Source organism: Haliotis rubra, unplaced genomic scaffold (assembly GCF_003918875.1).
Source record: "Haliotis rubra isolate DU_JTF1 unplaced genomic scaffold, ASM391887v1 Scf1826, whole genome shotgun sequence".
Taxonomy (NCBI): Eukaryota; Metazoa; Mollusca; class Gastropoda; order Lepetellida; family Haliotidae; genus Haliotis; species Haliotis rubra.
Genome location: NW_025765810.1, coordinates 32,528 through 104,616, shown reverse-complemented (window position 1 = coordinate 104,616; position 72,089 = coordinate 32,528). Strand labels below are relative to the sequence as shown.

At 40.0% G+C, this 72,089-nt stretch overlaps 2 protein-coding genes across 2 annotated transcripts; one reads left to right on the top strand and one right to left on the bottom strand.

Moving 5' to 3' along the window:
- The first annotated feature begins 12,973 nt into the window (after positions 1 to 12,973).
- LOC124273650 (fucolectin-6-like) lies at positions 12,974 to 53,948 on the top strand. Its single transcript, XM_046708923.1, has 4 exons — positions 12,974 to 13,048; positions 48,917 to 49,135; positions 52,328 to 52,558; positions 53,244 to 53,948. Exons 1-4 carry the CDS (start codon positions 12,994 to 12,996, stop codon positions 53,525 to 53,527), a joined length of 789 nt encoding a protein of 262 aa, XP_046564879.1. The 5' UTR covers positions 12,974 to 12,993; the 3' UTR covers positions 53,528 to 53,948.
- A 10,584-nt stretch (positions 53,949 to 64,532) lies between these two features.
- LOC124273651 lies at positions 64,533 to 65,804 on the bottom strand. Its single transcript, XM_046708924.1, has one exon. It carries the CDS (start codon positions 65,802 to 65,804, stop codon positions 64,533 to 64,535), a length of 1,272 nt encoding a protein of 423 aa, XP_046564880.1.
- Between the last annotated feature and the right edge of the window lie 6,285 nt (positions 65,805 to 72,089).

Sequence of the window (72,089 nt, the reverse complement as noted above, 5' to 3'; positions counted from 1 at the left end):
AGGTTACGACATTGCAAGAGGCAGCAATAACTGCTGACAATTATGTACTAATACACAAAATCAACAGTAGGACAACAGTCTAATGTGTCTAAGTATGACAACAAGCAATCAGGGGAAGCCAGGGTCTAATCAGAAGGGTGGCGCTCTAGGCAATGGGCAATAAATCTGAGGGTGAGACTATTCAGAATGGGAGACTCAATCCAAAGGGATCTAATAGTGATAAAGCATCAAAACCTAAATGTGCTTATTGTGGGATGAAATCAATCATTTGATTGTAGATTGCTATAAGAGGAAAAATGACAATCAAAAAGTGGTGGGTTTTGTTAGCAGTACAGCCTCCAACTATCACTCGGTACTTGCCTTTGCATTCACAGAAGCCTGAGCAGAAGTATGAAAAGTACATATCTGATGGTGTTGTTAGTGAAGTAGGTCAGGAGAGTTCTCAAAGACAAGTAACTATGTACAGGGATACGGGAGCTTGGCAAACTCCTCATTGTTCCAAGTGCGGTTACTAATCCTGAAAAGTCTGCTACTGGGACAAGTGTTGTAGCTGAGATGGTAGGTAAAGTCTATCGGTCAGTTCCATTGCACAGATTTCACATCAAACTGAATTTGTATCAGGAGAAGTGCTAATGGGAGTTGTGGATGAGTTACCCATTAAGGGTGTGGATATCTTGTTAGGAAATGATCTAACAGATAGCCAAGTTGTCACAAAGGCTGTGTAGAGGTCCTAGAGGTATCTGGTTCTCCAGTGACAGTGAACAGTAAGGGAGAATGCCGACATTTTCCCCTGCTTGTGTGACCAAGGTTCTATGACAAGGACAGAACAGCCTAAGGGTGATTTCCTAGATTTATCTGATAATTTGTCTGTCTAAAGCATTTGCGGCATCTCACCGATGATAGTTCTCGAGCTAAGAGTAGTTTGGAATCCAAGACAATTGAGTCTGAGTGTGATGATAAGGCACAGGACAGTAATGTGCCAGGCGCGGAGTCTGATAGGCTGGGATACAGCTAGCTTGTGTCAGGCACAGAGAGGACAACACTCTTAGGGATGCTTTGGACGAGTGTGGTAGGATGATAAACAGGTTGATATGGAAAAATACATGTGTTTCTATGTTCACAAAGGTTTATTAATGAGGAAGAGTGGCAAGGGCGAGAATGGGGATGAAACTGATGTTGGTATTCGGTATCAGGTGGTTGTACCAAAGCCTTATAGGCAGGATATTCTCAGCCTGTCTCATATGAGAGTTTGTTTGCTGGTCACATGGGAAGGACAAAACTATGATAAGGTTTCCAGTGATTTCTTTTGGCCAGGCATGTACCATGATACTGAATTATATTGCAAAACTTGTCATGTATGTCAAGGCGGTTGGCAAGCCAAATCAAGTCATACCTCCAGCCCCTCTCAAGTTGGTACCAGTTGACGGGGAAGCATTCTCCAAGGTATTAATTGATGTTGTAGGTCCACTTCCTAAAACTAGTCAAGGAAACCAATACCTTCTGACAATAATGTGTGTTAATACACGGTTCCCGGAAGCAATTCCCCTTGCGGAAAGTTACTGCAGCTTGTATGTGCAAAAGCTTTTGATTAAGTAATTTCACGTTGACAGGAAGCTACCTGGTGACATTCAGTCTGATCAGGGTTCAAATTTCATGTCAAAACTGTTTCAGCAAGTTATGAATTATTGTTTGGTGCATTCAGTCAAATTCGATCTAGTGCTTATCACCCTGAATCTCAAGGTGCATTAGAACGCTTTCCATCAAAGTCTAGAAAAAGCATGTTAAGATGTTATTGTGAAGAGCATGAGAGGGACTGGGACGTTGGAGTTCCCTTTGTATTGTTTTGCAGCCAGAGATGCTACAGGAATCACTAGGGTTTTCACCATTTGAACTTAGTCTATGGTCATACTTCTAGGGGACCATTAAAGTCAGTCAAAGATAGTTGGCCTCAGGAACCAGGTCTGAGGAGTTGTTGGATTATGTGTCACGCAATTAAAGATAAGTTGTAGCAAGCTACTGAGTTAGCTAGGAAAACATTTACAACAGGCCCAGGTTAGGATCAAAGGTCAGTTTGATAGAAAGGCCAAGGTCAGGAGTTTAAACCAGGTGACAAGGTTTTAGTATATCTACCTATACCAAGTTCTTCATTAAAATCCAAAGTTTTTGGACCATACACAGCCTGAAGCAAGGTTAGTGAGACAGGTTATGCAATTACCACGCCAGACCGAGGTAGGAAGACTAGGGTTCTGCCATGTAAACCTGTTGAAGGCATACCACGAGCGTCTGACTCTGTACAACCAGTAATGACAGTGAGAGTGGAAATGACGGTGAGGAGTCACTGGAAGAAAGTGACGTTGTGGTGACATCAAGTTATGCAATAGTGATATCTTGAATGACTGGACTCTAAGTTGCAGCACACAACTGATACTCAGAGAGAGATGATTTAGCAGCTGGCTATCATTGTAATGAATTTAAGGACTTGTTCCCTGATACTCCAAGCGTAAACCAATGTCATGATGCATGATGTGGACGTGGAATGGTGCCCCTCCTGTGAGACAACATCCTTACAGAATGAATCCAGCACAGAAGAAGCTGGCCTATCTCAAAGAAGAAATCCAATACATGCTGGACAACAACATACTAGAGCCGTCTAACAGTGATTGAGTTCTCCATGTATCCTGGTGCCAAAGCCTGGCAATAAATTCCGGACGTGTGCTGATCTGAGACAAATTAACCGATTGGTTAAGGCCGACTCTCACCCTCTACTACGCATCGATGACTGCATTGATAATGTTAGCCCATGCTATTCTATAACGGAAGCTTGATCTCCTTTAAGGGCCTATTACCAAATCCCATTAACGGAACGTGCCAAGAGAATCCTGACCATTGCTGACCCAAGATTGGCCTATAATCAGTATCGGGTCATGTCTTCATCAGCCACGACGGCACCTGCAGCACTTTCAACGGTTGATGAATCTGGTAATTAGCAGATATTGCTGGTGTGGAGGTATATGATCGACGATGTCATTGTTGGATCCCTGACACTCCGGGAGGGATCCACTTGGCTACTCCTGAGGGAAGGTTTAATCTGTCTCAGGGAAGCAAACTTGACAGTCAACTTGGCAAAATGTGAATTTGGTCAGGCTTCAGTTACATTCCTTGGACACATAGTTCAGAAAAGCGGGAAGGTGGTCTCAATCACGGCTACAAGTTGATAGTATTATCAACTTTTCTCAACCTAAAACATGTAAGGGAGGTGCGTCGGTTCCTGGGAATGGCTGGACATTATCGAAGATTCTGTCCAAATTTTTGCTTCAGTGGCGGCTCATATTGGCATTATTAAAAGAAAGGGTAAGAGTTCAGCTGGACAGAGACTGCGAGCACGGCTTCCAGCTCCACAAAGAAACTAGCCTGTTCACCCCAGTGTTAGCTGCACCCGTGTTCACAAAGCCTTTCAAACTAGCTAGCTGTGGACGCAAGTGCCTTAGGATGTGGAGCAGTGTTGTTCCAGAGATGACGGGGGAATGGACCATCCAGTGAGCTACCGCTTCTCACGGAAGTTCAACAAGCATCAGCTTAACCTATTCTACTGTGGAGAAGGAAGCATTAGGACTGGTTTTTGGCGTTAAAGCACTTTAAGAAATTTATGTAAGATGTGCTTCGCATCAGGGATATGAGTGTTAATTTTGCGTGAAGCGGCACCAATAACGATCGAAATGGGTTGACCAATATGAATAATCTCCGCCTTAATAGCCCCTTGGGTATGAGTGAAGTACATGTAATGCCTTGCAAAATGGTATTATTGATAAATATAACCTTGACAAACGTTCAGCCATTATTATTTGGGCTGTAGGGCAAGTGGCTAAAGCGTTCACTCGTCACGCGAAGGCGGGTTCGATTCCCAAATGGTTACTATGTGCTTGAAGCCCATTTTAGGTGTCCCCGATAAGTGATATTGCCGGAATATTGCTAAAGCCCAGGTAAAACTAAACTCACCCACTCACTTCATTATAACCCACTGTCCATGTATTTCATGCAGCCCGACTATTTTGCCGTCCTTGTGTCCGTGTATGAACCATACAGGACACATACAAATTGCATGTTACAATAATGTCAGTAAAAGCTAATATCATCCTAAATGCATTTTTCATGCAAGATTAAAGAGTTACAATGCCTTTGCTTTAAAGATATGCAAATAAACGATAAGAAGAATCTCGTAGCATGCTGTTACTCTGTAATGAACGAATTGTGAGCGAGTGAGTGTGGTTTGCGCCGCTTTTGTAATATTCCATCAATATCTCGGGGGTGGCCTCACACATTATGAAAATATGGGAAATTGAACCCGGATCCACGAGCGAACGCTTAGCCACTAATGAATCAAACCGAGCCCATCCACTTGATCAACGAGGGACACGTGACCAGAACATAATTATTGTTAAACATCAAGCACATTCCTATGGTTTGTTTTCATATATGGACCACAGGAGATAATTTCAAATAATGCTTTCATTACGGAAAGTAGAAGTTTGTGTATATATAACATTTTATTTTCTAGCATTGCCATTGAAAGAAGCATAGTTTATGTAAAAGCTTCCTTTTTAAAACTGTTTATGCAGAGAGGAATACAAGTGCAACCATTCCTGAATAACACATATAAGATTCAGATTTAAGAATTCACAAATCGTAATCGAGACGAGGAGCTACATGGGGACCTTAGGAGAACGCATAACTTGTCCGAGGATTGACACGATTTATCATCAATGAAGATCTTACCGGACCCAGGCAGCGCAAGGGTCAGAAAGACCCCGCCAACTGGTCTTAATATAAGAAAGTTGAGGGCGTCATGGGAGACCAAGCGGGGTCATGCACATCCTCCTCGATAAGATGGGGGATGGGTGGCCAACAGCACTTCGATGGAAGTGTGCAAGTCTACTAAACTCAAAGGGTTGTATGATTGAGTCTGCCAAGTCAGAACTTCAAATGAATATACTAATACAGTCCTTGAGATAACTTGTTTTGAAATACCGCCAATGCCCTTGCACGATCCTTGAACGAGTTACTGTCGATAGGTCAATCATGACTCCATGCTTTACGTATGTTGACATCAGTATAACTGAGCATAAAACAGTGTTGTTTACGAAGTAACATTTCGCGCTTTTGCGAAGTTGCATGCGATGTAAATAGAACAATTTATATATGATTTGGATAAATATGATAATATGTGCTCATGAGGTTGTCAATACCTCCCTTCCACGTCTTCCAGTCAGTGGCGCGCCAGATGTTAACGATGTACGCGCTGCGAATGTTGTAAAGCATGTGCACGTGAGTGTGTGGGATGCACGAGCAGTGTATCCGTGCTCTACATGCTATGTAACGGTTCTGTCCACTATAGACCAGACCAACACGTACTTATAATAGATCGTCCATACAAACCGAAGCTGAGGCTTCCCCTCCGATGATAGCAGAGTCCCATTGTACCAACTTGATGTTTATGCATACTATGATTTGCTTGCTTGGTTCCTCATTTCATTAAAATGCACATACGAATACACATTTGTTTGCATCTCTAACCAGGTGTATCTTGAATAATGAGTGGACGTTGCTTTAGCATAGCATTGACTACATGCATATTACGTTGTTGTAGTATATGTGCAACATATACAGTATTGCAGTATGCATATTACAGTAAGGGCTGGACAGAAGGGCAAAATAATATCGGTCTGTGACTGTGATACAGACTGGGACAAGGTATGGAAAACCAACAATTTGGACAACAGACCATTGTTTGGAGTTATTTTATTGTAAATATGATTCAAATAACTTAACCTAGATTTCTGATATCCTCGAATGTACATTTGGTTGAAACTGGAAAATATACATAGCCGCGTCAATCACAAAGTGTCTCCAGGTCACTGAGAATCATTTGTGTAAGGGGCTCGTATTGCCAATTCTCGTGTGTTTGCATGTGTATTTAGTTGACGCGGCATGGACGCCTTAGTAACATCACTATTTGATTATGATTCACAAACACATGCTCATGTCGGAATCGTGCCACGGATTAGCAGATATTTATCATGAAAACAGGTTTTTAATGTAAGTGGCTTGAAAACTTGCTTTTACAAAGGCCAATATGATTCGATCACAATGCGCACTAGGTTTTACATCTTCTTTTTCTCTTAACATGCTGACCTCGAAACTGATTTAAATTCTAAATCGCTGATTAAAGAGGTAGGACAACAAATAGTATGCCACATTATCGTTACCGCGACACTAGCCCTGCTGATATTTCACCTTATGCTTTATAGAATACATACGATGCTGGGTATGGCAGGTACTACTGCAGCTGATAGTGTCTGTCGTAAATTTAATAAGTTGCTTCTTCAACGCTATACTAATCACTGGTATGTATACAATTATATGTGTGATGGAGGAGATCTTGCGTCGCTAGTTTTCCCAATAATCTGAATACATGTATGTAGCGTGAAACCGGCAGATACCTATAGAAGAAAGTGTTTCGCCTTTACCTGTAACAACGATGTCCCATATCTATAGAGGGATATATAATATGGGATGAATGGCATTCTACTTTATCTTGGCCCGTTTATGAAGATAAATACTGCGATCTTTCACAATAATCTCTCTGGCTATCAGATTGGGTGGGTACTTTTGAAGCGCTATAACTGGTATTTCAATTTATGTATTTATACAGTAACATTCTTCAAACGTTCTCCACGCGTCAAGTCAGATACATCGCGCACTACCACTTTCTCTTTTTGATCTCTCAAACGGCTATTACAAGTTCGGAGAAATCCTGGTCAAAGTTGAAACACGTCTTAAGACTATTCCCTACTATTCTGTAACATGCACATTGTACCTAAAATGGGTAGAGCTTCCGTTCGTAGGAATATCAAAAGAGGACAGCGATACACTTGTCTCCAATGTTGTAGAAGACACTCCCACTTGCTTAGGAAAACAATAACCCAATGAGATGTGCATTCATGTCGGATTCAATTTTTCCGGCCCTATCAGATGTGAACTTGAACATGCAAGGTCTGCGTCTATGTCAGACTAAAGGTCTACGAGTTGTTTAGCAGCACTGGGGCGTAATAGTCATATAGGCCTGCTTCAAACAACGGAATATATATCTTTTGAGAAGGACTTCTCCGACGGGTAAAGGTACAGCAATGCAACATTACGAAAAATCTTTTTTTTCACTATTTTTCATTTCATGTCTCACAGAATATATAATTTGATGGGCGAGAGGTTTTAATATCGTTCTAACTTAGTCGAATTACGTCAAAATGAGCTGAAATTTGTGTCATGATGCTTATAAACATACACTCATTCATTTACAACCTCCAAAACATGAAGTCTGAGCGAAATTAAACATTCTCGCCAATGGGCCCACATATTTTTCGCCCATGGGCGAGATTTTTTAATATCGCCCTAAGTTAGTCGAATTAAGTCAAAATGAGTTGAATTTTGTGTCTTGATGCTTATAAACATACACTCATTCATTTACAACCTCCAAAACATGAATTCTGAGCAAACTTAAACAAATTTCGCCCATGGGCGAGCGAGTTTAAATCTAAAGTTTTCGCAAAAATATTTTTTCATTTTTCATCCTTGGCATATATTCATAACAACTGCATGTTTAATTTGGTCAAATCACTTGTCAGAAAGTACCCACAGTGCGGAAGTTTCTGGACTTTTGTGAGTCAGAATTAAATTGTGACGTGTTAATGACATTTGTTATACTGTTAACACAGCATGGCTAAGAGGTGGCAAAGTCTTGCCGCCATCAGTAACATTTAAAACAGATACAAAATATTCATTTAATGTTGGAGCTTTATCAAATCTGTAAAACTGAAGGTATCCCAGAATCATCAGTGACAAGAAGGAGAGTGGGCCCCGATGAAGTACTAACCACCTGATTGAGTAGACTGAGGTGATAAATAGTTATCAAAATTAGAATAAAAGTTTCCCTTGGCTATTCTTTTCAGATTATTTACTTTATTCCTTTGCTTTTTGTATTTAAATAGCTCAGAAGTATTCAGAGATCGAAATGCTTTTTCCTTAGACGTTCTCTTTTCTTTTAAAGTATGTTACGAGGGGCGTTGAAAAAGTAGCCAAACTAACTATATTCTCGTTGCCCAATGTTTGAAAAAGAAGCTTCCATTTTATTTTTGAAGGAATCATTAGCAAAGTCATATCAAAATGTCATGTGGGTAATGTGATTAACGAGATATTAGTCATCACAACATTTTGGGTATTATGTTTCTTACAAATTTGCAGAAAATGGAAAACGATCTCCCATTTGGTATCTAGTAATAGTAATAGTCCGCTTATATGGCGCTCACATCCAGGCACATTGCCTGCTCACGGCGCTACGTACATTACTATCCCCGATCATAGGACACTATCGTAGTTTCCGATACTTTTTCAACTCCCTGGGGACTGTACAGCCATGCTGCATGTTAGGCGCAATGAACTAAACATTCACATTGCCAGCACATACTCACGGTTACCCATTTTACAGTTGGGTGAACTGGAGACAGTGTAGATCTAAGTATCATGTCCAAGGATACTACGCAAATGTGCCCATCTCGGGAACCGAACCTCGGTGCCTCCTCGAAACAGGGCCTTCAGCGTGATAGGCAGACGTCTTACAACTGCACTATTGCGCTATCTCTTGGATAATGGTATACCCTCAGATAGTATCATAAAAAATATGTTCAGCATAGTATTGGATGACTTCCCGTCATCATCAACATTCAAAGATTTGGATTGCTTGATTTACATTTAGACGGGGACTGTTGTTTTAGGACACCCTCATTTTAAATTTTTCAAAACATTGTGTCCAGATATACAACATATTGAGAGCTGACACTTGTGTGACCATTCAGTATTTAGTTTGAACCCTTGACACCATGTATGAATAAGTGAAAACTTTAGGATGAGTTATATCCTTATGATGACGTCAACTGAAAGGGGGTGGGTACTGTCTCCAAAACAAGCCCTTTCAGTAAACATGAAGGGGGAGTCACTTGAACAAGCGATTATAGTTTAAAATTGCTTGTTTGTGCAGTTTAATATCTATGTTTGACTTTTACCACATACAACATGTTTTTTGCATATTTTGTTTCAATTGGTGTAGGGGGATTCCCGCCAATACAACTTGATATAAAATTGGATCAAAATCTATTAATTCTTTCCTAAGTTCGCGGCTACCACAACTGTTACACCTTCGCTGTGACCTTTAAAATGACCTCAAGGTCACTAAATTCAAGTGGTGTCGGTGAATCTTGCCAATATACCTTGGTACCAAATTTGAACAAAATCCATGATTTCTTTCTTGAGTTATCGCCCTAACAAGCTTATTTGATGTATGAAATGCAACGAAAACAAACACCCGCGTATTTACGAGTGATTAAAAACTGTTATTACAATTTACGTAAACATTTATTACATTTTACCGCAACGAAAGTTATTACAATTTACGTCAATTTTTATTACAATTTGCGTATTACAATTTACGTCAATTTTTATTACAATTTACGTCAAGTTTATTAAAATTTGCTGCAAGTATTACAATTTGCGTTTTTATTACAATTTACGTCGTAACAGGGCGCAACCCATGGCAAACAGGTTAGTTAGTTTAGTCGAGGTATTAGAGATACTAGCATTATTCAGTACTCACCATGAAGACGATATTTCTGACTCACGTTCGTCACATGCACCTCTGCCATTATGCATTTCCTTGCCGATGCCAACCTTAACATTTGTACCATAAATTACAATATGCAGCAATGAAAACACCGACTGGAACTCGAACGTTGTTGAGCATTGAAGAAGATGGCAGCTGGTAGTATGAGCAAAGGTCAAGGTCGAATGTCGTCACACTCAATAGTGACGTCATCTGTTTTGTTCTATGACGTTTCCATATTTGTGAAAAGTGTGTCGGTGACCTCCGTCGTTTGTTGTGCAGTAAATGCTTCAAAACCGACACCGCAGTTTGTTTTTATTTTATTAAAAATTCTATCCATTTTAGCTATAATAACGGACCTCGGTCTTTTCAACTGCCCTCCTTCGTCCGGCAGTTATGAAAAAATAACTTTACCCTTATATTGTCAAATACAAACTCATGGGTCAAAATTAAAATTAAAAGTGAGTGAGTGATATGATTTTACGCCGCTTTTAGCAATATTCCAGCCAGATCACGGCGGAAGACACCAGAAATGGTAGGGAATCGAACCCGGGACATCGACGCGACGAGCGAATACTTTAACCAGTAGGCTATCCCACTGCAAAAGTTAACAATAGCAACTTAGAAATTTATACGTAAAAATTCAGATTCCAATTTCCACTTAAGTTCAAAACCATCTAATAGAGTGCCCCACGACTGCTTACACAGGAGAGTAATAGATTCCCGCCCGATGACTATTGTTGAAACACAGTGTCATGCACTGCTACTTAATCTAAACAGAAACGGTGTAATCCGATCACAATATTGTTTAACAATACTCAACGCGGGTGTCGTATACCAACTGAGTCTGGTATTGTGGTATCAGGTTAATTGTTTCTGCGGCGTATCAAGGGTGACGTGAAAACAACTGGGTGGCCCCAGGAGGATTAGAAGCATTGTTACCAGAGAGTAAGTAACTTCCAACGACTTTCACATCGAGCCCATTTCCGTCTGTTGACTCCAGAACATCAAACCTGACGGTTGTTGCTTCGTCTGATGTTTAATGCATCACTTTCGTGCATTATATTATGGATGAGATCGATAGTGCAAAAGACATGTTCTTTTAATTATTTTTTTCTTAATATCTGATTTTCCTGATCTTCATTTATAGATGTATGTGATATTATCTGCGATATAGACCAACCGTGCGACAAAGTGCAGTTTCGCGATGTACATGAAGGATGTGATGTTATACGTCATATAACCATCCCTCCCACAAAATGCAGTTTTTCGTTTTACATGAAGGATGTGAGTGAGTATAATGTTTACACAGCTTTTAGCAATATTCCAGCAATATCACGCCGGGGAACACCAGAAAGGGGCTTCACACATATTGTGCCCATATGGAGAATCGAACCCGGGGTTTCAGCGTAACGAGCAGTCGCTTTAACCATTAGGCTACCCCGCCGCCCACATGGAGGATGTAATGTTATACGTTATATAACCAACCCTCCCACAAATGCAGTTCTCAGTTTTTCACAGTATAATGTTTTGTTATATATGATACCGTATAGTCTTGCTGACTGTAGGGCAGGACATGTCTACCATTTTCGCGAACACTCGGTGTCGCAATCGATTTTCAGTGATCCTTTCATGTATTTTTCACAGATATTTTTCCTTTTTAACTAAAGGGCATTTCCTTCGGCTAAAAATCAATAATGCTTATTCTGAAATGCCGAAGGAAAATGACACATAAAAACGCTTTCATTTAAATCCGGAAAGTCCATTAAGCACCATTCAGTTATCTATATAGCCATAGAAAATAGCCAGTTTCTACAAGTCCTACCTTGTCTTAATTATCCAACAGAACGCAAATAGCCCTGATTATGAGAAAAAGAAACTTGATTTTGTCGAACCAATTAACTGATGATTATGTTCACAGGCTTTACAACAACACACGTGCTCGTGCTTTTCTCCAAGCTAACACACGTTAAAAACTACATTACCACGATATCCTGACAATATTCACTCAATAACCACTCATTCACTCATAAGTTGCATTCAAAGATAACGAAACATCTGAAATGTGACCAAATGAAGTAGAGACGAACCATGCATTCCGAGTGTATCTTATAGGACAATTGTCAGGAGGCCTATCTATAGTAGCATTGAATAAGATAAATGACAATAGTTGTATTCAACCTTTGAATAATCGCTCCATTTCGATTATTTCCCGTCTGTATGAGCCAGCTAATTAATGTTAGTGAGACTGACGCCTCTATCAACAATCATTCTGTCATTACAGATAGACATTCCACTACACCACCTCAAGACATCAAACACATGTGGCGACACACCCACTAACGCGGGGACGTGAAGACTTCTATACTTCAAACCTGCCACCAATGCATTGTGAGGGGATTACAAACCCAGCAGACAATGTTGTTCTGATAATGATGTTCAACGGTGTTTGTCACGATACATATAAGCACAGGTTTTCATCAGCTCGTGGGGCGGTGGGGCAGCCAAATGGTTACAGTGTCCGCTCGTCACGCTGAAGACCCGGGTTCGATTCCCACATGGGTGCAAGGAGGACGGCCATTTTGGTGCCCCCGCCGTATATTGCAGGAATATTGCTAAAAGCGGCGTAAAACCAAACTCACTCACTCACTCACTCACTCAAACACCTCGTGCACATCGCACCCATGCCTCCTGTCCGTGTGAATCTTGTCCTGCAAGGGTTACCATTCATTGCGTACCAGGTTATTTAGGTTATTTGTTAACTGGACAATTTGGTGAGATCACTAATATATCACCTACAAACTTAGTTTTCTTTAATACACTTGAATAACACGACATACCATGTGAACTCGCTATTCATGATGTTACTGAGTATATTGCTATTTGTATAACTAAATATCATAACCAAATTTTGTAACTGAATATAAACTTAAAAGTTAAACTAAATGTATGGGAAAATATATCAGTTCATATTGCAACATCATCTATAACTAAACAATCTCTCAACGAATTGATGATGATATTAACGCTTAAGGTAAATACGTGTTTGTGAAATGAAATACGGTTTTCTGTTTGTATTTGTATCACTGACATCGATCTGCATCTCTGGAAAACAATACAGAGATCAGGTTCCTTGGGAATATTGATCTGCACCGCTGGAACACAACCTATGGATCAGAACTTCCGAACATATCGATCTCCAGTGATAAATGTCATGCGCCATGAGCCTGACACATGTAATAAATTAGTGGTATTGGTTTTCACAGGTATCACTTCGCCAGGACAGCATGGATATAAGGGGTGTTCACACATGTTGGATAATACTGGTTCTAGTTGGCAAATGTGAGTATTACCATCAATGTCTAAACTTCACTCTTTTTGTATATATATTTGGTTGAAGTAATATTAATTGTTCAAAGCTTGAGTGAAGGTTTTGAAGTTATAGCTTTGTCAAACTAGGCAATATTTATCGAATTGTCCTTTTATTACCTGAGAGAATAATATGCAATTTGGTTTCGTTAAAAAGTTCTTTGGATATTTCCGGATTTGATTTGATAAGTTACCCAAATATATATTCTCCGCACTCTTCCGGAATACATTGTTCAGGTCAACAACATCGTGTTCCTTTGATCCTATACCAACATGAGTACTAAAATCCTGTTCAGATGCGTTTCTTTTGATGATCACTAAGATCATAGACTGCTCACTTGTGAACCACGAAGTTCCAGTGTCACTCAAGGAAGCATTGATAACACCTTTACTGAAGAAACCACAACTGGACTCGGACTGTCTCAAAAACTACAGGCTTGTCTCTAACCTGACCTTCTTATCAAAAGTGATGGAACGTGTGGCATCTTGCCTTCAGGCACACATGCAAAAAAACAGTCTTGGCGGACCCCTTCACTCTGCTTACAAGTTAGTCTACAGCACGGAAACTGCCCAACTGCGAGTACAGAACGATATTCTTTGTTCTGTGGACTCCATGGGCGCTGCTGTGTTGGTACTTTTCGATCTCTCTGCTGCATTTGACACGATAGATCACGAAATCCTGTTGACCCGTCTGGAAGATTGTGTCGGTGTTACAGGTAATGCCCTCAAGCGGATTAGGGCCTACCTAACAGGACGCTTCCAGACTGTGACCGTCGAAGGAGCACGGTCACAGAAGCAGGAACTGGCATTTGGCGTACCCCAAGGATAAGTGTTGGGCCAATCCTTTTCGAAATCTATACCTCCCCTCTTGGCACAATTGCTAGGCAACACAAGCTAAGTTTCCACCTATACGCTGATGATACACAGAAATACCTGGGACTCAGACCACTCTCAACACCGTCTGTCGAGAGTACATTCCAAGCCATCAGCAACTGCATCGCTGATATTCGTCATTGTATGAGGATCAACTACTTTCAAGCTCAGCGACAATAAAACGGAGTTACTCATCATCAGACCCATCACAGTACCAGAGCTAAGGATAGGTGATAACCTGATTGTGCCGAGAGCGTGTGCTAGAAATCTCGGAGTCCTTTTTGACTCAGAACTGACCCTTGAGAATCATGTCAACATGGTGTGTAAAACAGCTTACTGCCACATCAGGAACATAGGTCAAATATCTCGATACATGAACCAGAAAGATGTTAAATCCCTTCTTCATGCCTTTGCAACATCCACTATTAATTACTGCAACAGCCTTTTGTTGGATGCAGAGGCAGCATTTTGGACAAGCTTCAGCGAGGAAAAAACTCAGAGTGATTACCCACACAAAGAAGTACGAGCATATAAAACCTGTACTCAAGGAACTACACTGGCTACCAATCAGGGAGAGGATTGAATTCAACCTCCTATTGTTTGTCTTCAAAGCGCTAAATGACCTTGCTCCAGAATACATCCAGGAGCTCATCACCCCCTAAATGACAATTCCAACATCACAAGTTTCAGATCTGAACTGAAAACCCTCATGTTCAAGAGAACATACAACTAAGCGCCTTTGAGCAGTTTTCTGGATCAAGGCGCTATAGAAATGCCTAACTAATTATTAATATTATCTATTATTGCGCTCACAAATAGTCAAACATGATGTTTATAAATATTTATACAGCAGGAACAAAGTTAGGCGCCTTTGTATGCTTGGACATGAGGTATGAGAATGTGAGCTGGTCCGAGATGAATGGCACGGAAAGCAGAATGTATTATTTCCTGAAAGTGTAATCCTTTGTCGACAACGGACAAAAGTCGTCCCAAGTTAGAAAACGGTATTCGTAATATTGGCGGACATTGTATGTATTATTGACATTGGTACGTGACTGAGCTGCCTTGGCAACCGGGACTTCTTAACTTGTTAAAATATCAGTTATTCGTCCAGTGAAACGTCCGATGCGTTCCTGAGTTACATGTGGACATTCTTCTGGAGGGTCTCACTTCTGTAGACTGCAAACACGTCCTATAATGTAACATATCTTATATTTGGGACTACACTTTCTCAGTAAAGTATAGGTTCTATTACTTTGTTGGTAGAGTGCCATCCGGGATTCGAACCCACACCCTCACACTTTGTGTGCTGGTGATTAGGCGCCTGACTTTGAGGGTGCGGGTTCGAATCCCGGATGGGACTCAACCCAACAAAGGTACTAGAATCTGTACTTTACTTCAGTGTAATCCCAAATATAACATACGTAACATTTGACCACTTTCTAAATGGCACTGTGTATTCACGTCCTATACATGTTCTAGCGGGCTGTGTGTAACGGGATCGGTCGGTCAGGCTCGCGTAGATCGATGCTCATGCTGTTGATCACTGGATTGTCTGGTCCAGACACGATTATTTACCGCCCGCCACCATATAGCTGGAGACCGCCTACGTGATGTAGTGGTTAGAGCGTCCGCGCGAAGAGAGGAAGGTCGCGGTTTCGATCCCCGACCGCGTCATATCAAAAGACGTTAAAATATGATACTTGTTGGTCCCTGCCTGGCGCTCGGCATTAATGGGTGGTGGGCTCGGAGTCAGAATAATGTTTCTGAGTGGGGTATTCATGCTTCACTGCGGCATGGTATCTCAGTGAGCTAGCACTATAAAACCAGCTTAAGTCTGGGCTAGTACAAGCAGCCGCACATACACATACACACGCATGCACGTCGTCATATGAGCGAAATATTCTCAAGTACGACGTTAAACCCAATTTCACCTCACCTCACCTCACTGTAGCCTCTGAAAGAATTCGACACCTGATCTCAAACTTTCGTGACCTAAAACCTGATGGAGTCGATTATCTATGACCTTGATGACAATTATCTGTGGAACAGCCAGTTCTCCCCCGGGAATGTACTCTTCACAAAGGGTCATTACCTAATGAAGCGAATAATTAAAAATTGTGCATCGTGTCGTCTGATTTGTAACAAGGGCGAGAGGTTTGTTGCAAATACTTTGCACGTCATAACCACAAGGAAACATTTAAAGGGCATTTCAACTGTTCGTGTCCTCACCAAACTGACTTTGCCAGTTACAATATTCAGCGGACAAATGAACAGGTGTTATAGATTCAGTACTACGAACGTGGCAGTACTGGTATATTTAAGACATTCACTCTGATGCCAATTCTACAATGAACGCCATAGATACTTAATGAGGTTGTCAAAAGGAGGTCAGCAGATCAATATGACAGAGCCTTGCTACCTATAAAATACTGAGGTGTTAGCAGAGAAGAGAGACGGACGGCAGAATAAAACAGGCAACATCACAGCAACATATAGTGAGAGACAGAGCTGGAGTCATTGTACTTCCTATGATAAACCTGAACAACTAAAACATGTTGTTTCCCTGTGGACTGTATGTGGGCGAACGAAGCCTCGAGAAGAGATGCCTCGACTCAATGGTCCGCAGCGAAACACCTTAACTGACCGCCAAATAATACAACGTAACAGAACGGCCAAATAATAGCGCTCAGCCCCCTTTTTCAGACTATGGAATAATCCAATATCAGAAGCCACACATTTACGTGAATTGCATAATTAATACAGGAGAATATGGATCAGACAGTGTAGAACTGCCTACGAGAAGTAGGCCTTCGCGCCATCATTCCAGTGTCATCTTCAATACTGCCGGGCGCTTGGATTATGACCCCAACATCGATGGAGACGCGTCTGTTTACGAGTCGAGATTATTGTTGCTTCGTCATGGTGGAGAACGTTAAAGGTCACATGCAACCAAAAAATCAAACATAATTAAAACAAAATTATCACTTATTCATGACATATAATATACATTGTTGGTTATGAAAAAACATATAAAGAAAATTATAAGCGTACAATCGCAAATCAAAAGTGCAATATTGTGTACTTGGGTTTACTTCTCAAGAAACGAAGGAGCCGGGATACCGAACCCAGTCAGAGCGGGTGGGTGTGCACTCAAGTGTAACGGCTGGTTCATTTGCAGATGCCCTCACGGCTCATTGTGTGTGTATATATAGAGATGTTGGGTTTTGTAAATACATGCTCATTTTGTGTGTATAACAGAAAATTTGAAAGCCCTAACTCATACACAACTTGACTTATACTCCTTTTACTCCATGCTGTATCTCTGGCATTTGAGTGTTAATTTTGGGCATGAATTAATTTCAAACACAATTCTAATTTGTCTATAACTCCATAACCAGGTGGAAATTGACAAAAACATCAAGTGTTCCTCTTTTGTTATTGCATGTGCTATCAAAGGACACTGGTTTCAGTCCATTAAAGCATTTTTTTCATTTGTTTCTCTATTTTTATATACATACATGAATTTTATACTAAAATAATTCCATTAAAAGTTCATATTTTCAACAAAAATGAAAATTGAAACTGTTAAATTTTTATTCATTAGAAAGCCCTATCTTTCCTCGTTAAATTGATTGGCTGCACAAGTAGATGTGTACAGCCAATCAAGTGCAACGAGTCACCAAGCATGTCCACTCTCACCTGACACCTGGCCAATACGCGACAAAGTGTCAGTAGGTGCGTATGGCTCAACTGCGATTTACACCAGTGGCACAAGACATGTGTATGTCTTGAGTTTCCAATACATTTTCTAATACATATACCTGCTTGTCAGTGCCAGTGACAACACACAGAGATGGGATATATAAGTACATGCTATGCTCAGAGTTCATTAGTTCTATTCGACACAATCACGATGAAAGGCGACCGCAAGAGAATCAAGTCACAGTTCAGCAAAGGCCATACTCCCTGGAACAAAGGTCTCACCCTTGAATCGGAAGAGTCGGAAAGTGCCTCTCCACCCCAGATACCCAGGACAGTCACTAGGTTGAGTGCAGAAGACTTCTCCCTGGTCACCAAGTCAAGGCTGGATGGCACTGGGCTGTCAACACCTGACTGCGATGGCATCTCTACTTCAGTGAGGCTGCTGCGTCCCACTTCAACGAGCAAGCATGACCTGAAACAAGAGTCAAGCAAAGATGACTTGGAGGGTATGCGACTAGTCGACAATGAAAAGGTGGCCGAAGCATGGAACACAGCTCTGCGACTGCATCGGTCAACATCCAGTGACTGTGACGACCCTCAGCTGCAGATAGCCAAGGAGAGAAAATGGGGAGCATGCTGGAAAATAACACTGAAATGTGTCACATGTGACTTTGTAGCACCTGAAATGAAGTTATACAAAGAAATCGAGACGGGTAAACCTGGGCCAAACCCAGCAGCACCCAACGTGGGACTTGCCTTGGGTCTACAGGACACACCTATAGGAAATACGAGAGCGAGGTTACTGATGGCCAACATGGACATTCCACCCCCATGCAGGAGCAGTATGCAGAGGACCTCCAACAAGGTGGCTAAGGCTGTAACTGAACTTAACACTAAGGATATGGCAGAAAAGGTGGAGTTAGTGAAGGAAGTTAATCGAAAGAGGGGTACTGAGCCGTGTGAGATGAACATTGCTATGGATGGCCGATACAACTCGACAACAATAGCAAGCAGGAAGAAGCCAGGGCAGAATGCATCACAAGCAATCGGCATCGCCTGCGAAACTGTTACTGACAAGAAGTTCATCGTCGGTGCGTCATTCCAGAATAAGCTCTGCTGGACTGGTGCCTGGCTGAAAGCAAAAGGCATGGATGTGAAATGTCCAGGGGGGCACCCAGACTGTACTGCGAACATGTCGGCCTTCACTCCATTCTCTGAGTTCAAAATGGGAGAGGACATTGGTAATCAGCTCGCACTACAGGGTGTACTCATAAAGTATGCCACAACCGATGGGGATTCGAAGTCTGCAGATGGAGTAGACAAAGCTCTCAAAGTGTTGGACCCAATGTGGAAGGTGCAAAGGCTAGCTGACCCAACCCACTTGGCTCAAGGACAGTTCCGACAATGTTACAGAGCTGATTTTAACCCAGATATGTTCCCCGGCACTACTCGTACACATAAAATGGAAGCAAAGAAGGTGCCGAGCCAGGATGTCAAAGCACGGTGCAGCCTGATACTAAAATAACTCATGAAAGATCATGCAGGTGACATGAAAACACTTCGTAGTATCTTACCAAGAGTGCTCGAAGCAACCCTCAAGTGCTACAGCGGCGACTGCTCCAGGTGTGCCCGGTACTCAGTTGTGTGTAGAGGAGGTGTAACAAACAGCTGGTGGCAGCGATCCATGTTCCTCGGCTGCAACAGTATCACTCATTTCAATATGGATGACAATGATAAACACTTGCTTAATGAAATTCTCAAAATGAAGTTAAGTGTAGAAGTGGTGGAACAAATGAAACTGTACACAGACACACAGAAATGTGAAGCTGCCAATCGATCACTGAGTATTTCTTTGCCAAAGAATGTAAACTTTTCAAGGAACATGATTGGGAGGGCTTCTTCTACAATTCACAGGCTCAACAATGGCCCTGGGACATCAGCAATCGACCATTCTGGGGTGAAACTTTCAAGCCGAGCTGTGCGGTCACTTGAACAAATGGACAAGGAGGCTACCTATCACAAAGACTATCAGAAAAGCCCCAGTGTTGTGAAAAGGAAACTTACACAGCATGGCAGCAAGATCTGTGAACATTTGAAGTCTAAACAGACTGACAAGCAGAGTGGGGACTACAGAAAGGGTCAGTTAGACCCTGTACCGTGTTTCAGCAAAAACCATGAACATTCTTATTCAAAATATTGAAAATGTGCAGTGATGCTGCAGAACTGTATGTCCTAATTACTTGCTAAAGACAGATACTGTTTAACTTTAAGTTTAAATACATCATAATGTCTCAAAAGCTATGTGTTGTGAATAAATGCTATGTCACAACTAACTGTGACTGTGGTGAAAATCAGGAAATATGAATAAAATTTTACTATATTATATGATATAGTATTTTTCATATACTTTTGCCTTTGTTTTTCTGTTCTCCTATAACTTCAATGCCAAAAGGCAATCTGGGAAAGGTGCATGGCCTTTACACACACCCCTGTTTACACAGGCCACTCTGTCTGCATTTATGCTGTGTGGTTCAGCAGACAGGTGTTCGACATAGGTGCATTTACTGTTGTGGCACAAATGGTTGATGTCGTAATCACCTATGTCGAAGTTTTCCCTGTGTACTATAAAACTCAGCCTGTGAGCATGAGTAGTACGCCACTGGTAGGCTATGGGGCAAAAATACCGCAATACCCCATACCCACTGTGCTTGCATGCTCCAGTCCACATATGACATATGCCATTTTCCTCACTGAGGACTGAATTTTTCACAAACTTGGCTCTATATCTTTGGGAAAAGGCTTGAATATTAGCCATTTTCGGTATCACATGCATCTAAAAGGCACGTGCGGCGTAGAGATACATACATTCACCATAATTGAACCAATCTGTCTAAATATGATGCGTCCGCTCACTCACTAAAACAATATGCAATCAGAAAACTGAAATAAATTCATAAAAAATGTAAAAAAAATTATTTTCAGTTGAAAACACATGTATACATATTTCAAATGTTCCTGGTAGTAAATATGCAAAGTTTCAAGTGAATATTTTGAAAAATAACAGACATATAGCAAATTAAACACTTGCACTACCTTCACCATATCAGGCCTCAGACCACAATTATTTCCCTTCTTTGCTATCTACAGTGACATGCCAGTGCACCATAATTAATATCGGTCGTAGGCTGTTCTCCTGTTGCATGCTGACCAACCTGCCACTTGTCACTTAATCGGCAAAATATGAGCCTGGATCGACCATGTCGATTTTGCTGTATCCACTGTAAACAATGGTCACCGGAAGTTACGAGCCGAAACACACCAGACAGCCTTGAACTTGGGGTCAAATCAAGGAAGGCTGGTGTCAATACCATGAGTAGATTGTGGACCCAAAAAATTTTGCAATAAAGTACAATGTCTTACCTTTCATTTAAGCTATCACAAGTCACCCTGAAAAAATCAGCACAAGCAGAACAGCCCATTTAAACGAGGCTCTATATTCTCATATTTTACTTCCGGGTCATGGTAAAAGTTAAAGGGGGTAACTGTGGTCTGAGGCCATATCGCAAACTGGCCCGCGCAAAGGGAGCCGGGAACCAGCTAAGTACCGGAAGTAGCGCCTCGCGAGACTTACAGGCTGCCACACTCCGGCGCAGTGATGACTTAGCATAACATCACTGCCACAGGCTACTTTGCGTATCACGTGACCGGACTTTTCTCTTGTATGTAAGCAAACGCGCATATTCATAGTAAGAAAAGACTGTCCTTATGCAAGCTTTTCCGCGCGCTCTTCACAATGTTTTCCATTGATACATATAAATTCTTCCACAACTACGGCAGTAAGGTTGATGACAGTACATATTTAGATATCAAACTGGTTGCATCGTTTGCTCTCTGTTGGCTTCGATGACAATACGTGGAGCCGTGCAACCTATGTAAACAAAGGATCGCTACGCAAATCGAAATAGTGTTACATGTTTTAGGATATTTTCTCAGTGAAACTAAACCATTCTAACAGAGATGTTTAATTAGATTGTGTAGACTCGTCAAAAATAGAAGAGTTAAGAAATATGTAGATTATCTTGAATGGACGGTGCAAGATGTGATGAATCGTCAGATCTTTCTGGTCTGTGGCAGAGGTACTATGCTGGCTTGCTGCATGGAACTCTGGGTAGGAGAGTGACAGGCTGCAGGTGACCTTGACCTTGTACCCTTGTCCTGCCACTTTGTGAAAAGAGGCTTGTTTCAACCAGGGATAATCTTCTACACGTTATATAGTCTCCCTGTTTCAACTAAGGAGCGCATTGGACAATTTGAACTTTCTCTCTGTTGTCATTTCAGAATTAAACCATATTTCCAACACCATAATAAACAAACTCCTAGGATCAGATTTTCTCTGTCACATTAATTTTGTTTCAGGCTGTGGTAGTCATTGTAAAACAATGTGTTAATTGATCTTTGTTACAATTCAGTAGAGGGCAAGTGCATGTCTTTATTATCTCACATTATATCAAAGCAAACGTTGTGTGAAGATCATACTATCTAGCTTAGGCATGTTTTGGAAGATTGAGCATTTCCTGTTGCTAGGCGACGTTGCTGCTGTTACCACTGCGTTCGTATTATACATTGCTCTGGTGCAGACAAAGATAAAACCGGGCAAGAATTTGTGGTAAATTTAAATACGATTATTAATTGTGTAACATTTCTTTGATTGTTTGTTTCACACTGTATTCCTCAGCGTACACCTATTGTAAGAGAACCTATTGTTTCCATGGAATGGAAATGTTACCCCCATGTATCCATTGGCAAGAAGTCATATATTTCTCCAGAACAATTTATATCATCATGAGGAAGTACGTTAAATCACAGTGTACTTTCAATAAAACGAATAACACCAAGGGATCTCATGTGAATGGTGCCAGGCCGCTTTCTCGACATTCCAACCATGTTGGGGAGGGCGATACCAGGGAAAGGTTCAAAACATAAGTCTCTAAGAGAATATCGAACCTTTTGCCCGAGGAGCGAAGTGTCTATCCACAAATCTACATTCAGTACTCTTCGAGATGGAACATTCAGTCACTGCAATCCCCCTTTAGTTAAGGCGTGCCATAAACACAGACCCTTATTACCTGTTCGTCCCAAACCATTCTAGGTAGATTTAAACCTACTGTTATTTTTAATCGTAGCATATATACTCATGGCAATAATGGTTGTCACCCCCTTCAATTTTTTTAATTGGAGAGGGGTGTGGGGTGGGGTGTGAGGTGTGTGGGGTTGGGGTGGGGAGGGGGTGACAACCATTATTGGCATGAGTATATGTTCTTTTAATTTACATCTAGATTGTTGAATTGCTGACAGCTGAAGGGATGATGTAAATTCCACTAGGGTCCATGCAGGTAGCAAAAGTAATGTAAGTCCCCATGGTCCCTAGAATGGTGATCTACCTTCAGTTGTTGGCGATCTATAGCCCATTTTATACTGTGTTGTCCTAATTTGAAATCCAATTTTAGAGAGTGTTGCTAGTTTTATTACTTGATACTGTGATATTCTAGTTTATTTAACTGTCCTTTGTCGGCAGGTTTTATAATTTATATATATTGATGGTGAATTCACAACTTGTTTACAGTCACGATATGGCTGAAAATATTGCCGATGTGGCTTCAAATCTGAACTCACTCACTCACGAACTCACCTGTTCGTGGTGTGTCAACCATGGGTCTACCCAAAGAGGCAAAACATCTATACTACTCACAATTTGATAGGGACCACATGTTATTCCACCACAAACGTTGGACAAGATCAAATAAGACTTCATTTCATGGTTCAGATATTCATTGAAATTCGAATGTTTAATGTTTAAGAGTGCAACGCATTCCAAAACTGCATTTAATCATGAAAAGGCGAACAATGGCAAACTGGATACAGAGAGGTGTCTTTTCATTTTATCCATGTCAATAACGGGTATGACCTCCCCGTGCCTGAACGACAGCTTGGTATTGACGGTTCATGCTGTCAATAAGAACCCGGATGCTCGCCATTGGAAGGTTATTTCCGAGTTCTTCTGGAGTCCCGAATAGCGTCGGACGTCCGGAAGTGGCAACCCGCAGGATGTCTTCACATGTTCAATTGGCTTTATTTCCGGCGAGCCTTCGGGCCATTCCATACGGACAGTTCTTGCCTGTTCCAGAAACTGGTCCACCACCGTAGCACGATAGGGACGGGCGTTATGGTCCAACGGCACCAGTGAAGGGTCCCACGTACACATTGAAGATTTCATCCCTGTACTGAACACCTGTCATCGTGTCCCTCCCATCACATGCTGATCAGTTTTCCCGCTTCTGCTGATTCCGTATAGGAGAAAGTCCGAGCATCCGTCCATTCCTGAAAAGTAATGGACAGGTTTGCAATGACTAATTTTTTAATCCCCAGTCCATGATGGATCCTCCCCCATAACGATCGTTTTCTTGTTCGCTGATGTTAGCATCGTTCAACCTTTCCCTTTTCTTCACACCCGTTGCCTTCTGTTAGTAAACTCCAAACAATACCGTGACTCATCAGTGCAGAGAATTGGTACCCAGTCGTTATGTGTCCAAATGACATGATCATGAGCCCAAATCAAACGTTCCCGCCTGTGACGTACGGTCAGTGGGATGCGAACACATGCCCTACTGGTGTTGAGGCCAGCTGCATGAAGACGATTCCGTAATGTCCTGGTGGATACGTTAAGGCCCGAGGCGTTAAGGAGGTCATTTCGGAGGTTACTGGCTGCCCAGAAAGGATGACGTTGTGCCTGAACGGTGATTAAGTGGACTTGTCGTTGAGTAGTCGACCTTTAACGATCACCGCCATGACGGCGTGCTTACGTTACGTTGTGAGAAGCCTGATTCAAGCATGACGATGCATCAATTGCTCTGACATAAAGCGTCGTCTTTGACGTTTAGGAGACATTATTAGTGTTAAATGTAATGACAAACGTATGGAAATGTCAAAAGCCTTCATCAACAATCCACACACAAGTGTGAGCTGACAACGTGACGTTTACATCAAAGCAAGAATAGTGGGGCTGCTCATAAATGTCATGAAATGCATGTGCAAAAGTGTAAATGGCACTGCCTTTTAACAATTTATTGTTCATCAACGGCAGTAACTTGCTTGCATATGTTCATCAAACTTTCTATGATCCCTATCAAATTGTGAGTAGTATATATTTGACGGGCTTTTCTCTCACATAAAACTGACACGCAATGATCAAAGTAAAATACTCATTAAAGTGCACTTGTGATAATAAATTCAAGTTAGGACCAGACAATCCACCGATAGACACCATGATACTCGGTCTATGCAACAGGGATACAGATAATTTTACTCAGTCGGTTGCTCATATCGTACGACAGACGTTCTTGATGGCCAGTTCTAACCCGGACCCTGCCCGTCTGAAATACTGTCAAAAGGTTAGAACAGAGTCTTTGAACGGCATTTAGAAGTGTTGCACATAAAGGCAAGACTTTATGGATGTCAACTTCTTTATTTTGAGAACACGACGTGTCGGGGTATATGCGTACTCCTTTAACAGGTGAATGAAAAACTAGGAAAAAGATATCTATACAAGTGCATGTGAAACAACAGCATTCTAAGATAAGAACAAAGACAGATGGTTAAATAGCGCTAGATTGGTAAGGACCATTAATCCCGGCATAAATGATGAGATAACCATGGTGGCATTTAACACGGTAAATGACAATAAACAAAAGGAAGACAGGAATTGATCCATGCCTAATTAGTGATAAACATAAGGACATGGAACCAAGCACTGATAATTAAACTAACAATTCCCAAGCGCTAGGTAGATATGCTCCCTGGTCACGGTTGATTGCCGGTTGGGATCTCCTGATGTCTGTGGCCTCTTGTGTTTTCCAATGAGGCCAGTTCTTGCTGGTGCCGGAGAGGACTTTCTTGGCTTCCTACATGATGGCCAGGCCTTGGTTCTTGTTGATGTGTTCAGAAATGGCGGATTTCGTTTCGAGTTTTTAGACTGACGTTTGGTGTTCTTTGTGTTGAGGGGTCTGAGGGTTTCACCGATGTATGTGTCGCCACATTTGCAATTTGGACACTCACATTAAGCGCCCAGCTTACATTAAACTACGAAAGGCCAACAACCATTCTGATAAATCCAGTCTTCAAGTGTGTCATACAGCACTATCCTGCTTATATGAATATGAATATGTTACATTTCTATTGTACATGAAAACAGACAGTGGGTACTTCGATAAAGTAAACGGTTTGTAGAACAATACAGCGCTTTCCCAAGATAACTTTCTATTGGTAATTCTGTTATCTCGAATGTGGCAACTGACTTCACGAATGCACTTTTCTCTGTTTTGTGTTGACTGCAGTGAGTGAGTTCAGTTTTACGTCCCTTTTAGCAATATTCCAGCAATATCACGGCGGGGACACCAGAAATGGGCTTCACACATTGTACCCATGTGGGGAATCGAACCCGGGTCTTCGGCGTGACGAGCGAACGCTTTGATCACTAGGCTACCACAACGCCTGCGTTGACTGGAGGGGACATACACGACAGTAGACCAACAGCGGCGTCAACAATGGCCACACTTTATAAATAGGTACATGGTTTTAAAGTAAAAGAGACACCTCATTGTGTATATTTGTTTTCGTGCGAATGTCTCAATGCAGTGCTATCGTTACATTAAGCAGTATGTGTTTCTCTGAACAGGATACTATGGAATCCTGGAAGGGACATTGTCGCGTTGTCGCGATGTCGCGTGTTGCGTTTTGGTTTATTTTGCCTCATTTTACTTGTTTTTGAGAGGGCGACAATGCGACAACGCGACAATGTCCCTTCTTGGATTCCATAGGATACAGTGACAACAGGACAAAAGTTCCTTGTTTATTCGTATTAATAATTAATGATGTGTTGCTGCAGTAACTGATACATATCATCCCCATGGACTATACCCAATCAAACGATAGGATAGAAAGAAAACTCTTGATACTGTTAGAGTACCATTGTCAAGTTATATCACATTTTTTACTGATTGCTGGCTTTACGGACGGTTCATTTTTATTTACAGCTTGGGAATCAACACTTATCAGTTTGAATAGATACATTGCATGGCAACTGATAAATATACTCAACCAGATGGTCCCCTATGGACCCTCTATAGAATACGTCCACAGCAACACCTTTATTGGTCGTAAACAGAGACTGAAATGGGCAACCTTTTATTCATCACTTGATTTCTTTTTGATCTGGGTACAGCATATCATGCACATTTAATGTATTGTCATCTTTTAAGAAATCATTTATAAATTTTACATTTGACTGTAGGTAGTGGTCATATACTACTAGTTTTCTCCCTATTGTTATCTTATCATTTGCCCATATGTACTGTCTGCTGAGATGGTCATTATCATATTTACTTTGTCCATGTAATTCAGACCAGGCTTCAAATACGTCTTTCCAGAATGGGCTTATGAGTTTTGGAATATAATGTGTCTTCAGATACAATGGCCCCATTTCTATGGGGTTTAGTTTGCTCACTGGTTGTGAAGTATATAAAAGATTATTTAATTTTGAATTATGTACAAATAATCTTCTGATCCATGATATTTTCTGGGACTTAATTGTTTCAAGTATAGCTGGTACTTTTAGACCACCTTCTTGGTATGTTTTTGTTATCAGACATCGTTTTATTCTATCAGGTTTACCTTTCCAAATAAAGGAGAAACATTTCGTTTGAAGGTTCACTATCGTTTTAATTTAGGGTTTGCTATCGAGGTGAAAAGATGATTAAGTGTTGGTAAAATCAAGCTCTTTAGAATAGTTATTCTTCCTAAAGGTGTAAGGTCTCTCAGAGTCCACATTTTCATTGCTTTGTCAATTGTTTTTATTTTATATTTATAATTCTTTTCCACCATTTCTGCTTTATTATGTTGAAATAGAATGCCTAAGATTACAAATGGCTTTTGAGTCCAGTCAAGGTTGTATTCTCTGCAGTATTGCAAACTTGAATATTGTTTCGAACCTATCCAAATAACTTTATTTTTGTCTATATTTATTTCAAGTCCAGAGAAGGATGCGTATGTTTCAAGTACTTGTAATGTTTCTCTAAATGAGCGCTCAGACCCGTCTAATATTATAGTTGTATCATCGGCAAATTGAGTTAGTAGGTATTGTAAATCAATCATCATGATTCCTTTTATCTTTTTGTTTTGTCGTAACATGTGGACCAGGATTTCTGCTACTATGAGGAATATATACGGCGAGAGGGGATCACCTTGTCTACAACCCCGTGTAATTTGAAAGAATTCTGATGGAAACCCGTTTACAAGAATACTAGAGTTTATGCTATTGTAGAATGTTTTTAGCCAAATTTTGATAGATGGTCCGAGATTAAAGAAGTCAAGACATGCTTTTTCGAAGTCTATAAGTATCAAAAGTCCTGGTTTATTCGTATATTCTGTGTAATCCATAATGTCATTAACCAGTCTTGTACATTCTCCACTGTATCTGCCTTTCATAAATCCCTTTTGGTCTTCACTTCTTATATTAGGAAGTATGTTTCTAATACGTGCTGATATCACGGCTGAGGCTAGTTTATATGATACGTTAAATAGGGAAATGGGTCTGAAATTCTTCAGATGTTCCTTAGATTTATCTCTTTGGGGGATACATGTTCTGAGCCCTTGTTTTTGACTTATAGATAGCTCACCCTTCCTATATGCTTCATTTAATGAATTGATTAGGTATTTATTGATGTCTTTCAAAAATAGTTTATAGAATTCAGCTGTAAAACCAGATGGATCAGGGCCTTTTTAATTTTTCATATTTTTCAATGCTGGAAGTACTTCATGGTATTGTATTTCGCCTTCAAGAGAATGGGCGTCGTTGTCAGATAATCTAGGTATTTCACTATCTTTGAATAAGAATTCTAGATCGACATCTTTGACATGTTTACTGGTATATAAAGTATCAAAATATGTCTTTGCATGGTTGATAATATCCTTTGTTTCGCTTATTTGTCCGTCATCAGTTTCTAGCTTAGTTATTGCTTTGTTTAAGAAATTCTGTTTTTCCTGAGATAAGAAGAATTTTGTTGGTTTTTCTCCTTTTTCATACCATTTTGCTTTTAATCTCAATATAATCCCTTCTGTTTTGTATTTATTTAATTCGAGTTGCTGATCTTTTATTATATTAATTTCTTGTGTCAATTTTGACTGTTCACTGTCTGTTCACTGTCAGTACTGTCTAATTTTACTTCAAGACTTTCAAGTGTTTCATTGTATTCTTCTTCTAATTTTAGTCTTTCTTTCTTTTTCTGGGATGAATATTTTATTGTGTGGCCTCGAATATTGCACATGAGTACTTCGAAAAACAATTGTTCATTTATCTTTAGTACTTTATCTCCATCTTCGTCTCGAGTGTGATATTGATCTACAGTCTCGTTAATAATACCTTGGATTTCTCGCACACATTCGGGATCATGTAACAAACTGTTGTTAAATTTCCAAAAACCCTTTCATTTCTCAAGAGATCTAAATTCAATATGTAACGATATTACTGAGTGATCTGATCTGGTACTATGTTCTATTTTAGAGCTTATGATAGATTTTTCCAAATTTCTACTAACGAGAAAGAAATCTAAACGTGCTTGTTTCAAGGGTTTGGTTTTTTTCTCCAAGTATATCTTTTTACATCTAAATTTAATTCCCGCCAGGGATCATAAAGGTTAAGTTTATCCATCATATCAAGTACAGCTTCTTTTGAATTGGGATTATTTATATGTGAATAATTGAAAGTATCTTTTGATTGATTTTCATTTCTCAAATGATGTTTCTATGACACACCAAAATTGGGTCAGCTATTGGCATGCCATCCTATTTTGATCAGATTTAGGTTACTTACCACTCATCTTTTAATGACTCGATATGGCACATAAACATGACATCATCTCTGCAAATTGCCAAGGCTTGAATAATGCAAAAAAGAGGATTGACGTGTTCGAAAATATGAAATCCACATATCCGTAAATATAAAACATCAGTGCAAATGAATACCCAATCCTGACTATCCTCAGAAACAAATTCATTTTGAAAAAAAAATATGAATGGATCACTGAAAATCTTGGTTCAGTAATGGATGCAAGCAGAAACTTATTTCGACGAGATCCTTCAGTTCATAATCTAGATCAATTTAATATTCCAAATGTCAAGGTTCGACATACTATGGTCCAGTAAATTCTCGTACACCTATTTGTACGTCATAATACAACATAATACAACGGATAAAAGGCAATGGTCCAACATCTGATGTTCACCATCTTGGTTATGTGATAATTAATTAATTGATAAAGCTAACATTGCAAATATATTTGGCCAAACACTGTTTATCAAATTATGTCCCGGAGTAAAAAATCATCAGAAACAACAGGACAAGAAAAGAATAGATTTCAATTCCAATAAGGTGAAGATTCTAATGAATTATTTTCATTCCATTAGCTACACATTGCCCTTGACTAAGCTCATGATACAGCGACAGGGGTTTATAATACTTACTTTCAGCACTTGAAGCATTTACCTGACGCATGTCTCGAAACTCTTTTAGAAATTGTTCATCAAATATGGAATACAGAGAATTTTGCTCCGTGGCATAATGTCATTGTAGGCCCTACACCAAAGCCTGGCCGTGATCATACAGATCCATCAAATTACAGACCAATATCTTTACCAAGCTGTGTCTGTACAACCAGTAACCTGATTTATATATTTAGTGTTCTTTCCGGAAAATTCAAAGTACTACTGATCACTTAGTACGATTAGAACCTGTTGTTTTCTTTGAAAAAACATGCAATACCATGCTATACATATGGATGCATGCCATTTTAAAAGATTTACATGATTTTGGTTAGAGAGGTCGTTTTACTATATAATTTTGTTAACTAATAGGCAGTCTCAAGTCTGAGTGGGGTCTGATCATTACAGTCAGGATCAGGATGTTCCACGAGGCAGTATTTTGTCGGTCACATTATTTAGCATCCAAATATATAGTCTTTCAAAGGTGTTAACCGATTCAGAGGGTGGATAATTGTATTTTTCTAGTGGTATAAATTTGCAAACAATAGAGAGGCCGTTACAAATCTGTATCAATACAATTCTCAAATGGTCACTTGAAAACGGGTTCACATTTTCTCAATAAATAAACTAATTGTATAAATTCCTGCAGAAAATATAAGATACATAAACACCATCAACTATTTTTAAATGGCACCCCCAATTAAGGTTGTAAAAGAGACTAAATACTTAAAGACTCGATGTCGTACTCGATTTGTAGAAAGTCGTCAGGAGGTGATCAGATTACCCTCGTACACTTATATAGATCACTAATCCGATCAAAACTGGATTATGGCTCCATCATATATGGTAGAACATGTACATAGAAGCGAGAAAACCCTTTCCACATTCATAAGAAATCTCTGTCAAAGGCAGAGTCGATTGTACAATTGTGACTATATCATAAGCAGATATTTGTTTCAGCAGTATTACAGCTGTATGATGTTGTTTGTAAAGAAATCGGATCTGGACCAGACAATTCTGGGATTGTCACCATGCGATACGATGGCAGAGCATGTGTGTATGAATCACTATGAAATATTGATGATATCAGCATTCTGTCCATTCTAAGACTTTGTCCTCGATAATTCCGAACTTCTGCTATTGGCAGTCTTTCAGTTGAGGCAGATGAACCTTCTGTTAATCAACGCCGCAACATACTACAGGACTGTAATACCAATGAGTCCAAACCAACATGCAACTGTGTATCTCCTTTATGAGACTAAGTACAATATAAGGTCTTTTTCATACCACCTCTCGGACAACGAATTTAACCTTTCATTTCTGTTACCAATATTGAGTTCGAAAATATATCTCCTTTTCGCCAGCTTTCTTCTCCAGCTTGGCAGTTGGTAAAAAAAAGGTAGACATATCAATAACAGCAATCGTTAAATTAGAAACAAATCAGTAACAGTAGGAACAAGATTCTAACCAGTTAAGAAGTAAATATTATACATACAAATCTTTATTTACAGATGGATCCAATGATGGTGACACAGTTACTTGTGCCACTGTCATTGGATTCAGAACGTTTATCTTCTCGATTACTAGATAACAGCTCCATGTTCGCAGCAGAAGCAGCGCTATATTGACATCTTCTGTTGGTTACCCAGCCATGTTGGAATCTCTGGTAAGACAATGGCTGATTCTGCTGCTAAGACAGCACTCACCAAAATCTGTGGCATTGCTTCTGATACCATTCACCGATTGCAGGCTGGTTATTATACATCAGAGATCTAATGCAGAAAACATTGGACACCCAAGTAGGTATAAATACACTACATGTCATATAACCCAGTGTTGGTTACACCAACTTGCACTGCCAGTCCAGATTTGAAGGTCATTTAAAGGCACTCATGGCTATTTAATAAAAGGCGAGGATCCTTCATTTGTATCCCTTGTGATGAAGGACTTACGGTCAAGCATGTCCTGCTTGACTGTATTATTATAATTCTCCATCACAGGAATAACTCTTTCAACTCCTCATCCATGAAGCATCATTTTAATAGCGTTAGTTTTCGTACAATCATTAATATAATATTATAAAATTGGCTGCTGAGATTGTTGGTTTCCAACTACCCAAATAATCGATTAATGTTCATGCATTCCATGGTTTTGCAAACGCAGCTTGTTAGTGTACTTGTTCAATAATTTGAAAGTGTGATCACGTATTGGGACAATTATAGCATCAAGCCACGAAGAAGGAAATTTGCCCTACGCCCAAATGTCATCAGAAATGAAATAACGGGGTCCCTAAACATTATTCTGGTAAGTGCTTCAGGAGTTGATAATGTAATGTTATCGGCCGGCACTTGTACAAGTATCGTGAACTTGTTGAAGAGCAGTGTGTAGCTCATGAATGGAAAATATATTATTGTAATCTTCCCCAAAAACTGAATTGAAATTAATACTTTTCTTTTCTTGCTGATTTTGATATTTTTGGAATTGAGGTACACAATGAGACGAGGAAGAATGTTTGGCCAACGTTTCATCGAGCTTCTTAGCAATATCGAGTTTATTACTCAATAACTTGTCTCTGACTTTAAGATTGCTAATGCTGGATTTAAAGCCCTCACCTTCGTTTTTCTGGATCATATTCCATACCTTTGATAGCAAACTTTGATGCATAATTTCGCTTAGATGAGCGTCTACTTTGTTTAAAGTACGCAGTGCTTTAGTGTATATTTTTTGCATTTATTCAAAATGTTAACCATAAGATGGCGACAGAAATAATGCTCAGCCTTTTCCCTTGCCTTCCCAGCTTGTTTGCAGTCATCGTTGAACCATGTTTTCCGTATGTGCTGAATTGCCGAGGACTTTGGGATACACTCTTTGTCTATGTGAATTATTTCATCAGAAACCGTTTTATAAGCATCAGGAACGTCTGTGAAAACTGTGTTAGCCTTATTTAATTCCATCACATGAGGATAGGGGAACGTCAAATCGGTTCAACGATCTTAGTATTGAATGAAAATGGCCACATCCACAGAGGTTGTCGTGGCCATCCAAATTCATTGAGTCAGTTTGAGTCGGTTTGAGTCGGTAATCGACAAAGCAAGAGTTGAATAAGTTCCGGTGCCAGGATGTTAAGATGTGTGTTACTTTCAACATCTGTAGTTGGTTGGACCCAGACCCAGAGTGGCTTGAAGTGATCAGGTAATCAGCCAAGATTGCACAAGGTTTGAGGAATTGATTTTAGAGAGTTTGAATACTAGCTGATGAAGGCGGAATGTACAATGAGCACTGAGTGAATGCAGTGTTCACAGAATGCAAACAACGTTCAAAGTAAGTCGCATTTATAAGTGTCAGAAGGCTGTGGATTACTAGGATTGACGATCTCACAGTGGCCCTATTACCCGGGGAGAAAAATGTTAACAATATGTAACTGATGTAAGTTAAAATTATCTTCTTTGATGGGCATTTCAGAAGTTGAGTTGATGAAGAATGATGACAATTTTTATGGATATACAACTTCTTTTATTCTGTCAAGGGCGACGTTTCGACCTTGATTCTAATGTCGTGACAATGACATGCTGTCCATTAAGATGAGTCTTCAGGCCTCTGCAATTGCACTGTATAATATGTGAAGAAACCATTTCATCGGAGGTTTATTGGGAATCTACCCATGTGCCCTTCTAAGGATGAGCATGTTGGATTTTGTTACTGGATCCTTTTGAGACTCTGCCACTTTGATGCCGGCTATTAGGGTTACCCAGCACACACCAGGAGGAGGTTGCTCTTTATGAGTGGTCACTTTGCTGTAAATGTGCGAAGCGAAATGGCAGTATCCATTAGTTCTTAAATCAAAATAATCCATATTTAGCGGACAGGGATTTATACGAGGTCAAGGTCCAACCAAACATACTAGTGCCTATTGCTGTACCTTGTTCGTACGCATGAATCCTTTATGGCGTGCAATGTACAACATGGCTTCGTTAAGTACTTAACAAAGCTATGCAGTACATTACACATCATAAAGGATTCATGCGAGTATTGTCGGAAATAGAAAAAAAACTGTATTTTCTCATTTATCTCTACAATTTATGTAGAAAGGGAGAAATATCTGTTAAACTAAGTTCGGCCTAACTACAGTCTCAGTGGTAGAGAGATAGGAAACGGAGAAAAAGGACTTTACTGAGGGGAAATTAGTGCAGAAATGAGCAATGCGATTTGGTTTTAAGTCCAAAAAGACTTATTTGGAACAGACCATGGCTTTATGCAAATTAGTGTGCGACGATATTGTATTACAAAGGACACTTTTTAAATGCCCAATTTGAAACTAGACGTAGATTCATTATAAACGATAGCTGAGGTAAAAAATAATAACGTTTATGCCGAAACTATTAAGGATGTAGCTCACCGTCACTATAAAAAGAAACAGATAGGAGGGGTCGCGGTGTTACGACGTAAATTGTAATAAAAACGCAAATTGTAATACTTGCAGCAAATTGTAATAAACTTGACGTAAATTGTAATAAAAACGTAAATTGTTATACTCAAATTGTAATAAAAATTGACGTAAATTGTAAAGTTTTCGTTGCGGTAAAATGTAATAAATATTTACGTAAATTGTAATAACAGTTTTAATCTCTCGTAAATACGCGGGTGTTTGTTTTTCGTTGCATTTCATACATCAAATAAGCTTGTTAGGGCGATAACTAAAGAAATAAATTATGGATTTTGTTCAAATTTGGTACCAAGGTATATTTGCGAGATTCACCGACACGAGTGAAATGGAGTGACCTTGAGATAATTTTCGAGGTCGCAGCAAAAACCTGAGGGTTCTGCCAATATAAAGATTTGTTAGCGCGATAACCCAAGAAAGAATTGACAAATCTTAGCCAAATGACGAAAATGATATTCGTCCCGATATATACTCTCCCAAAAAAGAAACGCATCATGAAAATAGCAATTTCATGTAGCAATGAATTAAAACGTGATTCATTTTACAAAAGGTTTTGCTCTGTTTATGAGTCCTATGGTGTTTATGTTTTGAAACATCACAACAAAACGCACTATCCGTAAAAAACTCGTATGTAACAGCATGATTTTCAATTTCGGCGTGTAGTGTCACAGAATACACAATTCACATGCAATGCACGTGAAAGTAGGGGATCAGATAGTCTCAATGATGGGTATAAAAGGTTGATCGCTGTCTGTCGATTATTCACTGTATTTGGAATATTGTTGACGAACGCAAAATGCCACGTCTAAGTGAAGCCAACCGTCATATCGCCATTGGTTTGCTTGAAGCTGGCCAGTCTCAACGTGCAGTTGCCCGACGCATGGATGTTCACCAAACCACCATTTCACGGCTCTGGGAGAGATATCGCCGGCACAATGCGGTAGCAGATGCCCCTCGTAGTGGGCAACCTCGAGCGACCACTGCGGCGCAGGATCGCTACATCCGGTACATCACCTGCGTCATCGAACAGCTACGGCGACCAGTACCGCTCGAAAAAATACCCGGATTGAGGAGGCTTTCTGCACAGACCGTCAGGAACAGGTTGAGAGAGGCTGGTTTACGTGCCAGAAGACCTTATCTTGGCCCTGTGCTTCGACAACAACATCGTCGACATCGAGTTCAATGGTGCACCAACGTTCAGGCCTGGAACCTACCGAATTGGCGTAGAATCTGGTTCAGTGATGAATCACGATTTCTATTGGAACGACGCGATGGAAGAATGCGGGTGTACAGACGTCGACGTGAACGTTACGCCGACGCTTGCGTTCCCCAGGTGGACAGATTCGGCCGGGACAGTGTTATGATGTGGGGAGCGATCATCTGCTGTAGGAGAAGTGATCTGGTGATGATCCAGGGCAACCTGACAGCTCAACGGTACTGTGACGAAATCCTACGCCCACACCTCCTTCCAATCATTGATCGCCAGAGGGAGTTGTTTCAACAGGACAATGCCAGGCCCCACACAACACGTCACACTAGAGACTTCCTCCAGAACCACAACATCAATGTGCTCCCCTGGCCCTCAAGATCACCGGACTTAAACCCGATCGAACATCTGTGGTATGCCCTGGACAGACGGGTGCGACGCCGTAACCCTCAGCCCCAGACACTTCAGCAACTCGCACGGGCACTACAGGCAGAGTGGGCTGCGATTGGGCAACACGAGATTCTGAGACTTATTCGTTCGATGCCGAGGCGATGCCGTGCAGTTCTGGATGCCCACGGTGGTCACACGAGGTATTGACTTCAGCGCCACCACACGTCTCCATGTGACACTCAAACTGACTTTTCTCGAGTTGGTGCCAAAGACGGATAAGTCTGCATTCCCAGTGTGCAATTTCGCTCTATTTCATTGACTCATAAAGCCTACAAGATGTTTCAAAATAAACATAAAAATACAGTAAATTCCTATATACGTTTCTTTTTTGGGAGAGTATATAATCGATATAAAATCTCCTACTGTCCTCTGTATCATGTCTTTTCGCAAATATCTTTTGAGGTTTTGATATGTATAAATATAAAGTGGGGTGGGGTGGGGGTGGGTTTCTAACAGGTATATCAAATCAAATCAAATTAGACATTTGTATAGCGCTACATATCCAGAGTCCTGCTCATGTGCGCTTAGTCGAATGCTCGTTTGAAGAGGATGGTTTTGCGACAAGATCGGAAACTGTTGATATTTTCCGATTTTCTGACATTTTCAGGTAAACAATTCCAGAGTACAGCACCAGGTCTGCTAAATGATCTGTCTCCGTATGTTGTGGTTCGGACAAATGGAATATCCTAGCTGACTAGCAATAAAATGCATCACAAATTAAACTTCAGGAAACAAAATATGCAAGAAACATTTTTGTACGTTTGAGATTGGTAGAGGTCGGCTAGAATCAAACTTAGATATTAAAGGCAATTTGAAACTACAATCGCTTGTTCAAATGACTCCCCCTTCGGTTTACTGAAAGAACTCGAGAAAGAAATGATGGATTTTGTTCAAATTTGGTACCAAGGTTTATTGACTGGAGATTGGAGATTTACCGACACCACTTGAATTTAGTGACCTTGAGGTCATTTTAAAGGTCACAGCGAAGGTGTAACAGTTTTGCACATGCCAAGCTTGGTAGCCACGAAATTAGGAAAGAATTAATTAGATTTTGATCCAATTTTATATCAAGGTGTATTGGCGGGAATCCCCCTACACCAATTGAAACAAAATATGCAAAAAACATGTTGTATGTTGGTAAAAGTCAAACTTAGATATTAAACTGCACAAAAAAGCAATTTTAAACTATAATTGCTTGTTCAAGTGACTCCCCCTTCATGTTTACTGAAAGAGCTTGTTTTGGAGACACTACCCACCCCCCTTTCAGTTGACGTCATCATAAGGATATAACTCATCCTAAAGTTTTCACTTATTCATACATGGTGTCAAGGGTTCAAACTAAATACTGAATGGTCACACAAGTGTCAGCTCTCAATATGTTGTATATCTGGACAATGGGGGTGTCCTAAAAAGACAGTCCCCGTCTAAATGTAAATCAAGCAATCCAAATCTTTGAATGTTGATGATGACGGGAAGTCATCCAATACTATGCTGAACATATTTTATATGATATTATCTGAGGGTATACCATTATCCAAGAGATAGCGCAATAGTGCAGTTGTAAGGCGTCTGCCTATCACGCTGAAGGCCCGGTTTCGAGGAGGCACCGAGGTTCGGTTCCCGAGATGGGCACATTTGCGTAGTATCCTTGGACAAGATACTTAGATCTACACTGTCTCAGTTCACCCAACTGTAAAATGGGTACCCTTGAGTATGTGCTGGCAATGTGAGTGTTTAGTTCATTGCGCCTAACAGGCAGCATGGGAGTTGAAAAAGTATCGGAAACTACGATAGTGTCCTATGATCGGGGATAGTAATGTACGTAGCGCCGTGAGCAGGCAATGTGCCTGGATGTGAGCGCCATATAAGCGGACTATTACTATTACTAGATACCAAATGGGAGATCGTTTTCCATTTTCTGCAAATTTGCAAGAAACATAATACCCCAATGTTGTGATGACTAATATCTCGTTAACCACATTACCCACATGAAATTTTGGATATGTTTTTGCTAATGATTCCTTCAAAATAAAATGGAAGCTTTTTTTCAAACATTGGACATCGAGAATATAGTTAGTTTGACTACTTTTTCAAGGCCCCTCGTAAAATACTTAAAAGAAAAGAGAACGTCTAAAGAAAAAGTCATTTCCATCTCTGAATACTTCTGAGCTATACTGAGTCGAAAAGAAACTTCACATTCTTTCTTCAGGGCACTATAAAAGAACAAGAGATGGTAAGATGGTTAAATTGTTATTATTTCATTGCTGAGATCTGTGTGATGTACACGATACACTGACAGTGCCATAATCAGTTCCATTAGGCTACACCGCCGTTCCAAAACATGGGTATACAGAATGTCAAGTCACAAGAATAAAAATGCTAAATTTCTCAGTTCAATATCGTGTATGGCCGCCCCGCGCAGTCACCACTGCCAAACACCGTCTCCTCATCGACTGCCTGATGCTTGTGAAAACGTGGTTGGGGATTCTGCGCCCTTGCTCTTGCAAGGCAGCGCCAAGTTCCTGCTCTATTGGATTAAGGTCAGGGGACCTCGATGGCCAGTCCATGACGTTGATTCCAGCGTTGTGGAGAAAATTTCGTGTCAACATCGCAGTATGCGGCCGAGCATTATCATGCTGGAACTGTAGACCTATGACCTAGGGCCATGAGCGATTCCGCCAGGTGGCGTTGATTAAGAATATAAGGAACGAGTGTGCAAACAAGACCGTACATCTCTGGTCGCCAGTAAACTGCAGTGTTGTGATGTTGTGGAACGATGTTTCCACGGATGACCGAGTTCAGGGTGAACCTGGTCGCGGTAAGCAGTTGTTTCCACGGATGACAGAAGTCACCCACCACCCCACTTCATGCAACTTCCGCCCCCGAATCTGTCGACTTCCTGTACACAACATTGGGCATACCGTTCACGACGTCGTCTCCAGACTCAATGCCTGCCGTCCGCGAATCTGAGGGTAAACCTGGATTCATCGCTAAAGACGACTCGATTCCAGTCTCTCTGGGTCCATCGGAGGTGACGTTTGGCCCACAGCAGATGTTGACGTTGATGAAACGGCGTCAATATTGGCCCACGATATGGACGTCGAGAATAGAGATTGGCAGCCCGCAACCGATTTCGAATGGTCTGTGAGGACAGTCGACCTCTAAACATCTCAGCCCTGGTTCGTGTAGCCGGCAGAAATCTGTCACGTAGGTGACGTAGGACGATTTGACGGTCTTCTGCTCGTGACCTCACACGTGGACGACCCGACCTTGGGCGATCAGAAGTGGTGCCAGTTTGTTGTAGACGACCTCGCAAGTCATACACAGTACGACGGCTGCATCCCATTGCTCTTGCGACGTCAATAACTGATCTTCCCGCTTGCAACATGCCAACGGCACGTTCACGTTGCACATTTGACAATCATGGCATTTCAAGTACCGTTAGAACTGTGGTTTCAAAGTGTTTTTTCAATTCTTGAGGCCAATGCAAACACGTGCATATGAAGAAACTTCGATGCGAAGATCACGTGATCGACTGCACGTGCAAAACCTGATTTGGCACTAACGTCATTTGCACGACGAATGGATGGGTTTGAGTTGGTTTTGCTAACGTTTTTCTAGAGTCGAAAGATAGGGATCCCATTTCGGATACATAGATGTATCATCTGAGAAAAATTATTCATTATTTTTCAAATTACATTTTGTGAAGTTTCTTTTTTGACTTAGTATATTTAAGTACAAAAAGCAAAGGAATAAAGTAAATAATCTAAAAAGAATAGCCAAGGGAAACGTTTAATCTATTTTTGATAACTATTTATCACCACAGTCTACTCAATCAGGTGGTTACTACTTCATCATGACCCTTTCCCCTTCTTGTCACTGATGATTCTGGGATACCTTCAGTTTTTACAGATTTTGATAAAGCTCAAAAATTAAATGAATATTTTGTGTCTGTTTCAAATGTTACTGATGGCGGCAAGACTTTGCCACCTGCTAGCCATCGCTGTTAACAGTATAACAAATGTCATTGTAACCGAAAAGGAGGTATCTGATAAGACCTTACCAGCAAACAAATCTAGTGGACCTGATGGCATTAACATGAGAGTGTTAAAACGAATTTGTACATCTATAGCTGAGCCTCTTTGTTTGTTGTATAATATATCACTGAGTGACTGTATTTCCTACAATGTGGAAAACGGGTAATGTTACTCCTATTTTGAAAGAAGGAGATGCATCCCTCCCAACTAATTACAGACCTAATAGTTTATTACCTGTCCTTTGGAAAATCCTTGAAAGAATAATGGTAAAGCATGTGCACGACCATTTCCATGAACATAACATTTTAAGTAAATTCCAGTCAGGTTTTACTGCTAGTCATTCTACTACATCTCAACATAGACATTTATCATAATATATGCTCAGTCCTAGATAATCACCACCTTTACTGTATGCTGTTTTGTGATATTTCAAAAGCTTTTACAGGGCATGGCATAAAGGTTTATTGCACAAATTAGAAAATGATGGTGTTCGTGGAAACGTACTTAGTTGGTTAACTAACTATCTATCTGGGCCCGGTTGTTCAATACTCGGTTATCTTAACCGCCGGTTAACTCTTTAACCGGCCGTTAGGTAACCGAACGTTAAATATGCGTTGTTCAAAACATGGTTAGTCATGCCGTTAGCTAACGTCGCTGTCAAAGTGTGGTTAACGTCACTGGTTAGCTTCCATATATCCCATAGTTCCGTTTTCTGTTTACTTTCGCTTTACCAAAATGGAAACGCAAAATGTCGCCTGCACCCCGAGGAAAAAGAGAAGTCGAAATTTCTCTGCTGACGAAGAGAATGTAATCCAGTCAGTGGTTGAGGCCAACTCTATAGTTTATCATAGGCATGCGAATGTCGTAGCGTTACGAACGTTTTGTATTGGAACACAAGGTTCCAGCCGTTTGCATCATTTATATTTCAAAGACATTATATGATCCCAGCTCTGTGTAGGACTTACTTCAATTCCAGCAACAGAAAAGACATTTTAATGAAAAACTATAGCACAGCTATAGATAAAATATGATGAATCCATGAAAATAATATTAATATTAGAAGCATGTTGTCCGTGGAAAGAAAATGTATACATATTACACACAGAGTTACGCTTAGACGGCTACAGTCTTAATGAGTCTTTGAATTCCCACAAGACCTATCGCTCACTTTTCACTCCTTAAATTGTCATGACTGTATGGCCAAGTCGTGAAGATGCTATCAATATCATTTATTAATTATTTGCCAAGTCTGTCAAAAATTGTAATGTATGAACACACATTGCCAAATCTTTTAACATGAAACAATATAGATGTTGTAAAATTAATAACAGAGCTTTTATCTGAAATATGCATTCAATACACATAAAAACTTAATATAATACTAGCACCACGTGCAAGTAATCAAACTGTAATCGTACTATAGGCCCCATGGCCAACACTGCTGAATAAAATCGATCTATTATCCGACCTTACTTTTGACAGGAAACTCACGAATAATACTGTGCAATATCGTCATTATCTGAACGCCTTGACAGACACATATTCCGGAAAGATGTCTTGAAAAACATGAAGCTGCGTCTAATTTATAGATGAACATAATTTCCTCGATACTCATTAATCAGATGAACCTTCATTTAGTTCAATTCACAAGTGACTGCAGAAAATGCATAATTCTTGTTAATGACTTCACGGTCGGAAAACATATATTATATTTCATAAGTGCATTATAGAACGCTGCAACGATTCGACAGAGAAATACTATTGTGCCATAGTATTCCTTATATGAACCTATCAGTGTATAACATTAGCATTCAGATATTGTTATAAAATAAGTTACAAATTCCAAATATTATCGTGTAATATGACAAGAGATAGTGTTGTGTTCGCTGTGACAAAGAGGTTTCGATATTCAAATATAACATTTAATCAAAGTGACTACGAAGTAGGCTTGCATATCACTCACAACAGAAATAGATACATAATAATGTTATGTTTATTTTCCTACACATCAGTTGCGAGAGCAATGCTTATGCTAACTAAGTTTTCATCAATTAATACAGCATTTCTAAAAGATGATTTGCTTCAATTAAAACATTCGAAGAATGAAAAAGAAATTAGGCCTATTGCTGAAATGATTAGTAAAAATATAATTAAAATCCATCTATGGGAAGGGATGCCAGACGGACATATCAAAACAAAATAGGATAATTACTAGGAGTATAGACTTTCAAAATAGCATATTAATTAACAATGATATCAGTTTTTAATAAAATCACTAATAATTCTGAAACGTTGCCGATAAGCCTGGAATCGTGTTCAGATGTTTTCATAAATACACTCACACGAACGCCCAAGTGCACTTTGCGCCCTATTGGATAGTGTTTACAAAATCCCGTTTCGCGAAGGCCGGTATTGAAACGCCCATTACATCACTTGTATTTCATATTCAGCGGCGACAAATGAATCACTGCATTCTAAGGCTGGGACGGGTACTCGGGTACTCGAATCCGGGTCGGGTACAGCTGGAATCGAGTCCTATTTCTAGGAATCGATTATCCGGAAAGGGAGAGAGCTATGTAATGACAAGGGCAGACAATAGCTTGTCTTCTTCATTTTTGATGTAACACACATTTACATCATTGAGTGAGTGAGTGAGTGAGTGAGTGAGTGAGTTTGGTTTTACGCCGCATTCAGCAATATTCCAGCTATATTGCGGCGGTCTGTAAATAATCGAGTCTGGACCAGACAATACAGTGATCAACAACATGAGCATCGATGTGCGCAATTGGGAACCGATGACATATGTCAACCAAGTCAGCGAGTCTGACCACCCGATCCCGTTAGTCGCCTCTTACAAGCATGGGTTACTGAAGATCCATATTCTAACCCGGAAATTCACGGGTTTTTACATCATTGGTATTGTCCGATTAATGGAGCATAGTTTTAATGACTAATTTATCTGTGCATGAGCAGTGAGTAGTTAAGTTACAGTAGCAGCAGGAACAAAACGTTCGTTGTTATAACGAGGAATGTAAGTAATGGTGTTACTCTCTATATTGGTTAAACAGACGTAAATTAAATAGCTTGAGGTCAGTATTAATGTCTTATTACCAACTGTTCAAGTTTTCTACAATAACCTCTGTCAAATCGTGATTGAATATTCAGAAAGTTGACCATTTCTTACATTTCCGGGTACTCGATTCCGATTCGGGTACGTACATGCGGGTACTCGATTCCATTGTTTCCTACTCGTCCCAGCCCTACTGAATTCCTCATACATTTTAGAATCTAATTACAACTGGTCTTTTTGGCACCAATCCCAAGTGTCTAGATAAAGTGAAACGAAAGATATTGCGGGTGGAAACAACTGCTGTGCTCGAAAGACAACACCTGTTTGAAATGTAAACAAAGAAAATTTCAGACTTTACATTGTGTAGCATTTTCTCAAATTTTCAGACACCCATTTGCATGGAAAGAGCATATTAGCAAGAAATAGGAAATTAAAAATAGATACAATACAGGAATGTGATGTGTTTACACGAAACTGTCAAGTTTCAGTGCTGCGTGACGCCATGACTGATGCAAAATCACGCAGAACGACAACGGTAATAATCGGCATTTCTGGCTTCTTCTCTTTCTTAAAATGGGAGTGTATTTGGCAATTTCTCTGAGGTGAAGGTCGGTAGAATAAGAGTATACACAATCACCATATCCCGCCGATTACACTTTCAGTATCATAATGTAATCGTTCGGATATTTTTTCATGAAACTAATTTAATTATCTACATGTAGCCTTGTTCAATATCATATCATACGAGGGTATATAGGGTGTACGTGTTATATTCTTTGAAAGTGTTTGTTTGAATAATATTTACAGAAGAAATTCACACATTTAGTGTAGTAAAGCATATATAAACCTTTCCACAAGTGTTAAAAGATGAAATGTAGGCATCATGTACTTGTGCAACATGTTTTTAAGTTCCTAGATACAGTTTCGTATGTAACTCTTCGGCAGAATAATTTCCAATATCGAAGTCCAGTCCACGATACACCCTATCCTTTCTTTGCTGAACTGGCATCATGAAAGCAGTGTTAGCCATGAACGCCATTTGCGAGTTAACCACACTGTTAAAAAGTTAGAGGCGGTCCTTAGGTGTGTTAACTTAACGTCACGTGAACAGCCTGTTAAAAGTTAACAGAGTTTTGAACATCAAGATAACCCTCTGTTATTAGGTAACAGTCGGTTAAATGTACTTAACGGCTGGTTAAAAGATAACCGAGTTTTGAACAACCGGGCCCTGATAGACGACAGTGTGTCTCTGTTAATGGAACATTATGAAAAACTAAATGTTACTGCAGGGGTTCCTCAAGGATCTGTCCTTGGTTAATTTGTGTTCCTTGTATATATCAATGATTTACCAGGAAATTTACAAAATATCACAATAATGTTGGCCGATGACACATCAATCGGTGTTGCGGGAAAATATGTAAAATCCATAGAAGCAACTCTCAACTATGATTTAGCCTAATTGAATAAATGGGCAGAAAAGTGGTGTGGTGTGTTCTAACGGTTATATCTAGCATACTTTAAGTCAAAGAGGGGGTGGTGGTGGTTCTAACGGTTATATATCAAATACATGTAGAGGCGGGAGGCCTAACGGGTATGAACAACAATACAAACTTTCATGCATTTATGACCCACATTTTCGAACCTTTTATCAGTCTCTAAAAGGGAGCTGACAATAGATTTTAATGAGCTTCGTCCTTCAAGCCTGAAAACCTTTTAATATGGTTGATTAATCCTTTGTCATTTATCAAAAAATGTAGTGAGGTTGTGCTTTATTGTTATAGATTTCCAAAATATATGTCGACACTATTGGGACGTTGGTAACTGTCATCACACAATATTTGACGACATTTCTCATGGTTTGAATATAGCCGACTTTATAGAAGATAAATATCAGTTTACAACACAACTGCCTAAATCTTGGTATTTTCGGAACCAGAGAAGGGATATGTCGATATTTAGGTCGTTAACCTAGCATATTATGGTCACGAATATAATTTCTATTTATTACCGAAGTCTTTAATTGAGGAAATTACGCGATAGTCTACTTTCCAACAAAGGCAGGCTGCCCGTCATCGTTGTATTTAGAAGGCGGCTTCTTAGAAGCAACGTGACGTCATAACATTGTTCAGGATGTCATGTCACCATGACAAAGTGATATTTTACCCGGTGCATATCGCATGAAAACAAATTATCTCCGATGTGTTTGCCCTCGTAAGTTATAAGCATTGCTATGATCATTCTTTAAGGTTAATGCCACCCGTTGAATTCTTTGTTGTATTTTGAGCGGTGAAACTAAATAAATGATTTCTTTAGTCTACCCATAACAATTAGGGTGTCAACTTCCACTGTATACCTTACAGAAAGAAGTTTTGACTTTACTTTGATAACGAGCACATCTGATGAGATTCCTTGAAGCAAATGATGCAATTCAATATCATTTCTACATTTTATTTTAAATGCATCAATCAAATACAACAAATGAGTCTAGACAGATTGACTGCTATGTGGCAAGGAATAACCAGGCGCCAGCGATTTATGATATCCTAAGCAAATGTAACTTAAAATTCCCTCTCATAAAAATACAATAATATGTAGTAATATGATGAAGAAAATAATACGAAACAGGTTAAACTATGACAACGCAATATATGAATGTATGATCGAAACATAAATCATAATAAATCACATATGATTCAAACATTAAATTAACTTCAAATATGTCATTGCGTCAACATTGAAAATAATTCGAAAATGAAGAAAAAGAAACGTACATTTCAAAGCGTAAACAAACAATTTCCTGTTATTTTGGATATGCTATGAAGAGCTTCAAAATGTAATAGAAATAACATTAAATTATTGAAAGCTATTACTCGTAAAATATGTCCTTGCGTCAACATCGAAAATAACTCCATAATGAAAAACAATTAACTTTAATTTTCGAAACATACACAAATAATCTCTGGCTTTTTTAAGACGTGTCACGAATAATTTCACAGCTGGTAGAATTAACATGAAATTATAGAAACCATATGCTAACAAAAATGTGAAAATTAGTAATGACAAAGCGTTTGTCACAAACATAGCTATTACCCCCGTCACATGTCGATATCTGAATGTCGCAATTATCCCTGTCTGACCCTGAAAATTATGTAAACGTTACCGAAACTGTCATCTGATGACTTGATACAAAATGCGAACAAATTCCATCCAATAGGTTTGGAGATATCGCAAGAATACTAGCTGTGACCTTGAAAATAATCCGAAGGTCACTGATTTCGACTGGCGTTAGACGATACTCCCAACGTATGTTGGTACTACTTTTAAGCAAAACATATGAATTCTGTCTTGTATTTTCGCACTAAAAAGTTAAACATGTGCAAAACACTTTTCACTGTGAACTTAAAATGAGCACAAGTTTCCCAATCAATTGGTGTTGGGGGAATCCCGCCAATACACCTTGATATAAAATTGGATCAAAATCTATTAATACTTTCCTAAGTTCGCGGCTACAAAGCTTGGCATGTGCAAAACTGTTACACCTTCGCTGTGACCTTTAAAATGACCTCAAGGTCACTAAATTCAAGTGGTGTCGGTAAATCTCAAATCTCCAGTCAATAAATCTTGGTACCAAATTTGAACAAAATCCATTATTTCTTTCTCGAGTTCTTTCAGTAAACAGAATGGGGAGTCATTTGAACAAGCGATTGTAGTTTTGAAATTGCTTTTTTGTGCAGTTTAATATCTAAGTTTGATTCTAGCCGACTTCTACCAATCTCAAACATAGCATATTTTGTTTCCTGAAGTTTGTGATGCATTTTATTGCAGATTTTACGTTTTTGGGGAGTACCAAGCCAAGATACAAAGTCTCACAAAATGGGGATCGTGAGGCTGCAACATAGCAAAACCAATTTGCTTGAGGCTGACAGATAATATGTAGAAAAATAAAACATAAAAACAGCTGCATTTGTATCATATTCTAGGTGAGGCTGACTGAGGCTGGCTGATTTGAACGTCCCTCGTAGTTATACCCGTTAGAAACCCACCCCTACCCCACCCCCACTTTATATGTATACATATCAAAACCTCAAAAGATATTTGCGAAAAGACATGATACAGAGGACAGTTTATATCGATTATATATCAGGACGAATATCATTTTCGTCATTTAGCTAAGATTTGTCAATTCATTCTTGGGTTATCGCGCTAACAATCTTTATATTGGCAAAACCCTCAGATGTTTGCTGCGACCTTGAAAATTATCTCAAGGTCACTCCATTTCACTTGTGTCGGTGAATCTCGCAAATATACCTTGGTACCAAATTTGAACAAAATCCATCATACTTTCTTGAGTTATCGCCCTAACAAGTTTATTTGATGTATGAAATGCAACGAAAAACACCCGCGTATTTACGAGAGATTAAAACTGTTATTACAATTTACGTAAATATTTATTACATTTTACCGCAACGAAAATTATTACACTTTACGTCAATTTTTATTACAATTTGCGTATTGCAATTTACGTCAATTTTTATTACAATTTACGTTTTTATTACAATTTACGTCAAGTTTATTACAATTTGCTGCAAGTATTACAATTTGCGTTTTTATTACAATTTACGTCGTAACACGCCTCAAAAGCAAAACCTGGGGTCGGGCTTGGGGATAGAGATATCAGCTAAGATAAGATAATCCTTTAGGGCAATTATACTGGGGAGGTACACGGCACGTCATAACAATTTACAAATAATATCCAGTCCTGTCGATCTTCGGGTGGTCATGCCACCTATATACTACGATGCTTTTCTATGGTTTTCGGGTATCATACTCTCTTACATATCTCAACATAAACTTTATGAAAGACACGTAAGATGTTAATCAGTAGATGAGACAACACACATGAAAAAGCACAAAATATCTTTGAGATGACCCCTTGTGCGTGACGGTCCGTCGTCATACCTGGCTGAGCGACCTAATTGCCATCTATGGTCTGATCTATTGTTTTCAGCAGCTATTGGTATTTTTTCTAAGTTTTGCCCGATTTTACGAGTAAGCATGCTTTTCTGGATATCGTATTACGCATCCTACTGAAGTGGGTTATTTCGACATATGCTGTTTGCATTTGTGTCAATTTTAGGGATACAGAGTAACAGCCTAAAACAGTTTTTGTCTATTTCCGACAGTACTTTTTTCTTATAGGTACCTTATACAACAAACAACACCACAGGATATGATGTGTTCCCAAGAAGAAGACCAATAATAATCTAAATTCACATTTCCACTGAATGCAAACCATGACACAATGACGTTCCTGATTTCCTGAAAATGGGTAAAGTCAAAGAGTGCAATTTCGGATTGGAAAATATAATTTAGCTGCATTTTAGGTTCTGTTAACTAATGTATGCCACCTAAAGAGTGCCAATTGAACAGTAGGAACCGATTACATGTATGTCCATCACATTTCCAGCTGGTTGGTGTAACATCGCAGTGAACAAGCCAACTTACAGCAGCACCGACTATGACGGAAAATCATCTTCCTCCCACGCCGTAGACGGTAACCTCGACGCTGTGCGCAGTCATAGCAGCTGCTTCACAAGCTCTGCGGCATCGCCATGGTGGATGGTAGACCTCCAGGGGAACTACAGAATAACAGGCGTCACCATACAGCGACGAAGCGATGGATATCGTAGGTTCAATATACAGCTGTGTGATAAGAGATAATTTCAGTTACTTAACGTCACGTACAACTCAGCCATTGACTGTTTTAGTAAAACCCACAAGCATGCTGCAGGCAAACCAAGGAAAAATGAAATAAACATCAACAAATCAAAAGAAAACCCCTCACTTAATAAACGCACTTGGTGTGTCATCACCACACCTGTAATTGTGTCTTTTCAGTGACGTCACTTTCCACGACCTGCCGTTATATACTCCCCATCAAAAGTTTAGACTCACTAGTGTAAATGTAGCCATTTACTTAAGTCAACTGTTCTAAAATAAATTTTGCACAAGTTTCCATACTGTTTAAAGGTACTGTTTACACATGAACTGATGTATTGCAAAACACGTTTGTAACGGTGAAAAGATTATTGTCATGAGTTCAATAAATGATGAAACTCAGTGAAAATTGGCGAATTCTTAACAAAACTTTACACCAAAACGCGGCTGTTCACATGCATGATATTTGCACATGTTTTACAGCAATTTGATGTATTATCCTCGTGCAATTCATCTGCATAAGGTTTTCAGTTGGTTCCCCCTAGTTAGTGTAAAAATTCATCTTCGATGTAACCACATATATATATACATAACATGTAGTGAGTACTTTAAGTGAGTCTAAACTTTTGATGGGTAGTATATAATGTGAAACAGTGTTCAAGGCGGCGTTAAACCCAAACTCACATCAATATTGATAGTATTACACTAGATAATTGAGACTGGTCTTTCATTCGTCTATTCTATACATTTCGCCGGGTACAAAAAAATATCATCCTTTGAGTTCGAGATTTCAAATGTAACGTTTGTGTTTTTCGAAAAACTGTTTCGAAGATCTTACGTTTATAAACTGAAGGGTTAATGAAAACAGTTTTTCTGACTATATCACTAGGGTAATACCATCGCGAAACTACTATACACATATTAAATACCTGTTATTCTGAGTTCGAGTCCCAAAATTTATCGCCACCATACCCGTGCCACCATCATTTTCAGCCGCCATCAAACAAACAATTGCACGACAGTTTACATGATGCCCATGCTTTCATTACACTGACTGAGTTAGAGAACAATGAACCGTGCTGTTTTTCAACCATTGTACATTTGTGTTCAAACCATTACCGTATAGTTAATGAGTTAATATAATTTTACAGCCCCTTTAGAAATATTCTCCAATATGACGACGTGAGACACCTGCTATCCCACATTCTATCCATACATACGTGGAGGAACTCTGTTACCACCAAATTACCACCCGTGAAGATCTGGGTTAGATTTGTTCTACGCTTGTCGTAAGAGGCAACTAACGGCTGCTCACTTGGTTGACGCATAGTAGGCTCATGATCGTCAGATCCAGATTCTATTATTTACAGGCCACCCTCAAATAGCTGAATACTGCTGAGTGCGGCTTTAAACAACAATCTAAAGTAATAGCACACTACTAACTGACTGACTGAGTTTGGTTTTACGCCGCTTTTAGCAATATTCCAGCAACTTCACGGCGGGGGACACCAGAAATGGGCTTCACACATTGTGCCCATGTGGGGATTCGAACCCGGGTCTTCACCGTGACGAGCCAACGCTTTAACCACTAGGCTACCCCAGGCTACCCCACCGCCCCAACAGCACGCTAACTGATAAGGGTCGACAATACAGCTCTGTTCTCTTGATGTGACATGTATGCGTACAGGAAATATAAAATATACCACGACATTGACGGATAATTTGATTGGTAAATTTTACTAATGTATATTGGTTAATCATCGATAATCCCTTCTCATTTTAGAGCTACTTCATATCGCGTAGGAATACTTTGCACGCGTTGACCCCTGCATGATCGTTCTGTGTGGATTATCGATAGATAATCAGTCAACGAAATAAATCGCAATTTTTACATAGACGGAAATATTGAATAAGAATTGTTTTTCCTGAAGCGATGAAGTGTATTCCCACGGTGTTTTTACTTTTTACAATGTCGATTGCGAAAATAGTTTTAGATTCTCTGTTGCTCAGGTCAGAGGTGCATGTAACAAACAAAACGCTGACAAAGAGGTATATGTGGTCACTGGCATCAAGGTGTATAGAGTCACTCGCGGGGTCTTAACGTGATATTCTAAAGATTTGCAATACGGTTTTAAAAGATACTCTTAATTTTGTATTTGAGTTTTAAACATTACAAAAATTACCATTTGGGTGATTATATAAGTACCAAGTTCTATGTTTGTATCTATACATATATATATCTTTGAATGACCATGTCAGTATATGTTCATGGTGTTCTACCTTCAGACCATGCATAGCCCAAGCCCAGTTCATTTAGACTTTACTTCACATATGGGTCTCAGTTTATCCTGCCGCTTTACAAAAGCATCATGTCACAACGTTCCATTATTGGATATCTTTATATGTAATAATTTTACCCAGTACTTTAACCTATGCGTATACAAATGAAGGAAATCTCTACCCAATTCGGCGAATTGAGATTTATTTTGTATCGAAGAGCTTACAATTAAGTCAGCGCTTAAATCACATGTTTATGAGATTGTTTAGAATGACTGACTGAGTTTTGGTTTTACGCCGCTTTTAGCAATATTCCAGCAACATCACGGCGGGGACACCAGAAACGGGCTTCACACATTGTACCCATGTGGGGATTCGAACCCGGGTCTTCGGCGTGACGAGCCAACGCTTTAACCACTAGGCTACCCCACCGCCCCAGATTGTTTAGAATGCCAAAGAAAATCTTCTTTGCCTGGATGGCACTTTGTGTTGAGTGGAAATTGCATGGCAGTTTAATAGACAAAGAGATATGTATTTAGTAACAACATCCAATGTTTTGCATTATATAACCATTTTTCCGTTTTGATAGTTTAGTCCCGTGTTGGAAAACAATTACCTTATTTTAACCGTTAGACATAACGTTTCACTTTTTTGTGCCGGTTATGTACAATACCCTGTGTTTCTGTCACAACAATAAGCCCTGATGCTGTTCGGTCTCAGCAGCCATATGTAACGATTTGAAATGAAATTACTTTGTTTACATACCATAGCAGTACATGGCACGACCGATTAAATACGGTAGAATTGGGTTCTCTTTAGCTTATTCATATACCGCCCAAAAAGCTATGTTGTCAAACGTGTCTGTCATTTCTGTTTCCATCAGAATATCGTCTCAGAGACCTTGCTATCGTGGCGTTCAGAGAAGACCCCCAACAGAATCCTTCAGCGGACATCATACCCTGCACGGAGAAGACGGGAACCCTAGGGGCCATGGACACTCTGCCCTGTGATCAGCCAATAGTTGCCAGATTCGTCAAGATCCACTATTTACCAATTTTCACGGAAATTCTCACGTTGTGCGAAGTTCAGATCAGCGGGGATGTCTGTAGCAGAGGTGAGCTGGTGTTGTTTTAAGCCGCAGCCGGGTCGGCTTCAGTTGTGTGGTCTGACAACAAATCACTGATGGACAGATGAACAAAACGCAAAAGCCCGACACTGAACTGAACCAGTGTGCAGATATAAATAGCTTCGAAGTACACCAAACACTTCGCCTGAAATGGTATATTTGTCAAAAGTCAAACCCGTAAACACAAATTGAATTGGTTTGATTTTCCTTCAGCAGAACCCGTGAAGGTCCGGGTTAGAATATTGATCTTCACTAACCCATGCTTGTCGTAAAAGGCGACTAATGGGATCGGGTGGTCAGGCTGCTGTTGATCACTGTATTGTCTGGTTCAGATTGGATTATTTACAGACCGCTGCCATATAGCTGGAATATTGCTGAGTTCGGCGTAAAACTAAACTCACTCACTCATTCGTTCAGCGGATGTATTGTAAGATTGGAACAAAATCCTTGTCAGTGAAACCGGCTTGTTTGTCAATACACTATCATCCTAAAAGTGAGTAAAAGCATAATCAGTCTTAGTGTACTGGGATATTTCATTCCTTATTTCGGGTCATAGAAACCGCATGCCGACTTATGCCATAGAAGCCGCATGCTAAACAAACTATAGTGGTAAATATACAAACTATTCGACCATTTGCAGTGGGCGTCTTCTTTATGAATTTTCCTTTTACAGATACCACAAAATGCTTCAGCACATCTGTGGACATCGTCAACGGGATGTACTTAGTTGTCGACTCAACCGACAAGAGAATCGTCAATGATTCAACTCTTAGCTACTGTAGCAACAAGTGCTATCGTGAAAAAAACTGCTATGGATTTAACTACAATCTTGCCTCAAAGACTTGTGAACTCGCGTTGAAAACCCCAACACAAATTGTGTCGGATGCTGGCTTCGTGTACAGTGTCATGCCGTCATGTTTCCTGTATTGCAATGGCCATTCCGTGAACATCTGCTAAAGGAGTGTATATAGTTTAACATCGCCTTGCACAGTATTTCAGTTCTATCACGGCTGCTTGATGTGGGAGGACAGGTGATGATGGAGGTGTGATCTTGTGGTTGAAGTGATGCAAGGTGTTATATCTTTACCATCTTGATGAAACCAGCGAATGCGTGAGTCTGATTTTACACCGTTTTAGCAATATTCCAGCAATGTCACGGAGGTGAATACCAGAAATTAGCTTCACACATTGTACCCATGTGGGGGATAGAACCGGGGTCTTTGGCTTGACGAACGAACGCTTAATAACCCCAAGAGAACTCCACCGCCCTCTAAACTTTCGGCGGGCACATGTATGGTGATCAGGAGTGAGTTTAGGTTTACGCCGCACTCAGCAATATTCCAGCTGTATGGCGGCGGTGTGTAAATAATCGAGTCTGGACCAAACAATCCAGTGATCAACAGCATGAGCATCGATCTCCGCAATTGGGAACCCATGACGTGTGTCAACCAAGTCAATGAGCCTGACCACCCGACCCGTTAGTCGCCTCTTACCACAAGCACGGGTTACTGAAGGTCAATTCTAACCCGGATCTTCACAGGTCGTATGGTGCTAAGAACATTATCCGATAATCAATGTGACAACCCAGGGCCATAACGTCTCATAAAGGGACGAGAATCTGCACGGCAAAATACGTTATTTTGGACGCTTGGCTTACTTGGACTTTCTCTGTTATAGCCTAATTATAGGAAGCATCATAGCATGTGTCAAACAGTACACGGTTGCTGTGAATGATAGTATTTAAAAACTGTATATATCACATCAACTATGTTTGTCGTATCTGTTATTTCCATTTAAGGAATATTGGCTCCATTCGCCACCTATTGACTGTTGACGCCACATCAGCTCTTGTGAGAGCTCTCATATTTTCGAGATTGGACTACTGCAATAGTCTCCTCGTTGGATGTTCCAAAGAAACTATATATAAACTGCAAAAAATTCAAAACACTGCCGCAAGAATCGTCACAAGAACCAGCTCGAAATCTCACATATCACCAGTATTGAGATCACTACACTAGATTCAAATAACGAAAAGAGTGGATTTCAAACTGTTGACCCTCATTTACAAAACTATCCATCATCAAGGTCCCGGCTATCTCAACGATCTCATTGCTGTGTATGAACCTGTAAGAGATCTCAGATCTGCTCATCAACTACAGCTTCAATTGCTGCCATACCGTATGAAAACGTTTGGATCACGATCATTCTAAATTGCTGCTGCACGCGAATGGAATTGTCTGCCATTAAACCTCAGGACCGTCCCAACACTTGATGCATTTAAAGCAAGCCTCAAGACTCATTTGTTCGAGAATTAGACTTTTCATCATGATGTACATATGTTTGTGTTAGCGCTTCGAGCATACTTTGTTGCGTGGAGATTAGCGCATTATAAGACTTCTCATTATTATTATTATTATATCAAATATTTAAGAAGGCACATTTGCGACATCCTTGAACATGGAAAATGGGGAAATCGACGTCCCGTTTCAATCAACGTGGAGACTGCTGTCCAGATTTTGGTCAGTTGCAGAGTATGTCTGTGATTGGTCAATTGGAGGGACATAGAAGGGAGGTAACTCGTTATAGCCACGATCGAGTAACGGAATTCAAGACGTGTTCTGCAAGGGTAACAACTGGACCTTTACAGTCAGGTAAAGCATTTGTCTCCGTGAGATAGTGGTACAGGGACAAATGTATTGTTGCTTATCACTCGGTGAAACCTACAGCGCAGTTTTGGGTCTATCTGGGTAATACCAGCCAAGCAAGACTTCCGTCACCATAATCTAATTAGTTTCATGATGCAATATGAAGAAATTTAGACTGAGAGCTTTTGTCAGAGATGAACTGACTGATATCATGCTGCTCTTGTGCAGATGATGCAACATTGATTGATGACACTGTGGTAGGCCTACAGAGAAAACGTGACACGTTAAACTGCTGTTGTAATACATGGGGTTAAGACGTTAACCTAGAGAATCATGTATTGCTATTTTTAGAAATGGTGGAGACCTGAGAAATACAGGAAAATGGACTGATGATGGTAAACAGATGCAAATCGTATCCGGCTCCAAATATTCAGGATTTGTGCTCACATCGAGATGAATTTGGTCAAAAGCGTGTGAAACATTTGCACTGCATGCCACAATGGCTTCATTTCCTATTCTTACCTTAATGGGGCGGTGGGATAGCCTAATGGTTAAAGCGTTCGCTCGTCACGCTGGAGACCCGGGTTCGATTCCCCACATGGGTACAATGCGTGAAACCCATTTCTGGTGTCCCCCGCCGTGATATTGCTGGAATATTGCTTAAAGCGGCGTAAAACCATACTCACTCTTATCGTCATGAAGGATTATCCAAATAATTCTCTAAATGTAACATCGATAAAATAGCTTACGTATTGTTATATGGATGGGGACTATGGGGTAAAAGGTCCAGTTTAAACTATACACAAAGAACTTAATTAAGCACCCTCTGTATGTTTACAGTGATAGGTTTTCAACACGAACATAAACCTTTTGTGGTGACCACGATGGAAAAATATGAGTTGTCTGACCGTATGATCCTTTGACTCACAACAACGACAAAATGATTAGAATCCAGGTTGATTTTATGAAGATAATTGCTTATTTACAAAAAAACAAAACCCACTGATTTTCATACAATATACCATGTAGGTACAAGTATGGCCCATCGAATGTTAATGTTGAATTTATTGGCGAATGTGAAAATGCGAAATGTCATTTTGCGTGTCTTACACGATTCAAGGTCAGTACCGAGTGTAACCTCCATGTGACAGCCAGCACTCTCCTGCTCAAACCACCTGTCAGCCTCCTGATCCTCTGAAGGGGCAATCTACACCATTCCTCGTGTAAAGCAGTTTCCAATTGGGCCAGGTTCTTTACAGGAGGATCCCTTTGCTGCACACGACGAAAAACCGTGTCCCAGACATGCTTCAATGTTTTACAATCGGGACTCAATCAGTCAGAGATATGTCAGGGGGTTCTTAACTAGGTCGTTTGTGTATATACTTATGCGTTAATAAAAAGGTATCTACCAATGCTGAACTTGGTAAAGTGGGTAGAGAATACTGGTGTGTTAATGTTTTAGTCGCTTTATGGAGTATTGGTACAGACTGTTGTATATGGATAGTTATCATATCCCACATCATGTTTTAATACGCTGAAGTCACAGGATGAATACAGCAGCCACCTATGGGTAACGCATGTTCGTGTACTGTGTTTAGAAACTGATTAACATATGTTTGGATCCACAGGATTGCAGCAATATATTAAAGTTATATACAGTGTTGTAAACAAAGTTGTAAAGACATAAAGATTCAGAATTGTCATGCGAAAACTGTTGCTTCATTTCTAAACCGTTATTCTACATCCAAGTAAATACTTGATCCAGAGAAATACATTATGGAGCTATGCCCAAATACAGACCTTATCCGAATATAAAGTAAATTAAGCTGTAAATAACTGTTACAATGACAAAGTGGGTTAAGGTTAAAGAGTAATAAACATAATAACAACACAATTAAAGATGAATAATATTTCCTCTTAGTTCCCCCACATTCTGAGGAAAGTAGAATGTACAGACCCAGGTACTATTACATTTGTCCATCACGAACAAAATGTAATCAAAGATTAGCAAAAACAAATGTGAAGCTTATTAAACACGTTTCGGTATATTTGAAAATAATCCTGCCCGTTTAATGTGTTATGAATATTGTATTAAGATAGCATTTGCTCCAGCTATCATTGTACCCATGCAGGATCTTACGTATTGTTCCCTTGCCATGCCACTTCAGATACAGAATAAACCTCTTGTACCTGTTGTTCTTGTGTTTGTGTCGTTATGTGAAGTTCTGATGTGTTGTACAGAGACAAACACGCACCTGGCGTTCTGCGTGCATCGTGTGAGAGTGGGAAGGATAGGACGTGCATGTGTTTACCATGTTTGTATGTTTCATGTATTTGAGATCGATGCTCAGGCTGTTGATCACTGGATTGTCTGGTCCAGACTCGATTATTTACACACCGCAGCCATATAGCTTGAATATTGCTGAGTTTGTCTTAAAGCTTAGATGCAACCCCCAAATGTTTTTAAAAAAATAAATAAATAAATACACATAATTAAAACACAATTATCATTTATTCATGGCATATAATATACATTGCTGATTATGGAAAAACAAATAAAGAAAATGCAATATTTTGTACTTGGGTTTACTTCCCTCGAAACGAAGCACCCGGGATATTGAACCCAGTCAGAGCGGGTGGGCGTGCACTTAAGTGTAACGAAGTCTTTCATTGGCCGCTTCATTTGCCGATAAACTCAGGGCTCTTTGTGTGTGTATAGAGATGTTGGGTTTTGTAAATACATGCTCATTTTTTGTGTATAACATTTTGCAATCAACAGACATCATAACATGTTATGTGTACTAGTATCACATAATTACATAATGTGACAGAGACAGAACTCAGGTGCACGAGCCATATATCAATGTGTTTTGTTTATGGTGTATAGCCTGATAGGTGTTAAGTTCACATTGCATGTAGTCATGATCAGTGATCGAAATTGTGTATTGCATATTGTCATCAGCAGACAGGCAAGCAGACACATAGGTGTCAATAAAACAGATTTTGAGTTTTGTCTGTGACAGGGGCATATCTGTAGTATCACAGGCATATCACAGTTAGAAATTCTGACAATGCTAAATAATGACACTGCTTTTAAGTATCGAACTGAGAAAGTGAGTCGGTAAGAAGAACGTGTGGTGAAATAGTCAAATGAAATTATATAAAAAGTTAAATCGGTAATATACTGTCATAACATATAATAAGCTCGCGCCTGTGAAATATCAACAAAACATCAGAAAAATAGCTCACATCAAAGCCTACTCCGAGTACTCACGGCCAGCGAAGGTTTTCCGTCTTGAAATGTCGAACGCCTCACTCGTTGACACATAGCTGAGTAGATCTACATCCTTAACAAGGTTATATTATGTAACGAGTAGATTATTTACTATTTGTTGTTTCGGTAGACAACCAAGATTAGACTACTCCTACTCACGACCTTATAATCCGGGCATCCCGCTTCAAGCTGCGCGAACCTATTCACTGTGCATGTGCTATGAGCGCAGTGCAGCACAGCTGTTGAAACCACTTTTCATCCCAGCTGGGTTTATTTTAATGAATCGTTTGAACTCCGATTTCGCGGGGTTTTTTTCATCGCATTATTTTTCAACTTTATAAGTTGAATTTGCATTCTTGATAATTTGTTACTGTAAGTCCATACCGAAAGGTATCAGAATCTGCAAAGTTGTGTTTTGCATTGCATGTAAGCTTTTAAACTAAACTCACTCACTCACCCATTCCAATTCGAGAGGCACTTTGACCACAGTGTCGTAACACCGTCGTTCTGATGAAACGGTCTTGTGCGCCAGTTGTTGCCGTTGATGAACCAGGTTGAACGTCATCAACGTTACTTGTTTGTCAATATCGTGGTTGCAATCTGCTAATTTCTGAGTGTGAAACTTTAAGAGCTCGTGGTCCAATGCTCTGTCTTCTTCCATTTGTGTGTTGTTTAACGCCGCATTTGGCGGCGGTCTGTAAATAATCGAGTCTGGACCAGACAATCTAGTGATCAACAACATGAGCATCAATCTGCACAACTGGGATACGATGACATGTGTCAACCATGTCTGTTTTTGTAACAAACAAACGTTCATCAGATTCAAGATACCATATCTAAAAACGATATCAAAGTCTATCAATACACAAATTAAGTACCAAAATTCAAATTCTAAAATAAAATTACTAAAAAACTGTTATAATCTGAACATATTGACAGGGCGAAAACAAAATAACAAACAGGTCACAAACATTCCCACCTACATAAAATAAATAAAATACACCAAACGGGCAAATGCACTCACTGCAACGAAACAGAAACACCTGAACATGGCCTACTACACTGCATGTAACACTACACACAACACAGAATTGGTGCCCCAGAGTTCACTGGACACAGACACACATGTAACACTACAAACACTCCTAAGCCCACTAAATAACACCCAGACCGTCAAAGCCTTAGGTATTTCTATTCCAAACTGGCCTTCTAGATAGCATCTAAGTCCCCATAAACCATTAGTACCAGCATGAGAAAAGGAACCCCCTAAACCCACATAACCTGAAAACAAAACAACAAAAAACAAAAACAAAAGAAAACAACAAATACAAACCGAACTACACCACACTTCCGCTCACAATCACCCTACTGACTGAAAGGATTTTGCCTTGACCGAAAAACACTGTCTTGGTAGAGAGACGTGTGGAATACACTATATTTCACTTGTACCGGTGTGACTGACTATATGTGCTGTTAGTTTGGTTATTTTTAATACAAAAAGTGTTTTGTAACATATATTATATTTGGGATTACACTTTCCCTAGAGTGTTATGTTGCTGTTACATACGTGTCACGGGTTCAGGTCTTGAGATGTCCCAGGGACAATAAATGATGAAACGGGGAACGTCGCTTACGATCTAAACCAGTTTATTGCCTGTGAAATAATACGAACACAACATGAGAAAAATGTTGCACGTCCGACATGGTTGGATGGTGACATGATATTGTCACACGTCACAGGCATGAAACGCACGTGATTTGGCGGGTAGCCGAATACGGGTGGCACGTACAATTCTCTACATATAGACAGTAGTGAGTGAGTGAGTGAGTTAATATTTAACGTCACATCGGCAATATTTCAGCCATATCGTGACGAGAACATTCGATATTAGAATGAAATATATGTATATTATAAAAAAACCTGCCGACGAAGGGCAGTAAAACAACTAGAATATCACAGATATCAATATAAAACTAGCGAACAAAGCTAAAATATTCCAATTAAAGAAGACAATACAATATAAAAATGGGCTATAGATCGCCAACAACTGAAGGTAGATCACCATACTAAGGCCCATGGGGACTTACATTACTTTTGCTACCTGCATGGACCCTAGCTGGATTTACACCATCCCTTCAGCCATTGGCGTTTATACTGAGATTTAGCCATACATTAAAAACACAAAAATACTACGATTAAAAACCTGGTACACTTAAATTGACTTGAAATGTTTTGGGACTTACGTACCCTCGCAGGAGGACAATAATTTTACGCTACTTCAACCCCCTTTGAGAGTACAGCCACTAACAATCTCAGTTACTAATTCAAACTACCAATAATAAAATATATATCTATTTACAAATCACTTAACAAATCTAATTCTTTTAAAAATGCAATAATTAAATGAGAACTGACATTATTAAAAAGATCCTTCATAGTGTTTACTTTGAAATAGATATCCCTTGTGATGGAATATTCGATGCAGTCAAGCAAGACATGCTTGACCGTGATTCTTTCATCACAAGGGATGCAAAACGGAGGATCTTCGCCTTTAAGCAAATATTCATGGGTATACCTTGTATGGCCAATGCGACATCGCCGCATAATGACTTCTTCAAATCTGGACTGACAACCCAAGTAAGTGTAACCAATGTAGGGTTTTATTTCATGTAATTTATTGATACCTACTTGGGTGTCCCACTTCTTCTGCATCAGATAACGGATGTAGGTTCTAATGCAAGCTTTGTAATCAGAGTAAGGAATAAGAAGTGGTGTCACAGATTTGTTGAGTGCTGCCTTGGCAGCAAGATCGGCCATTGTATTCCCAGAAATGCCAACGTGGCTGGGCAACCAACAAAAGACGATGTCGCATTGGCCAGTAGCAAGATCATTATATAATTCGATTATTTCAATTAAAAGTGGATGTTTACAAGATAGATTTTTAATAGCCTGAAGGCACGAAAGAGAGTCAGAAAATATTAGATATTGTTTATGTTTGGGATGTCTCTGAATATATTTAAGAGCTGTTAAGATGGCGGTTGCTTCTGCTGTAAATATAGAGCTGTTATCAGGTATTCTAGAAGATATTGATCTTGATCCAATGACAGTGGCACATGCCACTGCGCCACTGTTCTTGGACCCATCTGTAAATAAGGATTTGTATGTACATGTATTATATTGATTTTTTAACTCATTATATTCTTGTTTGTATTGCAATTCATTAGTTTCAGATTTCTTAAACTTTGTCAGAGTTAGGTCAACTTCAGGCCTCACCAGTTGCCAAGGAGGAGAAGAAAGAAGACAGGAAGGAGATATATTTTCTAGCTCAATGCCGGCAGCAGACAGAAATGGTTTAATTCTTAAACCAAGAGGCGGAACAAGAGAAGGCTTTTTGTTGTACAACTCCTCATAAGAAGGATTGAAAACACAGTTAAATGCAGGATTAGACTCGTTAGAATATAGTTTTGTTACATACTGTAATGATAATTTAATACGACGTTGGTTAAGGGATGGCTCATCAGCCTCAACATAGAGACTGTCAATAGGAGAGGTTCTAAAAGACCCAAGACAAAGTCTTAGGCCTTGGTGGTGGACAGAATCTAAAAGTTTTAAGTTGCTTTTGCAGGCTCCATCGTAGACGATGGAGCCATAATCAAGTTTCGAGCGAACCAATGAACGGTATAGGTGGAGGAGGGTAGTTTGGTCCCTCCCAATTTGAATTAGAAACCACTTTCAATAAATCGAGTGCCTTCAGGCATTTAGTTTTAGGGATTTAATATGCGGAAGAAAGGTTAAATGGGAGTCGAAAATAAGTCCCAAGAATTTCGCTTCCTTTACAACTTTGATGGGGTTCCATTTAGAACTAATTCTGGGTCTTTATGTGGTTTATATTTACGGCAGAAATGTATGCAATTAGTTTTTGATTTAGAAAATTTAAAGCCGTTTTCAAGACACCATTTATTTATCTTGTTTAAACACAGCTGCAATTGCCGTTCAATAGTATGCATATTTTTACCACGACAAGAAATATTAAAATCATCCACAAAAAGTGATCCATCAATGGAGTCGTTTAAAACTTTAGCTAAACTGTTAATCTTTATGCTAAATAAAGTGACAGACAAAATACTGCCTTGTGGGACACCCTGATCCTGATTGTAATGATCAGACAGGGTTGAACCCACGCGGACTTGAAATTGCCTGTCAGATAAAAACTGAGGCAAACTGCTATAAACTGAGGCAAACGGCCCCGTAAACCAAAATCATGTACATCTTTTGAGATGCCGTACTTCCATGTCGTGTCATAAGCTTTTTCTAGGTCGAAAAAGATTGACACTGCATGTTGCTTGTTAATAATGGCATTCTTAACAAATGATTCCAGTCGAACTAAATGGTCAATGGTACTGCGATTTTTACGAAAACCACATTGAATATTTGTGATTAAATTATTAGATTCTAGGTACCAAGTTAATCTGTTATTGATCATGCGTTCCATGGTCTTGCAAACACAGCTAGTTAAAGAAATGGGCCTATAATTAGATGGATCGGTATGATCACGTCCAGGTTTGGGTATGGGTACAACGATGGCATCACGCCAGGATGAAGAAAAGTTACCAGTTGTCCAAATGTCGTCAAAAATATTCAAAAGTGTCTCTAGTCATGATTCAGGTAAGTGTTTTAGGAGTTGATAATGTATACCATCAGCTCCTGAAGCAGTATCATGAGCCTGGTCAAGAGCAGTATGAAGCTCATGTATCGAAAAGGTTTCATTGTAGTCTTCCCCATTATCTGAAGTAAAATTAATAGATTTCTTTTCTTGCATTTTTTGATATTTTTGGAATTCAGGTACATAGTTAGATGAGGAAGAATGCTTGGCCAGAGTCTCACCAAGTTTATTAGCAATATCTGATGTAGTAGTCAATAATTCATTCCCATCTTTAAGATTAGATTTAGAACCTTTCCCTTTGATTTTCTGTATCATGTTCCATACCTTTGACATTGGCGTACGTGAGTTTAATTTTGAAACATAATTTCGCCAAGACTGGCGTTTGTTTTGTTTGAAAGTACGCCTTGCTGTAGCATTTAAAATTTTGAACTTATTGAAATTATGGACCATAGGATGGCGCCGAAAATACTGTTCAGCTTTCTTCCGGGCCTTCCTAGCTTGTTTGCAGTCAGTAGTAAACCATGGTTTGCGTATGTGTGGATTTGAAGAGGACTTCGGAACACATTCATCAGCTATCTTCAGAAGTTCGTTAGAGAAGAGTGCTACAGGGTCGGAAACATCACGAAAAGCACCAGGTGTTAGTTTAGTAGAACAACGAGTTTCATACAAATCCCAGTTAGGTTTAGCAAAGTTCCACCGTGATGACGGAGGAACATCAGAAGGTGTCACAGATTTTAACAGGGTGGGAAAATGGTCACTTCCACAGAGGTCATCGTGAACTGACCATTCAAATTCACTCAGTAAATTAGAGTCAACAATGGATAAATCCAGACAAGAGTAAGTTCCAGTTCCTGGATGTAGATAGGTATGAGAACCATCATTAAATATGCATAAATCGTTGTTTAAGAAAAAATCCTCCAGTACTTTACCTTTTGTATTGCAGTTATTACTACCCCAAAGTGGGTTATGACCATTTAAATCTCCCATTATGACACAGGGCTTAGGGAGCTGGTCATATAGCGCCTGAAGTGCAGACTGTTGAAGGCAAGTCGACGGTGGAATGTACAAAGAACATAATGTGAAAACAACATTTAATGTTATTTGAACTGCAACAGCCTGGAGAGGGGTATTGAGAGGAACAGGGCTATGAATGATGCCCTGCCTCACTAAAACAGAAGAACCGCCAGTAGCTTTATCCCCTGAAGGGGAAAAGCTATGGTATGAATCATAATGTCTTAGGTCAAATTTATCGGTGCTTTTGAGAAAAGTTTCTTGCAAACAAAATGCTGATGGTTTGAAATCCTGTGTTAAAAGTTGAAGATCATTTAGATTGTTCCAAAGTCCTCTACAATTCCATTGTATGATAGTGGGAAAGCCACTCATGGTGGCTTAACTGGAGATAGTGAGCGGTTGGATTGCCCTCTATGCTGCAAAGGCAGCGATGGATTGACTTCCATATCTAGAGGTTCAAAGACGTTGTGAACATCCACAGGGGATGAGGTAGACGGGACCTTAATATTTTTAAAGGACCTTGCTTCTTTTTTCCGTTGTTGTTTTCGTTCTTTTGCAGTTAGTTTTCGTTCTTTTGCAGTTAGAGTTCTATTCGTTTTCTCGGCATGTACACAGTCAGCCACAATCACGGGTTCAGGGACAGAGTCAGTCTGCGAAGCAGATGAAGTGAGTGAGTCTTCAGCATCGATTGGATACAGTATTTTCTGATCATTTGATACCCAGCTAATAGCAGTTTGACAACCATTATCAGATTTGAGAGGAGTAGAGGAAACTGCAGCGGAATAAGTCAGTGAAGGAGAAGGAGTGGTTGGTGCATTTGTTACCAATTTCCGTGCCTCTGTGAACGAAATGTCTTTGGTATATTTTAATTTTAATATTTGTGTCTGCGTGACGAAAGAGGGACATGATTTGGAAGAGGACATGTGAGTTCCACTGCAATTGGCACATTTGATATCATCTGTGCACTCTGTGCTTTCGTGTTGTTTACTGCAGCGGGAGCAAACTTGGGCGTTACGACATGATTTAGCTCCGTGTCCGAATCTTTGACATTTAAAACATCGGAGGGGGTTAGGAATATACACATAAACTCCGATGTTGAAATACCCTGCTTTGATCGATGTAGGGATCTTTGTGAGGGCAAAGGTGAACAGGTATGTATTGGTATTTACAATATTGTCACCATCTTTCCTTGTAAATCGTTTCACTGATGATACACCCTGGGGCTTCAGTTCTGTCACAATTTCCTCCTCGGACATGTCTGAGAGGCACTTGGCACGATCTCGGACAATGCCTCGACATGAATTGAGAGTTTTGTGCTCTGACACAACGATCTCCGTGTTTGCAAAATGATGTGCCTTTAAAAGATTCTGAGACTGCTGTCTCCTTGTACATTCCACCAGCAGGGAACCGGAGCGGAGACGCGTGACATTTCTAACTGTACCACAAATTCCTTCAATAGATTTAGAAACAACGAAGGGATTGATTTTCAGTGGTTCACTATTACCTCCTTCAACGACTAGAAAACGTGGCCAAGAATCAACATTTTGAACAGATTCCTCGTCGGAAGATGTTGCTATATCTGCATCAATGTGACGCCTTTTCGTTTTAGAACGAGAACCAGTTAAATTTGAGGTATCCATAATGGAAGAAAGGTTATTCGACATCCCTGCTCCCCACCCGCCATCGAGTGTCAACAAGGACAGTGTTATAGTGGAAGCCGCCTACAAACACCAGGGCTACAGGAATGTTATACTCTAGCAATAATGACTCAGATAGCTATTTCTGCCAAACAGAATAAAGGTCAGGTTGGTTCAGCCCAAGACAGATACCTGAAGGCATATAGAATCTGGAGGTCAAAAAATGCCAGATTGGCCCATGAGCCACCGCCTTCTGGCATATAGTCTCTAGGCAAAGGTGTTTTTTTAAACTGTTGTCTGTTTTGTCCATTAAAGAAACAGGTATGAATGTAACAAATACAAATGTCACATGCTCAGGGCATGGCGTGACCAGCCGATTGATAGAATCGGGCCGATTCTACAACCCGTCTAGGTGTAGTAAGAGCCGAAGTGGTGTGTTGGGCAATAGGAACACGGTTCCAGGCTCCTACTGCCCTCAACCACCAGACTACCGTCCTCCACCGACACAGGGGCGCAACCCACGGCAAACGGGTTGGTGGACCAAATATCCCCCCGGGTCCACAACGGGGGGGTTGAAGGGCACTTAGCGTGACCCAGCACCCACCACGAGGAGGTGGCCCTTCATGGGTGCCTAGACAGTAGTGAAGCAGCCTTCTGGTGAAATAAAAGGGAAATAGAGGCTGTCGGCAACATATGTCATACATAAGTTAATTATTCTGCTTTGTTTGTATCCAAGGTGTGGTAAATTCATTTCCACATCAACGATTAATTATTGAAGTCCTCCAGGTAATTCAGATGCTCTGTAGTTAAGCTCTATGATAACAGTTAGGGTAGGATTGTTTTAATGTGTTTCACGTAGCCACCATGCTCTTAAGATATGTCGTTATTCGGTTTAGAAAATACATTAAAATAAATCTAGATTTGTTCATAACTACTTTAGAACAGAAGACCAAAACATCTGTACCTGATTATGGTTCGCCTGTGTAGGAGAGGCTATGGGAAATGTGCGTTTGGAATAGCAGAACAATCTAATTGATTCTGTTGTCTTTGGTATTAAAAATGATAGACACAGCAAAATACAATTTCCAGATTTTAAATCCATAACAGATTCTGCACTCGAAGCAAAAGAGGCAGAATAACAAGGAAAATCAGCAGAGAACATCAAACTCCGAGGGCCATTCAATATATTTTAATATAAGGCCTAGTTGCAGACAATATTTTGCACTTTTAATTTTCTGTAAATTTTCCATTCACCTCAACACACTTATTCCATTTGTCCTTCAAGCTTTTAATACCACTTTTATAGAAATCCACAGACTTGCCCTCTAACTCCTCTGTGGTTGAGAGCGAAACTTCTTCGGAGGCGGAGAAGTAGGGGTGCGTCCATTGCATGGATTCCAATGTAATTTCTGGGTCCCAGTGGTGGATCCATGTTTCATTGCTTGTCACTAGACGAGAAGGACATCCAGCTTCATCAGCAGTATAGAGACCCAGGAGCCTCGACAACTTTCAGTTCGCCGATGGCGATCTTGAACTCTGAGGTTTCTAGGTACCCATCTTGCAGATACCTTGGACATACCAAGATGCTCGTAAATAATGGTTTCAACAGTTCAAACTGATATCTGGAATTCCTTAGAAAGCTAAGATACTTTCATTTGTCGGTCAGACACAATTCTATTTCTATAGCCTGTGGCCTTTTGCTGAATAAACTTGTCTGTCTGTTTGTCTATTTCTATAGCGGCTATGGTTTCCGGTTGGGTGGCATCTGAAGGCCTGACCTTGGGTCATCGTCTATGGGCAACCTACCCCATTTAAACTGTTGAGACCAACGGCAAACTGTGGAATAGTCACGAGCATCCTTACCCACCACTTTACACATGCGATCATGGGTTTCTTTCGATTTGCATCCCTGCTTGGTAAAGAACTTTATTACAGCGCGTCTGAGAGAATCCATGATTGTGATCACACAAGCACAGAAATAAAACATATTGCCCTTAGCGGACAGGTAAAAACAGAGGTTTCCAGATAGATCGCTGTAGTCACTTTGATTGATTACTGTAGCCACATGCAGCGTGGTAGCCTTAAGTCAGTTTTGCTTTTTCTGTATCCTGTATGTCAGTGTGAGTACATTTAGATGCCTTATTTTTCATAAATGAATAACTGAACAATAATAAATTTATCTCTGTTTCCAACTGCACATTAATTGATACACAGCCAAACACTGTAGACGTCTGTAGTGTTGTAGCCTTGCGGTGTCCAACTGTGCCGAAGGCTGGGTCTCTTCTTTATTGTCAAATCATTTATAACCTTATAATAACATTTATGCACCATTGAACGTCAACATGTGATGATGGCTGTTGTGTTTTCAGCATATACAGGCATACAGTAAAAGTTTTGTTGAAGATCACTCCGTTATAACATTATTGAGTGAAAAAGTTTATTCCTTGTGAGTGTATTACATGGGGTGTTGATCTCAGTTTGTCCTCTACTATCAGCTTTCCAAGCCCTGCGTGATTGGAATGGACACAAACAATTTGTGATATTCATGATATTCAAACGTACGCATGGCTCACTACACAAGGAGACAAGTCTTCGCGCAGATGGTTAGAACTTGTATCATTATAGTTTTACTGAAGCAGATATTTGTACGAGTGAGTGAGTGAGTGAGTGAGTGAGTATGGTTTTATACCACTTTTAGCAACATTCCAGCAATATCACGGCAAGGGACACCAGAAATGGGCTTCACACGTTGTACCCATGTGGGCAATCATACCCGGGTCTTCGGCATGACGAGCTAACGCTTTAACCTTTAGGCTCGGGTATTTGTCCAAAGTGTTGTGGAGATGTCATACGGTAGGTATTGTATTCAACCTTTTCAACAAGGAGGTGGACGAACCGATCAGAATTTACAATCCCACATGTCTTGGCACGTGCCATTATCATCAAGATCAGACAATGTCCGGGGAATCTATAGATGCTCTTTGTCTTCTTTTGTTATTATACATTTAGATTAATGCAGTGACAAACCTCTTTAAAATACTGCATGATTTAAACATTCATCACATATTGTCAACTCTTTTCACGTCGACCTGTGTTCCTGCAACCCCGACCCGTGAAGGTCCGGGTTAGATTTGGTCTTCAGCAAACCATGCTTGTCGCAAGAGGCGATTAACGGGATTGGGTGGTGAGGCTCGCTCACTTGGTTGACACATGACATCGTATCCCACTTGCGTAGATCGATGCTCATGCGGTTGATCACGGGATTGTCTGGTCCAGTCGATTATTTACAGACCGCCGCCCTATAGGTGAAATATTGCTGAGTGCGGCGTTAAACAACCAACAAACCAACCAACCAAATCCTGCAACTCCATTTGGCGTCCATATTCCACAACATTTTAGGTACAAACAAGCTTTCTCTTTCTAAGAAAGTTTGAAAGAGCGCCAAACAACAAAATGATATTTGATCAATGTTACAACATTCAAGATCTCACAAAAAACTTTCGAAACATTTTATGGTCACATGTGCCGGGCATTTTCCACATCTGACGCATTGAGATGACACAACTTTATGGTTGATCAACTTCTTTATTTTCACAATGGCGACGTTTAGGTATAGGTTCGAATACCGTTTTCAAGCGTATGGGGGAATGATGGGGTACACCAGTTTATATACAAGATACATGTACATATGATAAGGAGATAACAATAACAAGGGTGGGATAGCAAAGCATCAAAGAAGGTTACATGATGAGCTACGATAACTTGATGCTGAGCTAAAATATCATAAATGAGATGAGTGGGATTACCATGACAATTATTGAATGTAAGTCATTAGATTAATTAAAGAGAAACCAGTGGTGAGGAGTGTGAGTTAGGCGGGTAAATGAGAAGCCAGAGTGGGTTGTGTGGATTAATTGTAGAATCATGTGTCATGATGTTTAATTTGCATAACTACCGGAAATGTCTGTCTTGCCACGCATGCGTCCTCTCCTTTCCGTCCCGCCTGCCATGCTTGTGCGGCGTATATCATAACCTTCATCTTTTAAGTTTTAGTATAATCAACTTTGGACTTATGCCATCGAAACGTAAGTGTTCCACTTGTAAAGAAGCTTTATCTGGACACGACGGGCCTTCCGGACGCTTCTGCAAACAGAATGAAGACAACCTTTACCTCGTAGACGAAAGTTCCTTTGCTGCACTGCAGCGGCAGGCTGGACGGGTGCGCGACCGAAGACACCGGCTCCGTGAAACGAGAACTTCAGGATAGTCTCCCTTTGCCTCAGGACGGGCAGAAATCTGCACTGGTCTCGGACTTAAATGAAACGATTCAGGCTTTAGAACGTCAAGACAGGGAGTTAGTGTCACAAATCTCAGCAGTGCGGCTGACTGGGAAAAAGCAGTCAGCAGTTCCCTTATCATCGTTGAGGAAGGACAGGACTGCCGTCAGCAGAGCGGACAGCAGAGCTCGTCAACTATTAGAATTAGACAGAAGTACTGATTTGTCCTTAATCAGGTTTCACTCGCACAGGAAGTGATTAAGCTGTTTTCGATGTTGCTTGGCCACAAGAATATTATTCTGGGAGTGAAACACACATAATCCAATATGTTGAACTTTCATGCTACAAAGACAGTAGAGCTAACCACCTCATACAGTGCACGTTTTGTGTTGAGAAATTCCTGTGGGCAAATGTTTTGCGTTTCCATCAAGATGTACTGCATGAGATTGAAAGTGGTCGTGCCACATGGAGTGATAGTTTTGAACATATAAAGGCCAGGAGACTTTTGGACCCCTTACCTGCCTTCTACTGTGGCTCTTTGCAGCAAAAATGACAGGAGCACAAGAATGCTCTTGGGCATCTGGAACAACATATTTGCAGCCAATGCCGCACACGTCGCCGGGTTTCTGCGAATCATCCAGCTAAAGACTGCAAGCAGGTTAACACACCTTCTAACAGGAATGCTCAGGCCAATCAGTTCAGAAGAAACTCTGATCATCAATCATCAAGTAATGCTCAGATGGCATGACCTTTCAAGGACAACCCAATGTTTGCTCATAAATACTTCATTCAGTTACATGCTAAAATTTTCAACTCGGGACTTCTAAATTGCAAAGGCAAGCGGATACTTGTGGCCTCCAGTATTAATATAAACTTTCTCCGAAGAGAGCTTGTCAATTACAGGGATACCGAATTTTTAGATTTTATGACTTTTGGATGGCCAGTGGGCTACACGAAGTTGTCTCCTTCTTTACCAAAGGCTAGTCATCAGAATCATAGGTCAGCTATTAATTTCAAGGCACATACAGAAGATTTCATTGTGAAGGAACTTCACTATGGTGCCATTATGGCCCCTTTTGCCTCACAACCACTATGTTGTGAAATGATGTTGTCCCCTCTTATGTCAGTCCCTAAGAAAGACTCTCTTGAGAGACGAACAGTCATGGACTTGTCTTTTACTGGCAACACTTTTGTCAGAGATGGTATTCCTCAAGACAGTTTCCTAGGGGACCCTTTCAAACTACATTATCCATCCACTGATCATCTGATTCGCCTTATCAACAAGCATGGTGGAGGCTGCTTGCTATACAAGGTTGATATCAAACGGTGTTATCGTTGGATACCAGTAGACCCAGGAGATTATCACCTGCTAGGTTTCACATGGAACGGACAATTATATTTCGACACAAAGGTGCCCTTTGGAGTCCGGACAGGCGCTATGCAGCTCAGAGAACTACAAATGCCCTCATGTACATATTTGAACAAAGAGGTTATGAAGGAGTCAACTACATTGATGACATAACAAGCGCAGATACCACAAAAGCTGCGGAGGGTTTTAGAGTCTTGCAAAATCTCATCATTGACATGGGGATGCTGCCAGCAGTGGAAAAATGCTCCTTCCCAACCACTCAGTTGGCAATTTTGGGCAAGAAATTTGACACTATGGCTATGACACTAGCTATTCCTCCTGAAAAATTATAGGAAATCAAACAAGTGCTTCATAAGATGTTGTACAAGAAAACATGTACCAAACGGCAGTTACAGTCTCTGATTGGCAAGCTGGCTTACATATCAGACATAATCAGATCATCCAGGCTATTTATCGGTCGTCTCTTGGCTTTACTGCGTAGTGTGAAGAGTAACTTCCACCACATCAACATATCTCACGAGGCCAAGAAGGACATGCGATGGTTCTTAATATTCATGGAGGACTTCAATAGAGTATCAATAGACTTCAATAGACTTCAATAGAGTATGATTTGGTATCAAACGAGTGAAAGCAAATTTGTTA

Bases quoted from the DNA above. Each gene is read 5' to 3' on its own strand.
- LOC124273650 (XM_046708923.1), top strand. From the start codon at position 12,994: ATGGATATAAGGGGTGTTCACACATGTTGGATAATACTGGTTCTAGTT. The intron at 13,049-48,916 runs GTGAGTATTACC...TCACATTTCCAG, and splicing joins ACTGGTTCTAGTTGGCAAAT to CTGGTTGGTGTAACATCGCA. The intron at 49,136-52,327 runs GTAGGTTCAATA...TGTTTCCATCAG, and splicing joins GCGACGAAGCGATGGATATC to AATATCGTCTCAGAGACCTT.
- LOC124273651 (XM_046708924.1), bottom strand. From the start codon at position 65,804: ATGGATACCTCAAATTTAACTGGTTCTCGTTCTAAAACGAAAAGGCGT.